The 72,089-nt window shown below is 40.9% G+C and overlaps 3 protein-coding genes and 1 long non-coding RNA gene across 5 annotated transcripts in view; 1 reads left to right on the top strand and 3 right to left on the bottom strand.

Annotated features, from left to right (window-relative positions):
- Positions 1-15,148, bottom strand: part of LOC122769711 (synuclein, alpha interacting protein) — a 17,724-nt gene extending 2,576 nt beyond the window's left edge. The window contains exons 1-13 of the mRNA XM_044026478.1: positions 15,041-15,148; positions 9,957-10,044; positions 8,814-8,886; positions 7,524-8,080; positions 6,539-6,707; positions 6,279-6,458; positions 6,163-6,236; positions 5,452-5,631; positions 5,095-5,208; positions 3,481-3,606; positions 3,042-3,211; positions 1,687-1,776; positions 1-1,442 (exon numbers count right to left, since the gene is read on the bottom strand). The exon at positions 1-1,442 is cut by the window's left edge and continues 2,576 nt beyond it. Coding sequence (XP_043882413.1) covers positions 440-1,442; positions 1,687-1,776; positions 3,042-3,211; positions 3,481-3,606; positions 5,095-5,208; positions 5,452-5,631; positions 6,163-6,236; positions 6,279-6,458; positions 6,539-6,707; positions 7,524-8,080; positions 8,814-8,886; positions 9,957-10,019 — 2,799 coding nt within the window. The 5' untranslated portion in view covers positions 10,020-10,044; positions 15,041-15,148 and the 3' untranslated portion in view covers positions 1-439. The remainder of the gene's footprint in view (positions 1,443-1,686; positions 1,777-3,041; positions 3,212-3,480; positions 3,607-5,094; positions 5,209-5,451; positions 5,632-6,162; positions 6,237-6,278; positions 6,459-6,538; positions 6,708-7,523; positions 8,081-8,813; positions 8,887-9,956; positions 10,045-15,040) is intronic.
- Positions 15,149-17,577: 2,429 nt separating this feature from the next.
- LOC122769897 lies at positions 17,578-17,940 on the top strand. Of its 2 annotated transcripts, none has more exons than XR_006360474.1 (3): positions 17,578-17,636; positions 17,726-17,809; positions 17,899-17,940. It is a non-coding gene; the product is annotated as an uncharacterized LOC122769897 (long non-coding RNA). The 2 variants fall into 2 exon arrangements; XR_006360475.1 differs by lacking the exon at positions 17,578-17,636 and adding an exon at positions 17,679-17,700 and having other exon boundaries at positions 17,750-17,809.
- Positions 17,941-19,209: 1,269 nt separating this feature from the next.
- Positions 19,210-23,345, bottom strand: LOC122769856 (protein-lysine 6-oxidase-like). Its single transcript, XM_044026731.1, has 7 exons — positions 22,739-23,345; positions 21,759-21,867; positions 21,043-21,174; positions 20,796-20,952; positions 19,974-20,069; positions 19,735-19,850; positions 19,210-19,535 (listed from the first exon to the last, which is right to left on the bottom strand). The coding sequence occupies exons 1-7, from the start codon at positions 23,289-23,291 to the stop codon at positions 19,529-19,531; spliced, it is 1,170 nt and encodes a 389-aa protein (XP_043882666.1). The 5' UTR covers positions 23,292-23,345; the 3' UTR covers positions 19,210-19,528.
- A 7,175-nt stretch (positions 23,346-30,520) lies between these two features.
- Positions 30,521-57,594, bottom strand: ddr2l (discoidin domain receptor family, member 2, like). Its single transcript, XM_044026285.1, is given in 20 exon segments — positions 30,521-33,583; positions 33,687-33,836; positions 35,178-35,412; positions 35,591-35,788; positions 36,325-36,452; positions 36,562-36,806; positions 38,446-38,459; positions 38,461-38,512; positions 38,886-39,002; positions 40,083-40,194; positions 40,997-41,136; positions 41,677-41,766; positions 41,847-42,283; positions 42,353-42,458; positions 42,543-42,690; positions 44,939-45,091; positions 45,956-46,031; positions 46,780-46,882; positions 46,985-47,083; positions 57,224-57,594. Coding segments are annotated over 19 exon segments (2,700 nt in total). The 5' UTR covers positions 47,046-47,083; positions 57,224-57,594; the 3' UTR covers positions 30,521-33,448.
- Between the last annotated feature and the right edge of the window lie 14,495 nt (positions 57,595-72,089).

Genomic DNA, 72,089 nt, shown 5'->3' with positions numbered 1-72,089 from the left:
AATCCTGTGTCTCTATGTTAAAGGACAAGTGTGAAGAATTTAGAGGGATGTGACAACAAAATGGAAAATAATATTTACTATTGCATTTTCAATAACTTATTATCAGCTCAAAATGAAGACCTGTTGTGACCTGAAGGCTTTTTGAAATTTGATGCTACCTGAAGGCCACCGTAGTTTCTCATATGGGGAAATGACCTGCTGTTTATGGAAATTAAACTAATGTTTTGTTAATGAAGTCATAAAGAAGTTACTTTGAATTAAAGTTGCTATAATTGATGCAAATACAACCATCACATTTGTGTTGGTATTGTGAACTCAGGATCGTGAGAAAGTATGATTCTAAACCCACAGTAGAAATGACTGATTTGATTGAATAGTTTCTCACGTTCTGTGCCTCAGTTCACTCTGCGTTCTCTGCCCTTCAGTCGGCACCTGATAGTTAAACATTACTGGTTTTGCTTTTGCCTCTAGCGCCACCTGTGCTGCTCTTACTCTCCGACTTCCTGCCTGGTGAGTTCTGACATGTGGGGGGTTTGATCCCTGAGCCTGACTGACCTCCACTGTTGTTGTTATTGTTGTTGTGATTAGTGTTTCCACTCAGCGTCTCCATGATCGAGCGGAACGTCCCAAATGGACGCTTGCTCTCAGAGCTTCCTGTTGGAGTCCTCTCCTTCCCATGATGCCCTTTGGTTGGTTCCGCCTCCTGACTCGAGCTCTTGTGGACCTGCTCGTCAAAAGTGACCCTCAGCTTAAGGTTCTGGGACGTCTTCCTGCGAGATGATGGAGACTTCAGTGCACTTTTGGGGCTGGTGGCAACTTTCAGACCATTGGCACCGTCCTGGGAGTCGATGGAAGAGTCTGGCGTTTTACTCTCTGCAGCGTCGGGGTCACTGGAGGTGGGAGATGGGTTGCAACCAATGCTGTCAACTGACTTTGACCCACTGAGAGAGAACACCTGCTTCCTCTCAACTGTGGAGGAGGAGGTGGGAAGGTGCTTTTTCATCATCAAATTAAGGTGGTTTGATGCAGACTCATCCTCCGTGATTGGCAGGTGGGAGGGCCTATCAGGGCGTTGAGCATTTGGGGGCGGGGCTCCTTGGTTTTTACCTTCTTCTGGCGGATAACCATCTGAATCTGACTCACTGAGAGAGCGTTGCATGATCTGTTTGAGTCTTGCTAATTTGAGCTCCCTCCTCTCCATTAACCCTGCCCTGCGGCCCCCAGGGGCCCCGGCACCACAGGAGCCGTCTCTGCTCAGGCTGCCTGCTGGAGGCAACCTCTCTTTGGGACACAGCGTGTCTGACATGTCTTTCCCCAATAGCTGCCGTAGCACGGAGTCTTGACTCACCCCACCCTGACGAACTAACCATTGACCATCCCCTGGAGTCCCCTCTGCGGTCAACATCATCTCTGGCCACGCCTCCACGGAGGGCTGATGGGAACTGGAGTCCAGAGAGGGAGAGAGAAATCATACTTTACCTTTAAAAGCTTCTTAGTGTGTTTCTTCATGTTTCTCATTATTACTCTAAGTCACTTTTCCAAACTGCTACATTGTGGCACAGTTTTCGCTGCTACATCTTGATTTCCGTTTGTTAAAGAGCAGCAATTCTAAATGTGTGGTTTGCTACAAGGTTTGGACTGGTGTAAAAATGTGTGTGTGTGTGTGTGTGTGTCTGTGTGTGTTACCTAGGTGACCGGGTTGGTGTCCCCTCTGCCTTGTTGGGGTCCATCAGTCTCTGCAGTTGTTTCTGTAGTGCCATCCTCTCTGTGGCCTGTCTGCATGATGAGAAAATACACAGATGTCAGAGTGAACACTGACACAAGCTCACAACTCTTCCTGGTGACAAAAACTAACTTAAAGGGGACATATTATGCAACATTTTTAATCATTTTAATACTTATATTTGGGACTCTGGAGGCCCTACCAGTCGCCAAAGTGTGGAAAAAGAATACTCAGTCATGTTTTCGTGGTCCCCCTTAGTGTAAGTATAGGCGATAAAACACTCGATGTTGAATTCCATGCGCTTATGACGGCAGCATGCGCATTTCACCGCGAATGTTACCACCCACCAGTAAGTTTATTTGGAGAGCTCCACCTTAGCTCCACCTTAGCTCCACCATGTCCCTGCGAGAGTGCAGGCGAGGGAGGTAGAGCGGTATTATGTCAACGCGGAGGGAGATGTGTGCTGTTGGTGGCTGCACAGCCTCAGAGGATTTTATATATGAAGCTAATGTGCCGGATAAAGTCAGCAAACGTGTGTTCGTGTGTTCGCACCACTTCACACTTCACTGCGGCCAGCGATCGCCGTATTTAGTCAGCGACCGTATTTCACCGACGTACAAACAAACACATTTTTAAGAACAGGTCAAACAGAGCTCATACCTGACCATTCTGACACGTCCTAATTATAAATATTTGTTCAGTACGAGCTGAGCGAGTGAGTGCAGGGACAAATCAGAAACCCCCTGGAAAAAGCATGTTCATTAGGACACTAAAGAACTATTTTAATTGGGGAAATAGGTTATAATATGTCCCATTTAAACATATCAGAATGAAAGTTCAAAATATAAATGAAGTAGCTCTTTTTCAAAGATAAATCTTTATTAATACTGTATACTAATATCAGTTAGTTCACTAGAATATGAACCAGATGTTGTTTGCTATCTCTGACCAACACTTTCAGTGCAGAAAGTAAGTTGCTCTTCTTCTTTAAGGTTTTGTAGCAGTATTCATATTACTGCCTTGTTTCTGTTTCCTTCACACACCTTAACTGGATTATTAGTCCTTTCTTCCTCTTCAGTTATTCTTTAAACATCACGTTCAAGAAAACATGAGGTCACTTTAACCTTTGACCACAAAAATCTATTCAGTGTATCATTGAGTCTAAGTGGACAAAAGAAATACCCTCAAGATATTCATCCGATATCATGATCCCAAGAATAGGACGGACAATCCAAAAACATAACAAATGATTTCTGGCTGTCGAGAGAAACTGTAACTCAAACATAAGCTAGACTAACACAGACTAACGGCAACTTACTCATTCAGCTGCTTGGTGAGTTTAACAACCTGTGACGCCAGGGACATGCACGTTTCTACAACGACCAAGTACCGAGCACAGGTCGTGTGACCCTGCCGTTCAGCACTCTGGGAAGGCCGCTCCCCTGCTTGGTTCTGGACTGTTACATTAGAGCCGTACTCCACCAGCGTCTGAAAACACACACAAGCATCGCAGGTCAGCCAACAGGAAGCAGACACACTGATAACATCCTCTTCCAGCAGGGTAAAAAAAACAGTCTGCTTCCACTGCAGGAAAAATCTCACGGTGTAAAACATGTGCTAAAAGTAAAACACACTATAACACCATCTTCAGTTACTAACAAGCAGATTAATGTGATATTGACTCTTCAAAGGAAGATTTGACCAAAAATGGATGTGATCGTTAACATTTCCATCAGTGCGTGTCCAGCAGTCCACACCTGTATACAGGTGAGGTGTCCATACTGAGCTGCTACGTGGACTGCAGTGTTGCCATTCTGGTCAACCTCATCCAAAGAAATGGCCTGTTCCTGCATGAACTGCAGTAACCACAGCAAAACCTTCTCCTGTAGAGACAGAGAGACACAGAGCAACACAAAGAGTCAAGATAACACAATGATTTTTGAAAATATGCACAAATATGCAGTGTGTAACATGCTGGTGCAGTTCAGCTGTCTTCCACATGAAGGCAGTGCAACCTTTGCTGCGCTGCCGTGAGATAAGATGTGGCTCACAGTCTTATAGTCATCAAAAACTAACTTGTTAGTTACTACTTAGTTTAGTTTATGGAACAGGGAACAGGAAAATATGCTTTGTACCAGATTATAGTGTGTGTGCAGAGAGAGTACCAGACCTGCCAACCTTGAAAAAGTAATTTGAGTAGCAACTTACCAGGGATTTATTGTCAATGTTATTGTTCTTACATATTTTCAATGACCTTCTGGGTTGTCATTTTGGCTGATCACACATAATTAATATGTATCTCGCACATGCTTACTAATCACTTCTCCACTCACTTGTCTGTCAGATACTCAACATACAAATAGACAATGAAGAAAACAAGAAATATTTTAATGAAAAAGGCTATTCTTATTTAACATTTAATTTAAACCCATAAAGTTGCTTATATTATTCACTTTGAATGTAGGTCTTAATATATTTGACATAAGCTAACTGAAAATCACAAAGGACACGTTACATCCCTCCAACATGACTTTAACGGGACAGAAATAACTGAAAAATGTCCCTTACACAGACATTTTACATTACTTGTTTAGGTGTCCTGCCCTCTCTCTCCCTGTCAGTAACGTCAGTAAACGTCATGTTTATTACTGCAGGCGTGCGTGTACACACCATCATCAACATCATCCCTGTATTTGTTCTATTGTATTATTTCTGTGCCACGTGCACTTGTGTGAAACTGCTCCTGATCTGTTCCTTTAAAACAATCCTAGGCTACACTTGTGCAGCCTGTTGCAGCAGCGCTTGCTACTTTTTAACTGTAAAGTTCCTAACTGTGGAACTAATAAAAGACGTTCTTATTAGTGTTAAATTTTTTGAGCTGTGGCGTTAAAACGGACTACGGAGTACTTCACAATTTCACATTCTCAAACCTGGTCCATTTCGCATTGGAACTGTGTTCGGTGCCGCCCTCTTGTGGAAAACCGACTATCAAGATGGACCAAGACAAATAAATTTGATTTTGTCAGTTGCAATTTGGCGTCTCTCCGGCTCTCCACTTGTGTTTGACACTGGGATGGAAACGAGTGCAATAATTGGTCAAAGTCATCTTTTCCCAGCAGGCTAAAGTTGCTAAAGTTAGACCCATAGACTGTGTAGCCTGTGGGCTGCTGCACTGATGCACATAAACAGATGAACTGCAAGCCACTCCCTTTTCACATAGTTTGAAGTGAATCATCGTAGCAGCGTAGTTTAATGTTAAAATGCATAGAGGTTGGCAGGTCTGGGGTACTAACCAAATCCTGAAATGTAGGCTGCCCTACATTTGTGTTTCCGTTACTGTGGTAACAGTACCATGTTTGTGCATGTATTACCTGCCCATAGCGAGCTGCATAGTGGATCAGACTGGGATGTTCTCTGGTGCAGCTTAGCTCGGCGATGGCCTCCGTTTCACTCACCATCCACCTGACACACTCCAGGTGACCGTTCTGAAATCCACACACACAGAGACACACACAGTTAGGATCGCCAGGAGAAATTCTGTCACACTGTTGAAATTAGTGAATAAACAAGTTTCCTCAGTTGGTCTACCATTCTACTGCTGTTAAAAGAATGTAGAAGTTTACAACACACACACACACACACACACCTTGACGCCCAGGCCTGCAGGGGTGAGCTGCTGTTTGTTGCGTTCATTGAGGCAGTCTTCTCACACACACACACACACACACCTTGACGCCCAGGCCTGCAGGGGTGAGCTGCTGTTTGTTGCGTTCATTGAGGCAGTCTTCTCCCATAAGAGAGGTGAGATGCTGCAGACAGTCAGCGTGACCCTGAGATGCCGAGATGTGAAGTAGGTTGTTCCCGTCCTCGTCTGTGATCAACTCCAGGTTGTCTGCTGCCAGGTGAGGCTGGAGGAGGAAGAGGAGGAAGAGAAGGAGGAGGAGAAAGGAAAGTTGGGGGATGTAGGAGAGAAAATAAGGGGTGGAGAAGAAAGGTGAAGTAGGGCAGGGGCAAGTATGAGGTGTGAGGACAGAGGAGAGAAAGAGGATGAGAAACAAGAGGAATGTGGAGTAAGTCAGGTGTAGCGGGCAAAGGACAGGACCGGGAGAAAGGAGGCAAATGTAGGGATGAAAGAGGAGAGAGGGAAAAAAGAGCAGTTGCAAGTAGATGAGGAGGACCCGGAGGAGGAGGAAGAATTGGTGGTAGTAAATGACAAGGAAAAAAAAGGAAGGGAGAGAAAGAGAAATAAGAGAAAGGAAAGGAAACACGAAGGGAAGGGATAGAGTGGAGAAAGGTGGAAACAGGAAGGGGAGGAGAGAAATGGAAGGAAGTGAGAAAAGATAAAGGGATGACAGGGAAGGGGCAAGGTGAGGACGTCATATTAGATGGCACACCTCCTGCACCCGATTAGTCGGAACCTCTGATGACCTCAAACTCACCAGCAGGGAGATCTGTCCTTCTCTGACAATGTTGATAATGTTCTGGTTTTTCTTTGTCTCTTCATCCAACTCTCCTCCTCCTCCAAATACCCTCAGCCCACCACCTCCTCCTGTACCTCCTGCTCCTGCTCCTGCTCCTGCTCCTGGTCCTGGTCCAGCAGTCCAGGGCTTGGATCCATCCTGTCTGCCCATGCTGCATCCTGGTAGGGGGTACATGAGCCCTGGGCCACCTGCAGGCTCCACAGTGGGTCTCTGTGTCTGGGAGTCTGGGTAGACCCGAGCAGACAGCAGTTTGTCTGGAGGACATCAGTCAAACATGTCACTGGGATCATCCACACAAAGACAAAAGAAAGGCTTTAGAACGTTCAGGACATACCTGCATCAGAGAATGATGAGAGGGAGGAAGGGCAGCTGAGGAGACCTGAGGATAGTGGCTCTGGCTGATAACCTCCTCCAGTTTGGGAACGGTGGAGATGGTGGAGGTCTGGATCCATCGATTTGGACTTCCTTAAGTCTGACCACTTCACTGGAGACAGAACACAGTACTGCAAATAAAAGATACAGGTATCAGTGACACACATCCATTCAATCTGGGCAATCATATACTAACAATTATTATCATGGTATAATTTTGGTCACAAAACAATAACAAAGGTTAGATGTTCAATACTGACACTTTCTGCTTTAAAAAAAAGAGGTAAGTTTTCTAATGAGGTGGCTGTGTGAGGTATAGACACGTAAGATAAGATAAGACAGAATAAGAGCATAAAATCAACTCCGGTTAACTTTAACTAACAAAAGACTCACCTTATGAAATCCACATAAGCTTGAATCTATGATACCATAAGAATATGTTTGACTCTTTGTCTCATTGTTAAGCAGTTCTGTTTGTTTTTAAACAGGAAACTGAAGTATTTGATACTCTGTAAAATGCTCACTCTCCCACACCAAAGTCCATATTATAGATGAAATCAGCAAACAGATCAGGATCAAATCATGGCACAGAAGAATCCTTGATCAATTACTGCTTCAATTAGTAAGTTCAAATGTGTTTTGTAACTCTGGTGTTTCATTCAGATTGACCTAAGGGACACAACATTAACAAATGAGGCAGCTGTTGACCAGCAAGTGATGTGTCCCTGTGAGCTAAAAATGCTTATTTTTATTATGGATTTTGGAGTGGGTAATATACAAAGTGACCCAAACGTCAGTTTTCTGCTGGAAAAGGCTGTTTAATGGTGAGATAGGTGGGCAGGTGATCACTGTTCGTGTTCTTATGATGATAATGATTAAGGTTTTAATAAAGTTAATATTTGTTGCCATTAATCACAAAACTTAACTACAGGTTATTCTGCATCTACCGGGGTCTGTGCACTGCTGCTTCCAAGGTTCAGCGATTCATTGTGTGATAACGTAGAACTCTTCAGCCCTCCACCCCGGTTCCTCTCCAGGGTGCCCCCACCCAGGTTACTCCCTGTCACCGAGCGCTTGTCATGGGGGACACGTGGCAGAGTGGACATCTGCTGACTGGACTTAATATAAGGTACGTCGAGGATCTCGTCCATGTCCAGGTCGTAGTGTTCCAGCTCCCCGAACAGGGCCTGAGGGTTGTTCCCACCAACAACACCGACGCCAATGCTACTGGGGCCTTTCGCCTTTCCTCCTGATCCATCAGAGGGGGAGGAGGTGTGATTGGGCTTTTCTGAGCTGGGGTCCTCTTTACTGCCCTCCCCCAGCTCCCCTAGCCCAACACCCTGGACCTTCCCATCAGATTCAGAGTCGTTGTTCTCTGGTTGGTGTTTGAGAGGCGAGACTCTCTTCACTGGCCGGAACTTACTGTGGACCTCAGCAAGCCCTGTGGGTTTGATTCCCACACCACTGTGAGAGGAAATGCTTCGACTCCAGTTGATAGCCAGAGCTGCACAACAAGAAGAGATGGTGAGAGATCAACCTAAGTCCTAGTGCATTACACCTCTGATGTCACTTCTGTTTGTTTGCACACAGCTCTGTGTCCCTGTCCTTGTCTAGTGAAAATAAATTCTAATTTCTAATTTTGTAATGTCTAAGGAAAACCTCTGTGATCTCCAGTGGTATTTACCAATCTGGAATTTGCCTAATGTGCATAGAATTTTTTTTTATTTTGGACAGACCATAATATGGTCACACAAAGAGCATATTATGTCACAGAACGTTAGCAAAAAAGGCGTTGGCCAACAGACAATTTATAAAAAAAACAAAAAACAGTTAAGTAGTATGGCTTTGTTGAAAGTCAACTGTGTATTGTGTGATATGTAAACTTTGCCACACAAAATACAATACCATAAATCATGAAAAAAGACAGCTAATTATAACATTCCTGAGGCATGAATGTATTTGTATGTCATTATATACAGTATATTGATAACCAGTGTTGTAAATAATAATGATAATAATGAAATAAAAATGATAAAATACATCAGGACCATTAAAATTTCCACAAAACTGGGTGGCAAAACACTGAGTTATCTCCTATGGATGCAGTGCATATACATCTATGCTGCAGTGGTGTCTTTATCAATCTGTATAGAAATTGTTTTCCGTGCATATTTTGGTGCAGAGTCAAAACTATGTGGAAATAAGGCATTAGCATCACCAGGTCATTACTTTGTTACCTGGTCTCTCCTCAACTTGACCATCGCTCCTCCTGGACAGCTCTGGGATGCTCTTCAGAGACGTCACTGAATACTGCAGGATAAGGTAAGAACATTATTTGCAACATGAAGCGGACACTGATGCAGTATTGAACCTCCTGTTCATTGCTGTTGTGAGCCTCGTTTGGTGAGGAGGCAAGGCATTTATTGACCAAGAAGTAGCCGAACCTCACCAGCAGAGAGGACCTCATCTTTGCATTCAGAGTGTTTGCTCATGTCATTGAGCAAACACTCTGGGTCAACCAATTACGGCTATTAGAGTACAGAGTCATTTAGGAAAGATTTGACTGAAATATTATCAGCTTTAAATTTATCGCTTTTGATAAAAGTAACTGAACATCACATCCTTAAGACTGGATTTGTTGCTAAATTCCCTGTCGAATGTGTACTTTCACACTGTATATATGAATGTGAGTTATTCCAGTAAGAGGCGCGCAAAACACTGACCTCCATTTCTGATTGAACAGAAGGACATCGGCAAACTCTCGACAGCAACTAACATTCAGAACATCACATCATGTAAACAGCACCCAGCGTGACTGATGCAAAATTCGGGTGTCTGCTCAAGACTTTGTACACTCACTGCACAAAACAATTTGTTTATTTACTGGATTTGTTGCAAATGCATTTATACTCATTCACTTCATTTTAACGAGGTGTCACTCGGACTAGAGATTATCTGACAATATTATGAGTGTCACTATTTAAATCATTATGTGGTATTTATCGCAGGATAAAGGGAATGTGAATAGAATTCAGTTAACTGGCTGAAGAAGGAGTTAATAGTGGGATAATGGCAGACAGAAGTGAAAAGAATGCAACGCCTCCAAATCCTAATCCACTTATGTTTTTAGGCTCAGGTTGTTTTCTTCAGTTGGGCAGATACTGTGACATATTGTTATACAAATGTCTTGGAATATATCAACTGTTGCAAAATGACTGTTTTGCCATATTATTCTTATTATGAGTTCCCCTGTGATCCCACCCCTGATCAAGATCAACACTGTTATGCTTTGTTTTTATCCTTGTAAAAAACCAACATACAGGCCTTGCTGCCTCACACAGTTTTGTTATATTTTATATTTAAAGGAGGTTCATACTGACCACGGAATCATCTGAGAAGTCGATCTCATCCAGGTCCAGGTATTCAGGAGCCTCCATCTTCATACCACATCATCAGACTCAGACACAGCTGCTGACAAAAAAGAAACAACACTAGGATCAGGAAGCTGAAGCTGATGCAGGAAACATATGTTTCTGTCTTTCTGATAAACTGCTGCTCGCCATCTAGAGAGGAAATTACGGCAAAGAGTATTTTTCCCTCTCACCACCCAACAAAGGCCCAATGTAAAGTCAGACACTTCTGATTTCTGAAACCATTTACAGTTGTGAAGTGCACAAAGTGGCTGAACTGATCAAAGGCAGCAAACAGCAGGATAATCACGACTAGTCACAGAGCAAAATACAAGGATTTAAATCTGCAGCAGCATGCCACCGGAACCAATGCAAGAGGAAGAAACAATCAACTGTAAAGCAGTGTTTCCCACAGGATTTTAGACTGTGGTTGGAGGGTCTCTGACCCTCGGGGTGGGGGTGTGTATACATTTTCGGGCGTGTGTATTTTGAGAACACTGAAAGTAATTTAAATTGCTGTATACGAACATAACAGGTTGGTAACATCCATAAGAACTTTCAAAGGAATACTTCAAATTAAATCTTGAAAAAAAAAAAAACAATGACACAAAGTCATTAATTCATTAATCTTCATATATACATATGCATACTTTTACAGTACAGTTAAGTATACAGTAAATAAACAAGACATTTAAATAGGCATATTTCTACCTCACGTGATCGGATCGTGATTGGTTATCAGTTTATTTAAACTCACTAATCGGTGATCGGAAATCCTGATCGTGTAAAGTGTAAATAAAGTGTAAATCGTGAAAATAGCCTAGACTGTTTGATTGTTAGTGGGGCCTACAGCTTCCAACTAATGAAACCCACTGGAATTCTAAGCATTTATCGTTTTCATATAATATTAATTTTATAAGCTCCAAGTGCTCTCTCCGTATCCAACATGAGGCCATTTCTGTCCTCTGGGGCTGGGGGGCATGACAGAAAATAATTGAGAACCTATGCAAAGCTTTATCCCTAAATCCAAATAATGATCTTTATGACATGGATCGAGTACAGTCACGATGAAGTGGAGATGAATGAGTGCACTTTATGTACCCTATCCCTCAATTCGGGCAAATTAGATGTTTTTACCTAATGTGTAAAAAGAGGTCCCCCCCACCCCATTCCCAAAATGGTGCAATCTTCAAAGTTATGATCTGGTTGTAACCTGAAGTTTCCCATATTTACGTATCAAGCTGTTATTGAATGGTGAAGCTGGCATAATGGCAAGTAAGAGATATAACTCTGGCGATTAAAAACATAAGAAAAGAAAACTGCGAGATGATGCCTTGCTGGCAAGTCTGAGCATGATGATGGTCAGAGCCACATCTTCCGGTGTACACGCCGCATGGCTGACCAAAGCTTTTTGTTAATTTTTGGAGTCTGCAGTTGTAATTATTTTACTATATTGTGATGCTGTTGTTAAGAAAGTTTTATTTATTACTGATGGTGCTGCTGTTGTTCTTTAACTTAATATATAAATGTTCAGATGTATATTTAATGTCAATTTTAAAATAATTATATTAAAGGTGGAACTCTCAAGGTTTTGTGTGCACGTGTGTTGCGGGGGGGGCCCATCTGACCAATTATGCTTAGGTCCCCAAAAGCTGAGCAGCAGTCCTGCTCATACTATCTTGAAATGCCGTCCCGTCCCACTGTCAGATATTGACACGGTGTTGCTGGACCGCACCAAATGCAGCAAAGACAGCTCCAGACAATGTCATATGAGTCTCTGGTGGACCCAAACGAGAATGTGGCGGGCCGGAAGGAAAGGAAATTTTGAATATCACTTAGCAGGAAGCAGAGGGTTTGTTGAGGATCTGTTGAGAGTTAAGGTTACTATTGAGGCGGCTGTCTGCTTCAGTTTACTTAACAATTACAAGCTTGTGGCCAAAAATAAATTTTAATATTTTTTCATCTTAAGCATTAAGTCCAATTATACAAAATGAATACAGGAACTATAATGCCACATACATGAAACAAAAAAACACCACCACCATAGCCCTCAATGATAATATTAAGGTTTTGCGTCTTTGACTTTGATCTCTCTTTGAATAACTTGTTTAGATTAGCTGGCTATTGAAGTTAATGATATTGATCACTGTCTGAAGTATTAAAAAGTAAGGATGGCTGGAAGATAAAGGTGCATCAATCTCTATCAAAAATAGAGCAAATGAGTACCAGTATACTGGGTAAAAACTTTCCCACTGGTGAAAAATCTGCACCTAGAATATAATGTGTGTCTGCCTGGCCCCTAAGCATGCACATTAGAGGCTTACTATATGTCAGTACCTCATACAACCATAACCATAAAAAACTGAACTACCCCTTTAAATAAACTGTAACACATATCTTTATGTTTTAAAGTGAATGAGTTTACTTCGGGCCTCAGCAGGAAAGTGCTGAGCTTCTGTATTTGAGTGGCTCTGTTTTCAGACTGTGTGGGAGGAACCACAGAACTAAAGCCGGTCAAAATAAGAGCCTCTGATTGCAGCTTTGAGGAAGAGTTAAGCCGAAACTTCCTTGATAACAACAGTTTAGGCCTGAAACCCGATGTCAAAAATAAGAGTAGATCAAAAAAAGGAGGGAGGAGGATGACTATTCTTTCTGTTTACGTGAACAGCTGACTCACCAGGCAATGAGACACAAAGGAAATCAGGCAGAGTTTTCTATGATTCTTTTCACACAGTAAAATTACTGATATTTTTCCCAAACACCATGCCAAAAATTCCCTCCAAACAAACTGTGTGATGTCACAGTTGCAAGACAACTGTGATTAGATGTATGATATTAACTTCAGTTAAATATTTATTGTGTTGTAGATTTAAAACTAGATGAAGCATTAACACATGACAACATCCAAATGTTAATGAACCAACCTATAACTTTATACAACTGTCATGCAAGTGTGAGAACTTACAGATATGAAGTGTTTTCAACATGTATGTGTATGTATGTGTAACTTAATAAATATTTCAAATAGTGATTTCTATTGGAAAAGGATTATTTGTTCTGCACTAGTTGAAGTCATGTTTGTTTCAAGTTTGCTTTGTCACTCATTCTGAGGTCCTGATGTCTCTATGGGTTTGAGGGTTTAAACTCTGTCATTCTGCCCTCGACTAAACCAAGCTGCACTACAAAGTGGAATGTGTAGTTTACAAGACAATTAAAAATTAGTGAATCTGATACTCATTATTGGCATGATTCAAAATCATCATTCATCAATCAAAATCATTGATACATAAACCCTAATTATCACATGAATGCTTCACAGGCTATAAAGAGAAACATAGACCACAGCCAGAACGTTAGTGAGGGCTGTGCATGTCTGCTATGCTGTTGTAATTATGTCATTGGCATGGACTTATTTTATGATAAAATAAGAAAAGAACAAAACAGAGATTTAGTTTTGAGCAGAAAAGTGGAAATAAAAAGAGGTAGCAAGCATTTTAATTGAGTCATGTTGTGTTATGTTGTCCTTTAAAGAAGAGTTATAGAGTTGCAGCATAGTTACTTATGACAATTACTGGTGGTAAATGTATTAGCAGTAATGTGTCATTAATAGCTTAGTTGTTTGTATAAAAGACTGAATTGGACTAATACCAGTATTGAGCCTTCCCTAGAGATAACGTCATGAATTGGCGTCCATCTACCATCGTCATGGTAACTGCACATCTAACCTGAACCAGAGCTGGTTATTGTGTGTTCACTCTCTCTGTAATGATAGCATGTCACCGCTGAGACTGAGGCTTTAATTTAAAATTACACGAAGACCTGATTACAGACACTAAATCCTGCAGAATGGACAGAGGCCAGGTTTAAATCTCATTAGTGTTAGAGAGACAGAACTGCACTAACTGTCAATGGTTAGAAACAATTTTCACACTGTTATTTAAAGATAATTTAAAGGGATAGTTCAGATTTTTTGATGTGATTGTATAAGGTACTAGCACATAATCCGTGCTGACAGTGCTTTGTGAGCCCCCTGTGATGACAATTGGCGCTTTTACTCGGCTCTACTACTATTTTTTGCTTTTCCATTACCGATAATACCTGGTACTGATTTAGTACCTGGTCGACACTTATAATGTCATCACTAGAAGAGTCATGTTGAGTGCGATGTTTGACACAGAAATCAAACCGAACAATGCTGAACTGCAGATCAGTTAAAAAGACTTATTAATCTCCAAATTAAGCATTTCTAAACTATTAATATTCAACAGAAGAGTCTGGTGTACTTGGCAACAGCACTGCCGAAAGCTGGAGATCGTGAGCCAAATCACAACCCGTTCAGATGTATTGTACATTGTACCATCAGTATTGGTATCAGTTATTGGCCCAAGCACTACCAATATATTCGCATGCATCCCTAGTTGTTGTTATTATTATTGTTATTTAGTCTGCTGATTATTGAATTCTTTCTGTTTTAGCTCAGAAACACTTCCAATCAGACAAACACTATGGATGGATGGATAAACCACTTTAGTTTAGAGTTTGAAACCACGCTGACTTACACTTATAATTAATACTGTCACGATCACAATGGTGAACATATATATTAGTGAGGAGGCCCTGGAAGAAAATACACTCAGGCTGAATAAAGTAGATGGCAGTATCAGCTCACATGTCTTATTTTTATTTGTTATTAAGGGAGACTTGACTAATAACCAGAGCAGGGCTATTTGTGTCAAGATTACAGTTCCTAACAGAGAGTATTTGAAGGCGAAAACAGTTAGTGAGGAGAGTTGAGCTGCTCTGTCCTCTCCTGACTCCACTTGATCCGCTCATACCTGCTCTACCTGCTATTATAGCAGCAGGGGGCTAATTAGCTTAGCGGCTAGCTTCGGGGATGCTAAAGTGGAAGCTAGCGTTAGCCAGACAGAGAGAAATTAGGAGAGAGGGAGAGACAGCTGGAAAAAAATAGGTCAGGAACAGAAAGCTCCTGTAATAAAAAAAATGCACACCAGTGGCTCAGTCTCCGTTTAAAGGTTATTGTCATGATACCGTACCTTGTCGAAGTCAAAGCGGCCGAAGGGAAGAGGCTGGTAGTGGATCTGCTAGCAGGAATACTTGGATCCAGCTGTGTTTTTTTCCTTGTGTCGCCTCGATGTCTTGAAAAGCACAAAGACTTTGACATATGGGCAGCACAGAGAGAACGAGCGACAGGAGGGCTCACTGTGAGCACATTTCTGACAACCGTGGACCGCTCACTAAAATAGCCCACATGAATTTGAACACTGTTAAGATCATTTTTATGGGACAAAACAAAAACAGACAATACAATTGTAATGTAAGAAGCTAAATTAGAGTAAAAAAAACTCTCTCTATTTATTCTGAAAGCTCTTTTCTATCAGGAAATAATCGAATGTAGGAATAATGAGAATACTATTGCCCACAGAAAATCCATTATACCAACCATTTTATATGATGTATCTCAAGTATTCAACCTGTCATTGTGCATATACAGTATTTCATAGTATTATATGTGTGTTGGTATTGTTTTCACATAATAATGACAATAACAATAATAATATAGCACATTTGTTCTATATTTTGTTTTATTTTATTTATTTACTGTCGAGCGTTTCACAGTCCGATTTGATAACACGGGCTGCAGTGGACGGTAACTGCAATGTGCCACGCCCACTGTCTCAGAATGAGTTTTTTTGTTTTTTGTTTTTTTTTTTGTCCTTTTTTCCCCCGTCTGCTGAGCCATCGTTGCAATGGACGATCTTTGAGGAGAGCAGCCGCTCTGGCAGAGAAGCCGTTACTTTCTCCGTTATCCTTATAATAAGACCACATCACCAAATACTACATTTACTTGAGTACTTAAGTGAGTACTTCAGGTTTAGATATGAATGATTTTGCTCTGTTGAATTTTCATTGCGGTACTGTTACTCTGTTACTCCGAATACTTTCAATATTATGAATAAATAATATTGTAAATTTGTCATCGTTTTTTTAAATCATCTGGATGTGGATGTCATTCTCTGTTACATAACTGAGACGTTTGTCTGGAGCAGAACAACTCAGAGGCTGCAGGTTATAATTGCCCTGTGTGTTTCCATAATGGCATTTTCTGAGTTTTAAAGATCACTTTAACTTTTTTTTACCGTCAACTGTGACACCTAGAGGCCAGATTTGACACTGACACTGGCGTTGATTGTGAAGCATTCAGTTTAAAACACGCAATTTAAGTTTACGTTTTAAGGTGAGACAACAGTTCTTTTGAATTAGAAACACATGCTCTCAGTTTGTTAAGTGTCAGATTACATTTACATTACAATATAATTATTTTATTGATTTATATTTATAGCTGACCCCTTAAACAGTGGACTACATAGGGTTACTTTCAGTTTTACATTTTTTACATTGTGTAATAACATTATTTTGATGATAAATGTTTTGTTATAGTTATTAATCATTTTTATTTTATTACATTTGTTAATAGTTATCTACTATTATTATTATTATTGCTAATTGACTGTTAGATGTATTATATGCTTATTACTGGTCATTGCTATATGGTAATGTCTCTTTATCAATACTACTTTGTGGTTGTTTATTATTCTTTATTATTATTATTATTATTATTGTTATTATTATTATTATTATTATTATTATTATTAATAAAGCAATAATTATAATACTACATTTATTTATTTTTACTAAATGAATTCCTCTTAGCTAACTGACATTCTAGCAGTTAGTAATCTGCATTGAAGTGTGTGTGTGTGTGCAGCTCTTATTTGTTCTAATTGAACTTCATATCTCACAGCATATGGACAAGAACGTAACCCTGTCTCCTGTGAACTAAAACAGAACAGGAAAAACATGACAAACAAAAACAGTGTTCACAATCAAGCAAAGTATTTAATGTGATATGAAGCAGTAAAGCAGGTTGATAGAGAGATGAGATGTGTGCTTGCCTCCAAACAAATACACAGCTCTACAGATTACGTATGTACGGTTACAGGTCATCAGGTACAACTACACACTCTGTACACACACGCACCCACACGCACCGACACACACACTCTATACAATGTTCACGCACTTTAGTTTGTAGTGTGACAGGATTTTTCACCTGCTGCTCAGTTTTTTTAGTTTGACACAAAGACAAAGTGAAAAAGTTTAGCACTAAAAATGTCAAAATCCACTCTAAAGCAGCAATACTACTACTAATAATAATAATGATAAAGTGGTAGAACATGAATGAATAATACATCTCCTGTGTGTCTGTGTTTCCTGTCAATGAAACATCCAATAAAAAACTGTGTTCCAATTATTTATTTACAGTCTGTATAAGAGAATTGTATATTTGTACAGAGAGGATGTGGGTGTTATAGCACCATAAAATAACTTTGGTGTTATTGTAGCATCTATATTTGTGGTAACATAAAAAAGAAATACAAAAATTTGCCCTCTCTCTCTTGACCGTGTGTGCATGAAAGCAGAAAATGCCCAAATTAGCTTATGTCATTCAAGAAATTGTTCAAGTTTTATTTCAGTGAGTTTGTATGAGGTAGTGACACAGAGTCAACATATTGCATACACGTGAATGTACGGGTGAAAATACAGGTGAATGTACAGGTGAATGTACGGGTGAATGTACGGGTGAATGTACGGGTGAATTTACTGGTGAATGAATATGCGGGTGAATGTACTGGTGAATGTGAATGGTGAATATGTAGGTGAATGTACAGGACAATATGCAGGTGAATGTACTGGTGAATGTATGGGTGAATGTATGGGTGAATATGTGGGTGAATGTGCGGGTGAATGTACAATGAATGAATATGTACAATAATATGTACGGGTGAATATACGGGTGAATGTACAGGTTTATATGAGGGTGAATGCACAGGTGAATGTACGGGTGAATGTACGGGTGAATGTGTTCTTTCCGTCCCCCTTTGCTGAGAAACAGCAGGACACATGCAGGCACCCTCAGTGGAAACATGACTACAATTTACATCTCAAGTGAGTGTTATCTTACAAATATATTCACTGCTTTATCATATGTTACCTGCAGTGAGACATAAACCTCATGTTTCCTTTTAGAAAAGGCTATCTAACGGTGAGATAAAGCAGTGAAAATAATATTAACATACACTTGATTTTATAGTGGAAGCATTTCCCCACTGACAGCCATGTTTCCAGTGAGCATGTGCCTGCCTCCTGCTGCTCGTCACAGTGTGCAGTTCGATGTACGATGCTGACTATGTGTGCAAGTGCCTCATACTAGTGTTGCAGTCAAGACCACCTAAACCGAGACCAAGTCGAGACCAAGACCACAGTATATCGAGACAGAGACAAGACTAAGACTAAGGCAGTAAAAGTTGGACGTGGTCCCAGCCGTCTCCGTTAGCGTCGATTTGCAGAATTTACACGTTGCTCTTTTCTTTCTTTTTTGGAGGTATTTACGCACAAAAAGTCTTAAAAATTTGATTATAGATGAGTTGGCTGACATCTTCTCACGGTCTCTTCTCCTGTCACTCACATGCACTTTTGTGGGGGGCGTGTGAAAGGGGGTGGGAAGAGTGACAGCTGTGAATGGTGACAAAAATTTCGAATGATAAATGAGTCAAGTTATTGGTTATACCCGAAGCAATACGATTTACGCAAAATCACAGTAATGATATTAACAAGTTAATCCAAAACTGCACAGGCAATTTATTGATATCACCACAGTTGTGGTCTTGAAATAGAATCCAGAGTCCGCTTTGTCTGAGACCGAGACAAGACCGAGTAAAAATGCAGTCGATTCCGAGACGAGACAGAGACCTTCAAAAAGTGGTCTTGAGACCGGTCTCGAGACCAAGACCGATTTCGAGTACTACAACACTACCTCATACAACCATACTTCAACAAGCCTGAACTATCTGTTTCAAGTTGTGCTGCTTCATTAAGAAAAAGAAGAAAGTCTCATAAAGAAAATATAAAATTTTCATGACTAAAGAAAGAACTAGAGCTGCAACTATTTTCATACAAGTATTCTGTTGATTATTTTCATGAATAATGAAGTACTTGGACAATAAAATGTTGATTATTGTTTCCCAAACCTGGAAATGATGATGTTCTCCAATGTCATTGATTCAGTTTGAATGATTTCTTTGTTATTTGTAGCAAAGAAAAATCAAAAAGCTTGTTTTAATTATTGAGAAAAAAAATATATTGCAGCCCTGGTCAGAATAGAATTGAAAGAAAAAAAGAATAAATGTGTAACATCTTTGGTGTTTAAACAACCCACCACCTAAACCTTTACGTTTTTAATAGAAAGTAATCAGATTAATAAAAAATCCATTAAATAGTATAAAGTCTATTGTTTTTGTTTTGTTTTTAAATCAAATAGTGTTTTGGTTTTTTTCAGTAATATGAATTCAATTTAATTATTATAGTCACATGTAAACAAAGTGTAACTTCAATATTCACACCTGTGAATATTTGCTCATCTCCAAACATGTCTTCATCTTCAGGTCCATCATGAATTCATCTCAGTGGCTGCAAAATAAAAGCAACACAATCGATCACTGATAGAAAAGTATTACTGACAGATTTTTAACTGCATGACTATTTCATAATAGTATTTATAGAAATATTTTTTCCTGGTAGATTTTTGGAAAAGATGAGGTTGGTCACTGTCAGTGTTTGTAATATAACTGACGATCATTATAATGATGATGATGAGTAGGATTCTTACGATGTCATGGTACATCCAGAGACATGGGCGGCGGTGCCGGTGTACTGGACGTCACAGCGAACTACGTTATTGTTATAGTTGGACTCTGGAACCTGCTGCCGGGGGTTTACCGTCACCTATCACAGAGAATCAGTGATTAATGAATGATACATATATTATTACATAAGTATTAATGCACACTAATGTACTTTTATTGTATTAAATTAAACAAACAACAAACAAACTGTTAGACAATAAACCTTGAGAACATATTTCCCTGGCTGGACGTCAGTGATGTCAATCCACTGACAGTCAATGTCAGCGTTGTAGGTGTCGTAGCAACCTGGACTCAAACCCTGCACACACACACACACACACACACACACACACAGATCAGCAAAGTTAAGCCCCTTAACAAGTTTCAGTTGCTTCGTAAGTCAGATCAGGGAATTCTATCATAACTGAGTTCAACTCTGGTTATTGTGTGATTAATGTCAGCAATATAGCATACATAGCCTACACAACATGACTTATTAAACTGGACAAAAGGGACACAATTAATAACATAAAAACAACACATCTTTGATGCTTGGAGCAGCCATCTTGAATTGTGGACTGAGGACATCAGGGGATGAAACAAGTTGTAAAGTGGAAATTTCAACCTCTGAAAGATGACTGCTGTTTTCATTGATGCCTAGAAATCATCTAATCATGTGTACCTGTGTGTTTGTAATAGGGCTGCCAACTTCCTGATGAGAAAATACCCCCCACACTTGCAATTCACACTTAAAAGAGGAAGTTTTGCTGTTTTACAATATTATTTCTATGTATGTAACTTTCTTTCTTTGGTACGATACACAGGACTCACGGTGAATTGGACGACCAATTAAAAGTGCCCATTTTCTGTTGAGAGCAATGAATGACAGACAGATGGAGAGGGCCTGACAGTAGGAGGCAAATGTTATTTTTCCCTCATACATTTACAAATGTTTTATTAGTGGACTGAGCAATGTGCAGAACAAGTCTTTTATCTTTTTAATATACGGAACAACTCCATATTTTACGGAATGGTTTGTAAGTACCTGGGTGTGTGAAGTGCAGGCAAAGCGGCGGTAATATCCTGGGTCACAGGAAGTGTCCTCCAAACAGAAGCTGGCCTTGTGACCCTCAGCAACCTGACTCTGCGTTTGGTGGTCCAGCAGCTCGTACAGGCTGAACTCGTCCATGCTGTGGAAGTGACTGGCCAAAGAAAGAGCATGTGACATCACTTTTTATTGCATTTGTGTATATGTTAGCATTAACTTTAGCTTTTATCAGCAATGGATGTACTTGTGACAGCTGTGCCACTCCCAGGCATATCGAGGTTTACTGGGCAGGAAATCAGATGTTCCTTGATTCTTGACCCTCTGAGGGAAACGCAACAAAACTCTGGTGTCATAGTCATGAGCGTTTCTGGAGGAGCTGGAGGAAACAAAACAAGGAAACAAAATGAGGACGTCTATCTTAAAAAGTTAAAAGCAAGTTAAATCTGGAAGGTTTAGTGTTACACCTATAATATGTTTGAAATTATTAAAAGCAGACACTGAATGTAACACATTTAATTCAATTTAATTTAGTGTGTGGTTAAAGTGTGGTTGTGTGAGCTAATGACACATTGAAAAAAGGCTGCCAGCTAAGTTACCAAGGCTCACCTAATAATTTCAGCTCAAGTCTTCCACATCTTAAGAATGTGTTTGCCACCATATCTCTTTATATAATATATAGGTTTTGTTTCCAACTGGAAACTGAAAGTCTAACCTGTTTGTTAACAGATTGTCTCTTTCCAGTTGGAAAAAATCTGTCTGATGGTGAAATAAAACTGTCAACATATTCCTACAGGATTACAGACTTAAATTGTCAGAGATTTTCTACAATAAACAACCCTAACCCTTCCATGTGTCCCCACCATGGCAGACAGTGTGCCTCCATGTGTCTCATAGTGGGTATGACCAAATGCAGCAGCAGTGAAAGTGAAACTTGCTGTTGACAGGAGAATGTTGTCTTACGAGGCAAGGCAGTTCTCTTCAGCAGCACAGCGCAGGTTGTACATGGGCATTCTCTGGACGTAGGTGGCGATCTGGATGTAGTAGGGGTCAGGAACCAGGTCAGGAAGACCTGCACTGACAGCACAGATTATTCAGACAGGACTGGAAACCCATTCACATTAATGTGATAAGGATACAGTGTGTCAAACACGTTGACATCTCAAACTCAATTATTGATTTTTTTGTATCTCACATCAAATGAATCCATCCATCCATCTTATACCGCGTTATCCTTCACATGAGGGTCACAAGGGGGTGCTACTTTCCTACTTTCAACTTGCATAATTGCCATATTGCATAAGTTCCTCAAAATAAAGTCTCAGAGAATCATGTTAATGTAAACTGAATTTAATTAACTGTCTAAACGGAGTTACCTAGTAACTTGAATTAATGGCATACAAATTTTTAACTAAAATTTCACATCAGTGACTTTTATTCTTGTGTCTAATTAATGACTGTGTCTCAAAGTTATAGATTTTCTTTCAAAAATAGTCAAAAACGTGTCTAATGACAATAACTTTTCAAATACTTTAAGGGAAAATCAAGTCATTCTCATTGTAATAATAATGTAATTGTACTTCTACAAGTAAGGTTGTGAGAAATTCAACATTTTACAATTGAGAATTACTGCCCCCTCCTGTTTTGGAGATGCACCTCCACCCACAGCAGTAGAGTCGTCACTATCCATCTTTACTCTGCTGAAATGATCCAGACAATTTGGTTTGTGCCAGTTATTTTTGCTTAGTCAATGTACCCAAAGCACAGAGAAACAATGGATCAGTGGAGTTCTCCTTTAAACATGAATACTTAGCTAATAACACTAGAGGATGATTTTTTGGACGAACCTTATATGAAAATATAAATAGATAAGATAACTACATTAATGCTATGGAATATAAATGTCATATTTGTCTTGTAAGATGATGGTTTTGTTTTCGTACCGTTCTGGTGGTAGCTGGTGCCGTGTCCATGTCGATATTGGCTCCGGGCTCTCGGTCTGTAGTAGGAGTTGTAGTAGTTATAATAGGGATAATAGTTAGAAGCCTTGTACGGGTTGTACGGATCATCTCCGACCATCATGTCCTCGCGTCTCACTGTGGCAGAGGCACCTTCGCCTTCGGATGGTAGCGGATCCTGCTGTTGGTGCCACCGACGCGTCATCGTGCGTAATTGCGCACTGCCGCTGGCTGCGGGGACTCGCGGGGAGCCGCGGGACTGTGCTGCGGAGGGCACCGTGTCATTGTCGCCGTTGCTGACGACCACCACGGTATCGCCGCGGGTCTGCGTCTCGGCTTGCCTCCTGCCGGACGGCCGGTACTGGGCACCGCGGCTCAGGATGCTGAAAACCTGCCCGTTATGTTGCCATGTCAACCCCGGCCGTAGCGAGCCATGACCAGCGACTGCGTCCTGAGCCCAAGCCTCATCCAGACCACTCCAGAGGACACACAAGTGTGTTAAAGACAAGACGAAGACCTTTGAAGAGAGTTCCTTCATGTCTGAGAATAAATAAATGATATTTTAAAATGTGTTTATAACACACAAACAATCACAAACACACACTGCTGCTGAGGGAGATGTGTCAGAATCCTGCTGCTGCTGGAGAGAGAGAAAGGGAGAGAGATGAAGAGAGGAGAAAGGAGGAGTTTAAAAACTTATCACTTTGGTTTAGGGGGGCTTGACCTTTGGCCCGTATTTGACTCAACCTTGACACTTTCAACAAAGAACTAAATTGATTACACATGATTAGAGTTTACAGGGAAAGTTCAGGTTTTTGAAGTGGAGTTGATGAGGGACTGACAGACAGTCAGCTGTGCTCCACCTGCATCAAGAACCGTTTGAGCGATGGCTGCCCTTAAACAATGGCAAACATCAGATATGAGCATTTTAATTTATCTGCATTCCCACACACATTCAAATGACAGTCCATGTTTCTTTGATGTATGGTTGTGTGAGACACATATGCTTACTCTCAGTGAAAACATTGCAGGGACACAAGGGAAAACAGATTTGAACCACCTTAACAAGTGCTCAAAGAAAATCAACGTCTTATTCAGTCTATGATATCTTAAGAATGTGTCACCTGCTTTATTGTTCGTCAGACTTTTCCAACAAGAATCCAAGTCTTCAGTCAATTTGTTAAACATCTACACCCCGCACCATATTTTTCATCACAGCACACAGCACTCCTTTAGCAAGGTGAAATGTGTTTTTTTTTATGACTTCAATGTTTGAAACACCTACAGTGACACAATCAAATGAGGCAGCAGTAGATGCAGACTTTGTTTGTGCAAGTGAGCTGTTTATAAAATTCAGCTTACATAATAAAGCTGTCTATTGGCATGATAAAGACTCTCTTGGCATCAACTAAAGAAAGAGTGGACCGGTGGTTTCATGCATTCTTTTTTTCACTGAGGCTTTTATTTTGTATTTTTAAGGCTTTGCACAATTACAGTACAAGTCAGAGCCAAACCCAAAAGTGTAGCAAAGCTGTTACTGTGCTCACAATGTGACCTTGCAGATTTACTACAGACCTCTGTTGCCTCATGTTATTTTGTGAATTCAACACCAGAATCAGAAACCAACACATTAACCCACTGATAGGTAACAAAGGATAAACAACTCCTGTATTTCAAAGTGTCTCTATGGCACTCTATGTGTCAAATGTGTCAAGGCATGTGGGCCACATCTGGACTGCCTTACACTCTTATATCGGCCGAAGAGACATAGGCCGATATAGTGTCTTTTCTGCTTCTCCATTGACAAACGTCTTGAATCTTTCACATTTGATCTCTTATTTCTTTCTTTATTTAATGTATAACTTTGCTTTGTTCTGGATTCTACATTACTTAAACCCACCTGGTCATCGACTTGGACAGTTATTAATTGATTTAATATCTCTGTAATTACGTTGACACCTCTGCTCTATGGGTTTTGGTGAAAGAAATAAGCACATTTCAAAGCAACACAAACTTGAGTATCCAGTAGGGATGCACGATATTGTAGGCACACTATTGGTATTGTCAGATATTGGCAAACACACCGAGATCTGCTGAAATGACTAATGAGTTGGCTACGTAGGCTGCTACCTCCTTGACTTATTGCTGCTGTCCTCTACAACTATTATTTTTTTACATTTCTATATTTTTCTCATTGAATAAAATGTATTTCTACATCTGATGCTGCGACATGAGTATAGGCAAGAAATATGTTAATTTCACTAGAGGAGACTAAATGACCTCTGCAGTTGGGTGCAGGGAAAAATGTATATATACCAGTACTGTATGTCGGCTTTTCAGATTATCGGCAAAAGGTCCAATATCGTGTATCCCTAGTATCCAGTCAAAGTCGGCAATTGAGATAAAGTGGTGAGTTTTTCCTTGTGTCCCCACTGGAAACCAGGTTTATGACAATTCTTGAGGTAGGTTTTTCATCATCCTACAAAAATAGACAATTTCTTTAAAAATACTTCAAACAGTAATAAAACAGAAGCCTAGTCTTACAAAGATGTTATTGTCCAGAAAACTAGAACCACACACCATATACACCTTTTTTTCTCTGTACAGTCAAGAAAATGTTGTTTGCTTTTCTTTTTTATTGAAAGAACAACCTCCCTCCCTGCTGAGCGCTCAGGATGCTTTTAAAATGAGCTGAAATTGAAACACTTACCAACTGTGATGTTTCCTCCTTTGTAAAATCACACAGGCTGCCACACATGCTGTTCATCACACAAACACACACACTATAGCACAAGAATACACTCAAAAACCCAATATGTTCCCTTCAAACTGGTTCATGAAAGTTATTATCCTGCATGTCCCTTTGGTTGAGAGACAGAACTGTTGATGATTCAGAGAAAGTAGGTCAGCTATGGTTATCAAGATAAATCTTTAGTTTACTCTCACTGACAACATGGCTGCCAACGGGGACACAAGGGAAAAGTGACAGGATTTTACGAGCAGTAGACTTCACTTCAGAACCTTTTTGGAGGGGCTTCTCCTGTTTACTGTTGTCTAACTTTACTAGCGCAATATTGATGTTGCCTCTGTCTGTCTTGACATAAAACTTATAACTTCCTGTGTTAATGTCATTGATATCTAAACTCTGCTAAACTGACTCAGGGAAACACCTGGAGCTTTAAGCACCATCCACAGTGACATAAGTGTTGGTCCAGTGTGCGACCCACAAAAAGAAACAGCTGTCATATGATCACATGTTTTGTAAAAGTGTTTTGGTAAGTATTTTAATTTTGGCTGGCCAATATCAACACAGTTGGTGTAGTGGTTAGCACTCTTACCTTTGCAGCAGGACAAGGGCCTTTCTGCATGGATTTTGCATGTTCTCTGTGTGGTTTTATAGTCAAATGTAGTTGGAAATGTTGTATATATTGAAATATTATTGTGCTTTGTGAGATAATATTTAAATGATTGATTTTGTGAAATGTCGTGTTTTGTCCCTGTTTGCCATCATATTGCCTTTGCAGGATGATTGAGTGTTTTTTCTATACTGCAGCTGTTGAGCTGGTTGAGGCTCTGGTCTTATTTAACCTTAAGTGATGTTTCTAATAACAATAATGAAAAAGAACATCAGGCCTCTGTTCCAAACGTCCACTGTAAAAGAAAAATTAGAATTGAGCTCAATTACAGAATTTACAATAGAAACCTGGCAAAGAATTAGTAAACAATTTAAACTGCGTTTACTGAGATGGATTGGATGGGATGATAAATCCTGGGAAAACTGACAACACATTCAAACAGTCATCATCTAACCGCTTTATCCTCCACCAGAGGGTCGCGGGGGTCGCTGTGCCAATCTCAGCTACATCGGGCGATAGGCGGGGTACACCCTGGACAGTTCGCCAGTGCATCGCAGGGCCACACACAGCTAGAGACAAACAACCATTCACTCTCACACTCACTCCTATGGTCAATTTAGAGCGTCCAATTTATCTATTCCCCACATTGCATGTTTTTGGACTGTGGGAGGAAGCCGGAGAACCCGGAGAGAACCCACGCACACACGGGGAGAACATGCAAACTCCATGCAGAAAGGCCCTTGTTCCAACCGGTGCTCGAACCCGGGTCTTCTCGCTGCAAGGCGAGAGTGCTAACCACTACACCACCGTGTGGCCCACATGCAGCTATATGTAAAATAATTAAGAAAGGTGAAATGGTTGTAACAAGCAAATTAGGAAAGGTGAGGTGGAAATTCACCCAATAACTGAGGTATTTATGCAAGCATACAGTAATATCTCGAATACCTAGAATAGTCTCGATTCTCTATAAATACCTGATGGAACGACATGTGGAAAATTAATTTCAATACAACTCACTTGCAGGGATGGAGGGTATTTGTTTGTTAGTACCAAATCTAATATTTCATAAAACCTAAAATTATAAGCAAACGTATAAAGATAACACAATCGTGCTGGAGGTTATGTAATTGCATAGAACCCAACCATACTTGTACAAAAATCCAGTCTTTCTGGGATGAAATTCATTCAGTTCTCTGTAAGGTCTTGGGCTATGGAGTATCTCAGATATATACAAGAGACAGTATGTAAAGGAGACCAATATTTAACCAAAATCCTCCTTACAGCCGGGAAAAATATTTACCAACACTAAAACAGTGGACGACATACAAGACATGGAGAGAATGAAATATAAAATTAGACTGAAGGAAGGACAACTTAAAAAAGGGGCAAATGTAATTTCACATCATTGTCAGGGTAATGTAAACATATATTCTTTCATTATTTGAGAAAAATGTATTTGTCAAGAATCGATAAATAAAGAGTGATAAAAAAAGAAATGCTGAATGAGAAATGAGGAAATAGAATAGTGAGTGGGACTGAGACTGGCTTGGTCTCTGATTCTGTAGGTCAAATTATTTCTGCTGTAGTTGAGAGCTGCAGCGGGGATTAGAAGTTTATTCCAGCAGCTGTAAGCAGCCATGCAGATCCCAGGGAGCTGGCAAGCACCAACACGTGTGCACACTTTAACCAATTGCCCCATGATTGAAGGAAAAAGTGATCTAGCTGAACAAACGTTGCTTTTAATGACCTTTGTGTAAAGATGAAAGACAGGCTGACTTTATCGCAGCCCTCGGCACTTTCCTTTCAGGAATACAAGGTAGCAGCAACTGTGGTTTCCAATGAGAAGCAGGTGTCGGCCTGATCTGAGCCACTGTCAACGGCTTCATAATGAGGGCTGGCCGCCTGCAGGGGCCTCCTGTGCACAGGACACATAAAGAGCCATGGAAACAAAAGAGCACTGCCTTCATCCCTGCCAACATCATCATCACTGTTAATATGTGGGATAGTGTAAATGGAATTAAGAAGTGTTTTGTAACACCAGAGCATCACATACATGGAGCGGAAGTGAGACTGAGACAAAGTGAGAACATGATTGGATAACTGAAAGTTTTTCAGGACATCTTAATGCCCATGAACGTCACATCTGCATTTGGCAAAGACATGTGTGGTACATGACTGGACTTGAATGCAACCATGTGTGAGTATGTTCAATATACGTATGGCTAGTTAAGGTCTCTTTGCTCCTTTATGGACCTATTCTCTCCTCTTCTCACAGACTGACTCAGTGCCTCTCTATAATGAAGACAGCTGGGCATATGTTCTGCCCTTGTTGCTGGTCTGGAGTGCCATAAACGTGCACCGATACATATATACATATATACATATATATATATTATATTCAAGCTTCTTGTGTTCCCTCTTCTTGATGTTGCTGTTGCTTGAGATCTCCCCCCGACCTGCCATCCTGGCTCCCCAATGCCGTAGCATCTTTGTACCATTGATGAGGCATGTTGTACCTGATCAGTCTTTAACTGTGATAGTAAGTTCCTCTTCTGGACATTAGAACACAGACTGAATAGAATAGACTTTAACTGTTTTACTATGAAGATGGCTCTCAACACTGGTGATGACTTTTAATAAAAATAAAATAAGAACTAAATGAATTACAATTGTAAAACAGACAAATGCATCTGCCCTATTAAATCTAAACCTTGATCATTACATAATTATTGTTTATTGTATGTGTGTTAATATTTGGACTGGCAAATGAATTCCTGCTCATACGCATGTTGTGTGCATACATGTTTTTATCTGTCATCAATGAATGAATGAATAAAAACGCAGGACAGTGAACAGAGTTTGTCAGTTTGCATGTGGACGTGACAGTTCTCACACTGAGATAGAGATAAAAATAGTTCTTGCTGTGACCAGATGCGTTCACACATATAGAGGATAAACAGCAAGCAGAGCAGCACCACAATTACAGCCAGGTCTGGTTTGGCGGGGACTACTCTAGCATCACACCACCAGGGAGGATAAAAAAACACTTTTACAAAAGTTGTTGTCACCTCATTGAGTGTTTGGTTGCTGATCTGGAGAAAAGCCTGTGTTGGTTAATTGGCTTTTTTTTCTTTAATTCATCCAACCAACCAGCTAAGAGTCATGTACGTACTATCATACCTGAAGAAGCTGTTTTTCCCCCCTGTATCAAAATGAACCCTGTTTATTCCTCAGTGACTTAAATGTTGGCTCCGAGCGACTGCTGACCAACCCTTATGAAACCTGCGGTCACAAAACCTCTGCTTTGGTTTCTTTGTCTGACAAATTTAGCTCAACTTCAACTGAGGACAATAACAGCATGTGCGTTTCTCACAAAAATGGAAATACAAATAGGTTAATATACCAGGAAGCATCTTTTAGGTTAGTACTCCACTTTGGCTTCACAAAGTCGATAGACATTACAGGGCTAGATACTCAACACCATATTATAGTATTTGTGTTCCTAATGGGCTTTAAAACTTTACTAAACTAACATTATAAAGCCACACTCACACTAAATCCTCACTTTTAATCAATATGACAATAAAGCTCTTGCAAATGCAAAGGAAATATTTTTGCTACATGATGGTTCCTGAGGCTCTAATATAAACTAGTGATTCAGAGTATTTTAGCTGTTTGATACTCTATATGAAGTCATTGTGATGTGAATTATACTGGAATCTAGATATTCTCTGCAGGTTCTCTGCCTCACTGCTGCTCTCTGGCGGTGAACCGTGATAATCTACAAACAATCTACAAACATATTTCAATTAAGAGACAATGAATATGTTCATTGTCTCTTAATTGAAATATGTATATATATATATATATGTACATATATACTGTATATGTATATATATATATACACATAATAATAATAATTATTCACATAAAGAAAGTAAAGTGATCACTGAAAAAAAAGTTTGTGTCTAGTTGTGCCACTAAATCATATAGAACTCCATACTAAATAAAATAAATTCAAATATTAAGATATATTCTGTATCTCTATGTGACGATGGACTCAAATAAACGAAATAAAATGTTAAATGATTTTTTACTAATAATCACTTCTGTTAATTCCCTAATGCAATAAAGAAGCATATTCACTTTAATACAATACTGCCCCCACTAAATTCAGGAAAGGAAAAGTGTCATTGTTGTTTTCTATGCAGATGATACACTCTTTTTCACTATCACCTCAATCATTCTCAAATCACTATATCTTTTAGAGCTGTTTAAGTCATCTGCTGGAAATTACATTATTTCATATTTAATATAAATAAATTACAATTACCATCATTGTGCAGCCCCACCTGCACCCGCTTGTCAACAGATATAAAAACAACTTAATATTTCCTAACAAGACACAATGTTGACAAATTTTAATGTTTATTATAAGAAAAACAAACCAAGACATCAGGGAGTACAGAGTGAAATTGACTTGGGGCGACAGAACACTGAGTGCCTCACTCCCAATATATTAATATACACAGCTACTAGAATATGTACAATATGTCTGAAACAATACTGAAGACTGATCAAACACTGTGGATACGAAATCAAAGAAAACTAACATCTGTGCTGGAAATATTTTAAACTACTGAATTCCTGTTGAAAAAGAAGAAGAAGAAGAAGAAAAACACCAAACACCTTCCCAGAATGAAATAATCAGAGAACTAGCTACAATAAATTCTGATAGATAACGTTGAATAACATTCATCACACCTAATCTGCATTCACACACTCAGATATTATAGACCACATACACTGTACACTATCATACTAACAGTCACATCTATCTCTCTAAAGCAACCAGAACAAAACACAGGCTCACTGCAGCAAAGAACTCTGGGAAATTGAGTTTAGTGGTTTAGTGGTGAACTACTTTATCTCAATTAGCTCCCTCAGTTCAAAGGAATGTCGAAAATTGTCATTCTCAAAACTCATTTTCACATGAACACACACACACACCAATACAAGTGTTAAGATACAGTACAGATAACAAAACACTATACACTTACAAACAATACTGAAAGTTGTACTCAAACTTTACATATGTCTTCCTATTGTTTCCTGTCAATGTGATTTTGGTTTGAGCCATTTTACAAATTCAATTTCAGCATTTATATGAAAACGTTCAATTAAACAAATACTTAGTGAAAGTGGGAAAATAACGCAATGCTGCAAACGTGGTAAACTGATGGCTTGATAACACAAAGAGCTGGTTAACACTTTTCTATCATCACTTTGTAATAACTAACACTAGCTCCATTGTTAATGGCACTATATTTTCCTCACTGTTTGTACTACACTTCTGTCTCACAAGTGTCAGCAACTAATGTCTCTGATGTTTAACTGGGAAAATACACATCAAATAAGCCTCAGTGTTTCCATCAACATTTGCAAAAACGTCATTAAATGTACTCTCATGTATACATGTATGGAACACACATCATCATGATCATCTCTTTTTCTACATTTGCCTTTCCACAGATCGATCAAAGTCTGCAAGAGGTGACAACTGTAAAGTCCACAGCTCTATATTTATTTTGTTCCACAAGACTTTTTCAAATGCTATGCAGTTAAAATCTGTTTATTGCAGATTTCACGAATGGCTTGTTGACACCTGTAGTGCTAATTAAAAATAGAATATACCTTTTCTTAAATGTCCTTGAAGAAAAGAAAATGTGCAGCAGTGATTTGTTAACACAGTAGCTTCATTGGAACTAATGTATATAAAGTTACAAAGATACTGTATGAAACTTAGTTTGGACCTTGGTTCTGATGGTCAGGTCAGAAAACACTGTAATTCAAACTAAACTGCCTCCTTAATTATGTTTTAATAAGGAACATAGTGGGCGGACACACGGCAGAAGGAAGCTGGTCCAATCACCTTTTCTACCGCAGGAACTTTTCTCATTTACCAGGGATTTTGAAAAACTTTTCCTCAACCCCAAATTTTCACCCAAAGAAGCCGACGTACTCACGACTAAGGACTAGGTTACAGGAACTCTCGAAGGGTGGGGCTGTTTGCTGAGGGACGCTGATTGGTGGAACACATTTTACAGCCATTTAAGGCAGTGCAGCTGTAACCCACCTTTAAACAAGACCCTTAAAAGAAGTCATATTCATTTCAAAAATATGGAGCAAAAGAAAAGGACCTATGACCTAAGTGGACAGACGACAAGGTCCAGGCTCTTTAGAGTGTCTGTTCAGAAGGTCTCTGAATCGGTGACATGAAATGGCCAGGTAAATAATAGGTATAATAATAAAGTGTGATGTTGAACTGATCTTGAACTCATTTGATTGATGGACAACTTGCAAGTTTTTGTTGTACGTCAAGGTCACTATTAGTGATATGTTAAAAACAAAAGTTACGTTTCCTTGTTTGGAACCCAATTTACAAGACACAGTTGGACACAAAGATAAGTTGTTAACATGATTTTATAAAATCTCTGTACTATACTTTAGGTTGGGTTCAGTATTTGAGTTGCCAACATTACTTCACTTCTCACTGGTAGACAACCACTTTTTCTACAACAGTAAGTCACCTGGAAGAAAATCTTCTTCTTCCTGTCTTTGGCAACAAAAAAGGCACAGCTGGTGTTTTCTTATAATTTGATATTATTCTTCTTCTCCAAATAAACACAGAGGTTTCAACACAGCCTTTTGGCAGAACCCCCTCTGAACAACATTTATCAACTAGAAAGATCAAACAAATGAAATACAATTAACCAAGAAAAAAATAAAATAGACAAATCCTACACTACAGTTTCACCCTAACCCTATCTCCAGTGTGGGTTAATATATGAACAAGAATAATTGAGACACAGACACAGTGCTTTACAATAATAATATTCATAAAAATCTCACCGACAGGAGAAACTACCAGGACTGAAGAATTTGTGAAGAAGGAAATAAAGATGGTGATAGCTCTGACACCACTGCATAAAAAAGAAGTGAGTCACAAGGTCTGACACAACATTTTGGTCAAAGAGGATTTACAAAGATGGATGAAACTAAGAAACTAAGAAACTGGCATTGAGAAGTCTGTGTTCACTATGACTGAAAGGTTCTGGCCACATGAAATGTTTCAAGCCATTTTCTATTCCATCTCATAGTGTGCTATCATTTCCACAAAGCAAACTAACCATCTGACCACAGTCTCTGCCAGTTTCCTAATTTCTTGGAACACAATACAAGACCATCGGCTTCTCATGTCAATCTATTGCCTTTCCAGAGATGAACAAACGTGTTAACAACAAATAGTATCAGAATGGTACATCCCAGCGACCCCAGCTCACTGATTAACGTGGGGCCTCAAGGCTTGAAAAAGTCCCTCAAAGGAGGGTCGGTTGGGGATATCTCGACTCCAACAACGCATCATTAGCTCGAAGAGAGATGGTGGGCAGAGAGGAGGGGCATAAAGAAAAATCTACAAGAGAGTAAAAAACAAATTCCTTAGTTATATTAACTTGACATGACACACTGAAGTGTACTGTGCTGTATTCTTTGAGGGTGGGTTCGATTCATCTCACCTGTCTGCCCTGGTTCCTGAAGAACTCACCAGAGTTCTCTATGACTTGTTCGTCAGATAGCAAGCTGTAGGGCTGCTCCTTACACAGAGTGAAGATCTCCCACAGGGTTACACCAAATGCCCACACGTCACTGGCTGTGGTGAACTTACCCTGAGCAGAATGAAGGCAGGGACATGATTGGACTTCAGTCAAGATTAGGGATGAGTGCTTGGTGATTTGCTTGATTATAGAAAGTCATGAAAAAAGGGGCGTCAATGAAATAATTTCATCGTCATCATTGACAAAAAACACAACACTACCTGATCTCTGATGCATATATCATCACAAAGATGAACCAAAGTCACGTATAATGGTGCACTGACACCTACTTTGTGTCAATCATATAATTCACTTGAGTTGAAATACTTGAGTGTTGTGTGTAAGTGTGAATGTGACTGGGCAAAGAAAGAGAGCGCTTGGCGTTACAGCTGTTACAGTAGCTGCAGGTGAATATTGTGTTTATCAGCAGTTGTGATGACCTACAACTGTGATTCAGGGGTGCTTGTGGGCGGGGCACCCCCTAACAGCTGATCAGCTACACCTGCATGCTGCTCCTGAGAGGCTCTTTTTCTTCTTCATTTGGTACTGTGAACTGTTGGAATGTTTGCGAAACAAAGCCTAAATATGATTGACTAAATGTGATTGACCACTTCATCAATGCTCCCTCGGTTGAGACATTACATTTGTTTCCAAACAGCTATTGTTAGTTGCAGAGTGTTTTGACTAGCTCTGATAAAAGGACCAAGGAATGTACGCAAAAGCTGCCGATTTAGAACATCCAGGATGTTCTTCTGACCCCTTCAGGTCAGGTTGCTCCTGACAAATTTAATGTGGCTAAAAATGTGAGACTTCTACCCAAATTTGTGGAACCATTTTTTTAAATTGTATGAGCATGTTGCTGACATCTACCATTAGCCGGCTGCAGTGCACACACTTGATGCTGCAATGCACAGTGACTGGCCGCACGCAGGAGGCTTACTCAGCTCTAGGTACTGCTGAGAGTAAAACCTATTCATGTGTAAAAAATGCAGTACTGAAAGCATATGAACTTGTGCCAGAGGCATATCGCCAAAAGTTTTGTGGAATGTGTAAACGACCTGATCATAGTTATAATGAATTTGCACAAGAGTTATCTGTTCAGTTACTCGCTGGTGTTCAGCTTCAGAAATACAGAGGGTAGGGTAATGGATGGAATGGTTAACCTAAACTAATATTGGTGATGGAAATTTAACGTTGTGGATAACAGTAATTTGTATAACTTGAATGCATTTGTTGTGGCCTTTAAGTATATTATGTGTAAATATTGACCTAAACCGATGTTTAATTATAATTAAAAGTTATTTGAATTTGCTGAACTTAAACTCCTGGGGGATTTCATTTTACCTATGAGGCCTACTTTTACCTTGGGTACATTGCTCAGTGAAATAGTTAGTTTTTCCATTTGCGCCTCACCAGCAGGATGCTTTCCCAGGCCATCCATCGTATGGGAAGCACCGCCCGGCCCTGGATGCGATAGTAGTCGCTGCTATATAGGTTTCGACTCATCCCAAAGTCAGCAATCTTGATGGTGAGGCGTCGGTCCAGCAGGCAGTTCCTAGTGGCCAGGTCCCGGTGCACAAAGTTCAGAGATGCCAGGTACTTCATCCCTGATGCGATCTGCACTGACATGTGGAGGAGGTTGGACAGACTGGAGGGAGCAGGAGAATAAATTTGAGCAGAGAAGAAGTGAAACATCAAAGGAGGTGAAGATAAAGATCTGAATGCACATGTTCCTCTGAGAAACATAAGTTCTGACTGATTTAAACATGAGAAGTGGAGGATGTTATTTTAGCAGCATGTAAAACCTGTGTGTGAGGTGTATTAACCTGACTGAAGGGATGTTGTTGGCATGTGTCAGCGTGCTCTCGATCTCCCGCTGTGACAGAAACATGTTGAGATCTCCGTTCTCCATGTACTCGGTGACCATGCACAGCGGGTCAGATGACACGCACACACAGAGCAGTCGAATGATGTTTGGGTCGTTCAGGCGAGACATGATCTTAATTTCCTTCAGGAAGTCATTCCTGACAGAGGGAGTGACGAGAGGACACATTCTCAGGTGAAGACTATGTTGTCTACAGTGCCTTGAGATAATGTAGCTCATGATTTGGCGCTATACAAATAAAATTGAATTGAAGTCTTGAACTTAGACATTAAATATTTCAGATTCACACTTCAAACAAATGCTGGCTATGAATCTATCTACTGCAATTTCATTCAGGCAGTGATTGGAGCAGTGAGTGAACAGTGAAGTCACGAAGATGTGAAAATCTAGTATAGATTTAACTAAACAGTGCCCCCTGGTGGAAGAATAGCAGTCTGCTAAGCTTCTTGGAAGTAGTTTATCAGTGAAAACACGAGCCAGCTCAATATGATGCCTCATAGCTTTAAATGGCATGATATTGGGAAAGATCTTTAGAGTGTCTATTTGTTCTGTTTGTTAACAGTTACTTTATTAAGTACATTATAGTTACTAAGTGTAATACTCTGAAAGTCCCATCATCAACACCCACTCATTGATTTGGGGGGAAAAAGCAGCAAGATAGAACCACACAAATACCTGGCTTGGCTGGTGGCGTCGGCCCTCAGCTGTTTTACAGCGACAAGCACAGAATGGCCGTCTCTGTCAGGGAGGGGAGACCCCTCCCCTAGGAATTCTAGGAGACCCTCGGCCTCACACAGGTGGACCTGCAATAAATAAATACCTTATGCAGTCCTGGAACATTATACAAACTCAAGAAACAACAAAGTTCATCCAACAATTCAAGTTCATAAACTTGCCCCACCCAGAGCTCACCTCTCCAAACTGCCCCTCCCCCAGCTTTTCCCTGAATATCAGCTGCTGCCGTGGGAACTCAGCAGCAGAGATGTCCTTCCTGGTGAGAGAGTCCACAGTGAGAGCGGGGACAGCGTACATGTTGCTGCCAGTGACACCCTGCAGACGCACAATGTCTGTCTCTGCATAGTGTGGCGCGTTGTTATGGAAACACTGGTGTGGGGTGCACTGGGTGACATCAGGCTCAGCGTAACCTCCTCCACATGCTGATGGTAGAGAGAGGTGTGTCTTTAGTTTTCAGTCTGTCCACCCGTCCATACTAAAAGTTGAGCATGAACCATAGTGGACCAATTTATACTGCACATATGTATATCAATATACTGTAGTTATATCATCAATTATAACAAACCTGGAAATGATTAGACTATTGATCAGCACTGGAGGATTTCTCAATAGAAATTATGTTTTCACTTTTCTGTTTTACCAAGAGACTTTCACACATGTCAAAGACACATGTTTCTTCCAATCATCTGCATCAATCTGCAAGTATTTTGGAGAAAGCCTGCTCCTTTCCCAGCAGCTTCTGAGGAACCCTTCCCAGATGTTTCTGTAACAAACCATCTGGATCGACTAGTTAGTGCTCCACATTTTAGTAGGACAAAATCTCATCACGTCTCAAGGATAAACAGAAAAGGTATAATAACCATCCAGGGCCACACGGTTGGTGTAGTGGTTAGCACTCTTGCCTTTGCAGCAAGAAGACCCAGGTTTGAGCCCCGGTTGGAACAAGAGCCTTTCTGCATGGAGTTTGCATTGTCTCTCCATGTGTGTGTGGGTTCACCGGCTTCCTCCCACAGTCCAAAAACATGCAATATGGGCATTAGGTAAGTTGGTCACTCTACAGTAAATTGACCATAAGAGTGAATGGTTGTTTGTTGTGTGTGGCCCTGTGAAGAACTGACAAACTGTCCAGGGTGTGACTATGTCAGCTGAGATTGGCACAGCACCCCCGCGACCCTACAGTGGAGGATAAAGCAGTAGATGATATCACCATCTTCTTAATGCTTATCCTTCGATGATTGATGGGGATGCCAGTTTATCACTCAGGGCCAACATACTCTGAGAAACTCAACACAAACAAACACAATAGGACACAACATGTGTCATAAGGATTCAAACAGATATCCTTTTAGCTGTGAGGTAATCTGCTGCACCATTATGCAGCGTTACAGGCATCTAATCATCATGTGTTCATCACTTGTAGTAGAAGAAAACACTTAAAAATGTAATTCAAGATTTTTTTGAAACACACAGAATTCAAATTTAATTACTGACAGTCTAAACTCAAACACAAAGCGTAAAAGCACACAACATTTTACTTCCAGGTTTCTCAGTGTGAAATGTTACCATACAGCTGATACTAACTAATGCTACACTAGTGGAAATGACTTATTCTCTAAAGGCAGTGTTTGCTGATGTGCAGCAGACCAGCTGTTTATGGAACAACAAAGACATGGGTGGGAATAACAGTTCTTTAAAAATGTGTTCTTGGATTAGTGCATAGATAAGTGTACTTGTGATGCCCAACTGGGCTTTTATTGCAATAGGAGGCATTTCTAATAGTGGTGTTGCGTTGGAACATCGAACTACCTTTCGCTAACACTACACCACTGAAATCACTGAACACCAGTGGTCGAACAACAGAACGGCTACTTTAGAGCATGGAAGCATAGAATTGTTTCTGGCTAGTGTATTATAGTTTTCCCATCACAACACACGTCAGCATGCAGTTAATTCCAAAGTACTGTAGCTTCATGGGTGAGAAGTGAATGAAGACAAGCCATCGTCTTGTCTCAGAGATTTTTGAATGTTTAAGTGACTGTCTTCACACTTCTCTGCTCTTACCACACAGCCAGCCACGCCATGTGACAGGAAGTCAGCAGGTCATAGAGAGGATTACCAAGGAGAAGAGCTGGAGGAAGAGGAGGAGGAAGAAGAGGAAACGGGCACAGAGAAGAAAAGGAGAGAAACACTGCAGAATGAATGAGCTTTTACTTTTTCAGTTTCAGTGAGAAAATGTGGAAGAAAAAGAGAAACAAAAACTATATTAGAGGAAATAAAGTGAAGAGCTGTTAATGAGTGATGGTGACAGAGGACTGATATCTGACCTGCTTATTTAAAAAAAGTGCAGCAATTTGTCTACAGGACTCCTCTGATCCTTCAGTGTTGAAGGCATCATTCTCCTGGTGCACCGTCCCTACATTTATGATTGTTATGACTAAACTGAAGTCAAAAGAACAAAAAACAGTAACAATCAAACAACCTTTGTTGCAGTGTGTGCTCACCTGAAGCCTCTGCACTCTGTGACAGCTCTGGCAGCTTGTTTCTCAGCATCGCTGGGTTCTGGTACTGTGGGTCCAGCAGGAAAACCCTCTCATAGTGAGGGTCAGTGTTGGCAGGGCCTGAGGAAACATTACAGCACATGAATGAATACATTATTTATTCATTTATTAACCTTGATTTAACCAGGTCAATCCCATTGAGATTCAATATAACAATGTAGCAATGTATTACTTTAATATACAAGTAATGTGTACATGATTACATGTTTAAAGTAACTCAACCAACACTGCTGATGACAGGTGGAAGCAGAATAATAACTTCAACATCAACATAAATCACTAAAAACTATGCACTGCAGCTTTAAGATACTGTACTGACACTGACAGTCAGTACCTGATAGATCCTCATAGATCAACTATGTTGCACCAAAGAGAGTTGTTGATCATCTGCTGCCTCCAATAGTAAGTTCAAACAAGTTATTTTGTGATACTGGTGTTAGAAATCCTGACACAATCAGCAGATTTTCTCTGCAGACTTTGGAGCAGCGAGTGAGCTGTTTATAAAGCAACACAAAGTGCTTTCTTTATGGAAAAGGCTGTGCAACGGTGAGATGAGGTATTCAACATATTCCTGAGAGAACGTCTTGTGAAGGGGACACATGGTGGCTGGAGTTTGCATGTTGTCCCTGTGTGTGAGTGGGTTTTCAGAGGCATTCAGAGGTTTACTGGACACTTGTGATGAACTGTCAGGGTTACTTTTGCCCTATATCAGCTGGGATTGGCTCCACTAGCCCCGCAACCTTCAAGTGGAGGATAAAGCAGTAGAAAATGGATGGATGAATGAATGAATGGATGAACATCTGTGTCTTGTGCCTGCTTGTTTTATGCTGGTTCTAGACACATGGATGCACAGAGAACTCAGCTCTGACTATGTGCCTATAGCTATATTTAAAACACTGAGTGAGTGAATGAGTTAGGTAGTTCCATCATCTTTATTAAACAGCAGTGGGTGTTACACAAATTAGAACATTCAGTAACTTCACTGATTCAATGATTAAATTGGAAAATGTATGCAGGAAAACCTGAGTGAATAGAGCCAACTTTCGGACTGTAATCACTGTAAACATACTGAAAATCAAATCCAGCTTCACCTTTTCTAATTCTACTGTTTCAGCATTAAAAATATCTGCTGTTGACAACCTGAAGGGCCGTGTCCAGAGCGGGGGGGCACAGGGGGGGTCTGCAGGATGATGGTGTCACTACAGGATGACAGACGAACTGTCATTTCCTCATCATGGATGCGACGTGGAGCCTTGGAGAGAAGACACAGGTCAATCAAATGCATCTTTTATTTAACAGTACAATCAAAAATAGGAGCAGTTAAAAAAAAGGCATCACAAACTTCAGTTTCCATTTGCATTTGAGGACAGCTGCTGCTACAGTTGGGTCTCTTCTAGTTTCTGAAGAAATCACTTGACTAAAACAAAAAAATCCCATTTCTCAGTTTATCCTAAAGTTGCCTTGGGATTTCAAAGTTGTCTGTAATAAACATCACACCAACACAAAGCCACAGACTCTGATCTTACGTCCTAAAGGGGAAAATAAATGTCTAAACCTTTTTCTGTCTCTTGTTTGGTAAAACTGGTTTATACTGAACAGCTGTTCACATCTGCTGCTTCAAACAGATTATCACTCAACATGTGGCTCAAAGAACCACAGAGAGAAAACAATGGGAGAGTTTACAGGAGATTTGAATGAATCTATCAGCTTCTACTCTGAGACAGTCTGATTAGACCTGAGGTGATTTGAAAAAACAAAACAACACAACTCCTGAGAGCAGTTTCATTTTTCTACGAAAATAATACAAAATAGTTGATGAACATGTCGTCCCTCAGGTAAAGCTACAACAACAAAAACAAAGACAAGCTGTTCCGGCCATCATCACAAATTAGGATTTAGAAAACCTGGATTAGATCCTTCTAGGAAAAAGGTTCTGGACTTGGACTGTAACTTTTCCAAACTACAAGTAGGTGCTGACATGACTTAAAATTTAGGTGGAAATTCAAACATTCAAAATAAATCACATCGACTGTCGAAACAGAAAACTCACTCACCTTCTCCAGCACCTTACAGACGTACTGACACCACAGGATGAGGAAGATGATGATGACTAACAGCAGGATGATGGTAACCAGGCAGCCAATCAGAATGGCTGTGTTCCCTTCTGGAGGAACACTTGCAGATGGATTAGCTGCTGTGAAGAGAGAAGTGTCAATGAGATGAATGTGTGAGAAAGAATGTGGAGTGATTGTTAAAGCCCCCAAAACAATGGAAGTTTAGTTTTTTGTTCTATAGTAACATATTTTTATACAATTACAGAAGATGTAATACATTTTGATCATCACTTCATCCGTTTCCTCCGTATCCACTTGCTTTCAAAGCATATAAATACATTCCACCATTGTACAGACTTTTCCAACAAGAAAATTAAAGTTAATTGGTCAATTGTTCACAAGAGTCCACTGAGAAATTTGGTGATTTTACATAGCAGCGTACAGGAGTTGTGGATCCACTGCTGCCTCCATCACTGTTATGCTTTGTTTTGTTAGAACAGTGTTTGCAGTCCTGAATATGGATCTACAAAAGTAACTTAAACTCACCAAAACAAGGCAGCTGTAGATCTGTGAGCTAAAGATGATGATTTGTTTTTCCCTAAAAAGCAACACCTACTTCCTAGTTTCCAGTTGGAAAAGTCTGTCTAACATCTGTCACACTGACACTTTTTTAATCACACCTGTCTCTGGTATTGGTGTCACAGTGCTCTCCTCACTGGCCAGAGGGGAAGTCACCACCAGGGTCATTTGGGTCGGGAGTATGGTGTCCTCTGAAGGACAAAATACTGGATGTTATTTTAGCATGTGTGTGCCTCCATGTGTTGTGTGTGTGCACATGTATATGCATTACCTGACTGAAAGGAGATCTCACTGAACATCATCCAAACGTCAGCAAAGTAAAAGCGGCAGCGCAGAGACTTGGCGGTGCGGCGGTTCAGAGGCACAGTGACATAACGGGCACTCGGGTTCCTGTCGTCCAGCACTGTCTTGAACACCACAGGCTCTACCTCCCAGCCGGCAATGAGACGGGGTTTAAACCAACAAGACACGGAGGAGAAGATCTTGACACCACGGGAGAACATGTTATTGCTGTGAACTTTCATGGATGTGAAGTTCCGCTGCCGGTCAAACACAAATTCCATCTCAACGTATCCCTGAGTTCCCAGCGAGTCGTTCCTCCAGCCCAGGTAGTCGTAGCCTGGCCATACGTTGTACTGGCGCGTCAGTAGAAAGTTGTCCAGGCCAATTACGCCGTCTGTCAGCTGACCCAGTCCACCAAACAGCCTCCTAATGGATGACATGACTGTCAGTCACTGAAGCAGATCAGAAAAACAGGCATGAGTGTGTGCGACATGCCTTCGCTCGTGTGCTCCGTCGTACGTGGAGTCATTGAGGCTGGCACTTGGATAACCAGGCGGCATCATGAGCTGACCCTCTGGAGCACTGTAGGAGATCAGACCATCTGCCGGAGATTAAAGAGGCAGGATGTCAAGTTTTATCCCCCAACTTCATGACACATGTGAGTGTGTGTTTGTGTGTGTCACACCATCCCATGGACATCCGTACAGCTCCACTCTCATGCAGACGGTGGTCGACAGCTTGGTGACGGGGATCAGACGGATGTAGCGAGTGATAATCGGAGGATGAAGGTCGTTGATGACGGAGGTGTAGGCATTTTTGTTAGCGTCCATCACCTGCAAACAAATACCCCAGAGGTGAGAAACAAAAAGCAGCATCAGTAAACAGGGCTGCAAACCAGTGTTGAACAGGACTCATGCTATTGTTACCAGGGCTACAGCGATGTTTGTTGGAGTTGCTGAATCTTAATTGAACGCAGTTGAAGTTAAAGACATAATGGTCTTTTGAAGTGGTTTGACGGTGTGTGCCATATTTCATCATCTATATCATATCATATCTATCATATTTTATCATCCTCTAAATGGGAATATCATTTACATCAACATATACGTTACAAATGCACATCATGTGCTGCTTAACAAGACCTGAAATTAGTGATTGTAACCATTAACTCTTTGGAAAATATTTACCAATGCCATAATTCCAGATCAAAACACATTAGTGAACAATGTTTGTCATCAGAGTCTGATTGTTTAAAGCGGCCATAGCGTGGTCCTATCTCACTTATAGATATGGAGGTGTACTCACAAACATGAAGTCGTTTTTATAGTCAAAAACCTCCTAGTCGCTGCAAACGAGCCGATGTAAATCTCTCATCACTGACGCTTTCGTCAGCCGCGCTGTTTCAGACCAAAACCACACCCACAGAACGCCGACTGTCTTGTGATTGGCCAGTTACCTGGAATTGACGTAATTGGCACGTCAGCTCTCAGACCCGCAGCTCCCCCTCTGGACAGGCAGCTGCACCACTAGCAATTATCAAAACATTGAGTAATGCCGTCGTCACGGCCCCTCGCTATAATCCCTCACCCAGAGTCAGAAGACACTGGGACAAGTGAACCACCATCATCGCAAAGACTGCTGCAGGACGCCTGTAGCTTGGATAACGCTGTGGTTATTGAGATGATAAACACACATACATGCAAATGAGTGTGTAGCTTAGCCTGTAGCCGGCTATTGCTAATGCTAAACGACAAAACAAGCACACAAAGCCTTTTTTACGTAAAGTGTAAAAAACACTTTACGGTTTGTAAAAATTGTAATATACGTATTGTTGGCACTGCTCCTTCCTTTAGGTGAAGTTTGGTGCTACTTTCAACCGTAGAAGAAGAGGAAGAACTACTCTCGTTGTAGCTGCTGAGTGTATCGGTTGTACGGACATGACATGGTAAAAAAATAAAATATAATGTGCCGACGAAATAACTATAACGTGTGCACAAAATACTACTTTGTGGCCACGAAGTAGGTATAATGCACACTAAATGCTAATTAATAATATTACCATTACTGGACACCTGGGTAAGCAAATCGAGCGGTGTTGTTATTGTTGTACCTGCGCCGGTAAAGAAACCTGCCTCTCAATATTCTGTTTAAATGCCTCTCGGTAATAATGGTTCCTTGCAATGACAGGCTTTTCAGAATGTCTTTGTAACTCATTCCCAGCCTAAAATAAAACTCTATCACGCTATCGCTGTCTATCGTGTCCACCTTAGAGGAGGTGTGCTCGATTTGCTTACCCAAATGTCCAGGAATGATGATTTATTAATTAGTATTTTGGGTGCATACTTCGTGGCCACAAAATAGTAATCTGTGTGCACGTTATAGCTATTTTGTGGGCACAATTATTATTATTCTTTTGACCATGGGACTCTGTACAATCGATACGCTCAGCATCTACAACGAGCATAGTTCTTCTTCTTCTATGGTTGAAAGTACGTCACCGGATGTGCCCGGACTAGGAGGCGCTGCTGTTTAGAGGAGTGGTGAAATTCGACAGTGACGTTATTAGTCAACGGAGGTGCCGTTCCGCTTCGTAGAGCTCAATCAAACCCTGCACTCTCAGCAGTGGCTGAACTGATTGTTATTAACTTTCAAGGCTTCATAGACGAGGTAATGACGCAGATACACACCCAAACGCAGCGTTAATTGGCACTTCCGGGCTATGGCCTCTTTAACAATAACTTGCTTGTTTTCTAAACTCAAGAAAACAACCAACAAGCTTTCATGTTTTTAAAAGCTGCTGGAAATCTGTTTAAACTGCGTCCTAGTGGCGTTTCCATGACAGCCAGGGACCTCGAAGGCTGACAGGAAGCTGGTTTGAGTGCCATTTCCTTTCATGTGTGTGAAATAACCTGAAGCAGTATTTTTTTTTTCCTTCCCTTCCTCTTTCTCCCAGTCTTCACTCCATCATTTTGTTCTATCGCTCCATCACATCTTTCCTCTACATGCTCTCATCCATTCTTTCTGGTTTCCTGTTTCATTGTCTGTCTCTCACTGCTCCACTCCGACCACGTCACCACTCACTGGGTTTCCCAGGCGGTTCCTCCAGGACTTCCACAGCAGACCATCTCTGCTGTAGTTGAGCCGGTAGGCTCGGGCGTACTCTTTCCCAGAGTTTCTGGCGTATCGTCCCTGAGTCCCCACCACTGTCAAGAAGGTCAACCTGCCTAGGTCAACCTGAAGAACACAAAAGGCTTCTGTCAAATCACATACCACACCAACAAGCCAGACACAAACTAAAACAAACTAAAACTCCTTTATTTTCATGTGTGATATTCAAAGCCTCTCTCACAGGTTAGTGATCAACAGTTCATTCAAACATTTTATCATAACCTAACTCTGTGTTTACAGTCTTTGCTAATTCTGTTGCATGACTGGAGATTTTGACCGATCACCAGACAGTTCAAAGAGAGGAAGGGCGCTGCTATTGGCTGCTTTACTACAACTACTCTGCATCTTTCAGAGAAATGGGGAGGGAGAGAGAGAGAGTGAGAGAGAGAGAGAGAGAGCGAGAGAAAGGTTACTTCATGTCATCTGTCACTTACTGTTAAAGCACATCTGATGAGAGCTCCACAAAACATTTTTCTTTACTAACCTGCTAATAATGCTGCCTACTCGTCTGTTTGGTCACATGTGACGAACAGGGCACATTAGACTGTTTGAAGTTATTACCACATGGAGAATATCTTTATATTCATTCAAGCATGACTTTTAGAAAAGGTGACAGCCCTAGTGACCCAGGGAATGACGTGTGAAACCAGGATTAATTTAGCTCACTTTCATGTCTATTGGTGGACATCTAAATGGTTATTGTAGCAGTGATCTGGATGTTTCTGTCTCTGATTGGCTGGGGTAGCCGAGTTTTTGCAGACTCAGATCACATTTCCAGCCAGTCTGTCACACATGGGTGAGTCTTTGAATTGTTCACACATTATATTCATTATCTTTTCAGTGTCATGACTCGCTGCTGGTTTAAAAGCCTCACTGTGACTCCGTTTGAGACTGTGCTTTCTTTCTTTGAAGTGGTGGACAGAGACAAACCTGCAGGTACTGACTGTCTGAAGGCTCCAGCTGTCCCTCAGGACACCACGCGCCATCGCCCTCCTCACGATTGAACCTGCAAATGCACACATGGTTGATACGTACATCTACAGGTTCTGCAGTCAGAGGCATGGAGCATTTCATCCTCTGAGTCTGATTCACTCGCTGGTTTAGTGTCTTAGGAAATAACTAACTCACTATTTTTAGTGCATGAGTGTGTTTATGCTGACAGCAATCTGAATGATGATGTCAAAGGTTAAAAGGATGATGCTTCTCACACTCACCCTTCCCCACCACTGGAAGATCATACTTCATAAGGTCAAAAACAAATAGAATGGAGACACTGTTTGTTTATGTGTTTGTATCTGGGACTGAGCAGCAGTTCTTTTCATGTTTGTTTCAGTGTGACATCATTGTAATAAAAAAAATGTTCATTCATTCAAACATCACAGTCCAAGGTCAGTGAAGTGTTTATTCTGTATTGTAATATAATTTGATATTACAGCTGATCAAATGTATATAAAGTCATGTAAAGACAAACAGTGAATGAGAAATAATATACATTAAGTAAAATACAGAGCAAATGTTTACACTCTCAAATTAAAATATACTAAAAAAGTGTAATGTAAAAATGTTACATTGCACTGAAATGAAGTGCATAATAACAACTTGACTAAAGTCAAAGACATCAGAAGGATTGAAGTTTTTGTTAATTCATTCATAGTCAGTGGGTGGAGAGGATGTGAAATATAATGACAAAATAAAAGCACAAAACCAAAGAGCAAAACAAAGTCAACATCATTTAGAGTCACCGTCACACTGACCTGGCGTAATGTGGTGCTGTTGTCTCATACCACTGGCTGGATGCTGTGATGTCATCATCTTTGATCCGCCCATCCTCCATGCCCAACGCATATCGACAATGTGCTGTAACACACACACACACACACACACAGTGAGGACTCCTGGATGTGTTTGTGTGTGTGTGTGTGTGTGTGTGTGTGTGTGTGTGTGTGTGTGTTTTCGTACTGGGGTCAATCTGTCCAAAGGCTGCTATAGCTTGAAGGATCAGCAGCAGGAAGAGGTGCATGATGGTCCACCGATCACACCAGCACACACGCTACATCTCTGAGAGAGAGAGAAATGTTACTTTGTGTGATTTTGAGTTGAGACAAAAAGTTTCATCTTCTACCACCAAACATTAATTCAGACAAAGCATCACACAATAACACATACACATACACAAACAAAACATTTTAGTTTAAAAATTATTTTCAGTATCTAGTATAGGTGTGTCAAAATATCGATTTGGTGATATTAAATTAAATTAGTCCTTCATCAGTCCCGCAGGGGACATTCCTTCTCTACATTTAACCCATCGTCTAACAGGGGTGTCAAACTCAAATGACCTAGGGGGCCAATGAGCATCTAGTCTGGTCAAGCAGGGGCCGACATAGAGGAAAAAAAGTGGAAAAAAAACAACTACTTAGAAGCAGGTGGGCAATATAAGATATTCATTATGATATTGACAGAATTGCAAAGTAAAAGTGCTTGTTTTGATTTAAAATGATTCACAATAAAAACACATTTATGATGCACAAAAATGGAGAATTAAACATTTAGCAAATAATGACAAGGATAACTGTGATTAAAACAGCTTAAATATATATTATTTCATGTGGAGTGTAATACATTTAATAAATGTCTTATTACTATTATAATAATATTGCCGGCAAATACATTTAGTCTTATATTCTGTCTCTATTCCATCACCTCACACAGTGGTGGGCGGGCATGTAATCGATTGGAGGGCCACCAGTTTGACACCCCTGCTTTATGAGAAACCTTCCTAGAATTAGGAGCAACAGACAGCCACTGAGCAGCGCCTAGGAAACCATGGGGTTTGGGTACGTGGCTCAGGGGTACCACAGCCCTTTTTTCACCTGGTGGGGACTCAAACTAGCAACCCTCCAATTACAAGCCAAGTTCCCTTTTTAACTTGGGCTCGGGCTCCCCATATACATCTTCATCCTTCCTCATGCAATATGATAATCAATACGCCTGGGCAAATATTGATATTTTATCAAACTGTCCAAATTGTAGAAAGGTTTTACCAGTGTAATCTTGCATTTCCCCTACAGGAATGAAAACAAGGTACATCTTATCATCTCATTGGTGTCTTGTCTTAACCTACCATTATCATATTGTGTCTTTAGCTTACTAAATATCACACTGTAAACTAGTTTTGTATTTAACTTCTATTATTGCATTACATATTTTCTTTATCTTACTTCATACTGTATCTTAACCTTATTGTTTCTTATCTTAATCTTATCATCTAATTGCATTGTAACACAAGTTAAGTGTTGTACAATAATATTATGTTTGAGCAACAATTTGTACAAAAGATGTGCCCAAATTAGCTACTGCCATTCAGTTTAGTTATTTATGTTCACATTTTAGATGTAATGACTTATGAGAACATGTTTTGGGAACACAGCTCTACAACTAGAGCTACATGTTCACTGCTGTTCTGACATCAAATGAAAAGTTCCTGTAGTTGAACACTGCTGAAAATTGGACTAATGCACTGTATACGGTGCAGACACTTCACTGGTGGTCTGTGTGTGTGTGTGTTATTGCTGTTGAAGTGGAGCACTTTATGAAAGCGAAACACAAACAGCAGCCCACTCACAGAGCTTATGCAACACTGACACACACAAACACATAGAGAACATGTTTTTTTTTGTTGTAAATCTTAAAATCTTAAAAACCTAGGTTTGTGCAGCTTTTCCTCTTAAGACACTGCACTGACGGCTCAAACAAAGCATTATCCCTAACCTTAACCATAACCAGTTAATCCCAACCCTTACCTAACTACAGTTCAATATTGGCCCTAAACCTAACCAGTTCATCAAGGTTAGGTTTTAGTCTTGATGAGGACTACTACTCCTGACAAGGTCAGTGTTTATGCCAGAAAAGTCCTAAAAAGGTAACAAATACAAGTACACACACGTTTGCACTGCTTTCATAGTGAGGACACCCACAGACATTCCTTAACCATCACAACTAAATGCCAAACCCTAAAACCAAGTCTTACTTAACCCTCTTTTAAGGGGTAACAGAATGGGAGGACCAGTCAAAACATCCTTACTTCCCTCATTCAAAAATGTTTTGGTCCTCACAACGATACCTATACAAGTAATGTGTAGGACATTGCAAGTGAACTGAAGAAAGCGTTCATCTCCATCATTATTGTATTAATCTGAATAAATGGTCATCAAATGTAAAAGGCATTAATCCTCACCCTGTACTTTTTGGTTCTGGTCCTGAGAGTGGGATAGAGCAATGGTTCTCAAACTTTTTCTGTTGGGCCCCCCTTTGGAGGAAGAAATTTCCTAGGGCCCCCCCGACTCCCACAAATTTATAACAATGTGTCAAGTATAACATTTATTTACATAATGAGTAAAAGTAATCATAGGAACATGACCAAGAGAACAGAATCCACCTAAATTGGCTAAAATTGCTGATGTTCGTTGTGGACGGTGGTGCAGTGAATGAAACAAAGTGACACAAACTTCCGTTTCCAATGATTAACCGTTAAAACAAAGAAAAGAAATGAATATATTGTTAAGGTAACATAAACTTTTACTTAACAAGGAGAGCCTTTTTTTGGTGGCTACAGTCATTTGTTTCTGTTGTACGCCTGCCTACGCCTGCCTGCAGAGAGAGCAGTCACCTGTCTGTAATACACTTACGGTGCATGATCATAAACCATCTCTTTAATCTGAATGTCTGCGTTTGTCTTGGCAAGTTTAACAATACTTAAAAGTAGAAGACCTCCGTAACATCATCGACTGTGGTTTCCACTGGACTGAGAGACCGCTGAAAAATAATTGTTAAAATAGTGACCCTCAACCAGTCACAACAGTCACTTTTCTGATTGATCAATCCAGCCTGTTTTGCTTTCCCTCCATCTGCTTTTTTTCTCCTTCTTTCTCACTTCCTCACTCCTTATATCCACCCTAATCCCTCCCTCTCTCCTCCTTCCCTGCTCATATGTCCTCCCTCGTCCTCCCCCCTCTTTCTCTTCCCTCTTCTGTCAGAACAAACTGGAGCCAAAAGCCTCAACATTCCAAACATTCAACGCAACCCAGATTTGCCTCTCTCTTCTTCTCTCTCTCTCTCACCCAAAAACTTCGGAATCCACATGTCTCTCTCTCTCTCTCGCTCTCTCTCTCGTTGGGGGTGAGGGAGCCTGAGTTCACCCTGAACAAAACATATTGTTCAAAACTAAAGACCCAAAATATCCAAATACACTGTGCACATAAGGGAAAGTTTGTTGCTGCCGTTTACCTTCAACTATTACGCAGTATATAAATTATTAATATCATTAAACTAAATCATTGATTAATGATAACTTAAGAACATGTTCACCACTTCATCTCTCCATTTCCAACAGGAAAATTAAGTTTAGTGCTCAAGTGTTCAAGGTAAATCCGAAAAAGGTTTTTGAATATTGAAGTCACAAAATAACACATTTGAACTTACTGATAGAGCAGCAATGGATCAGCAACTCCTGTGTGCTGTGATATAAAATTATTGATTTTCTCAATGGACTTTGGTGCAGGTCAGCAAGCGGTTAGTTTACAAAGTGACTCAAACATTATAATATCTATATTATAGCATTCTGACCAGTTCAAACTTAATTTAGGGCATTTTGAATTACATTATTACATACATATTATTTTGAACTAGGACTAGTAAGAACTAACCAAATATCAAAAGTACATAGATATTACCTTTTCTTTTTCCTTTTATTCACAGTGTGTTACAAAACCTTGACCCCCGTGCCGCCTCCTCTCTCCCTTCTGCTGCAGCTACAGTTCCGGTGCCATCGGTCGCTATACCACCGCCAGCCGGAATGGTACCGGTATATCCTCCACGTCTGGGACCACTGGACAAGTTCTCCGGTGAATCCGGTAACTGCGCCCCTTTTTTGATAAACTGTGACCTGCACTTCCAACTGATGCCACAAGCATTTTCCACTGAATGTGCGAAAATAGCCTTCATCATCACCACATAGGGCATACACCACTATTCCCAAGGGGAGGGTTTATACACTCTCGTCTCCCGAACGCCATAATTCGGCCATCCTCCTCTCCAGCAGGGGCAGGCTTCTTCGTCGTGGCCAGAAAAGATGGTTCACTGCGCCCCTGTATCGTTTATAGCCCACTGAATGCCATCACGGTCAAGAATCGGTACCCCTTACCGCTAATGTCACTGCCTTCAAACAGTTAAAGGAGGCGTGGGTGTTCATGAAATTAGATTTAAGAAGAGAGGGCGATAAGTGGAAGACTGACTTTAAAGGCGACATAGACTGGAAGCTCCAATTAACGCTACGTTTGTGTGTGTGTATCTGCGTCATTACCTCGTTTATGAAACCCTAAAGTTTCAGCCACTGCTGAGAAAATAGTGTTGTATTGTTTTCCTGGGCTCTGTGAAGCGGATCGGCACTTCCTTAATTTGATGTCGTCATCAGAAATCCTCACCACCGCAGCGCCTCCTGGTGCGGTACTAGTCCGGGCACATCTGGTTGCGTACATTCAATCGCAGAAGAAGAAGAACTACTCTCGTTGTAGCTGCTGAGATGCAGAGCATCCACCGTGCCAGAGGGGGAGCTGTGTATCTGAGAGCTGGCCAATCTATTACGTCACTTCCAGGTACCTGGCCAATCACAGGACAGTGGGAAAGTGCTTGTTGGCTGGCCAATCACAACACAGTCCACATTCTGGGGGTGTGATTTTGGTCTGCAACTAGGGTGTTTTTGACCATGAAAACAAGTTCATATATGTAAGTAGACCTCCAAAACTAACATATATGTGTGATACAAGTATTCGATGTCGCCTTTAACACCCCCACCCGCCATTATGAGTATCTCGTCATGCCTTTCGGTTTAGCTTATGTGCCGGCCGTGGAACGATGTTCTATGCGAATTTAAACTAAATTGAAACTAACTGAAATATTTGGACGATATCCTGATTTTCTCACCTGATTTAGAGCCGCATGTAAAACACGTTCGCCTAGTGCTCTGCCACCTTCTCGACCACCAACTATACGTCAAGACTGAAAAATGCAAGTTTCACTCACTCACCATAACGTTTGTAGGCTTCGTGGTTTCACCGGAGAGAATAGAAATGGACCCGGCTAAAGTCCAAGCCGTAAGAGACTTGCCCACGCCCATGACCTGAAAATGGTCTCAGGTCACTGACTGGGCACACACCTCGCTGCTGACTTGTCATCCCGGGGCTAAGCTAACCAGCTACATCGTCCACCAGAGATTCTGCCATCTCTGGACCACGACGTAAAGGTCTGCACGCAGAATAAGACCTCCACCAGACCCCAGCAGGGACTCCTTCAACCCCTTCCAGTGCACAGCCGACCTTGGAGTGACATCTCGCTGGACTTCGTCACTGGCCTGCCCATCTCCAGGGGCAACACCACTGTTCTCACACTTGTCAACCGGTTTTCCAAGATGGTCCACTTTGTTCCCCTGACAAAGTTACCATCGGCCAAGGAGACAGCCAAGCTGGTGCTGGACCAAGTGGTCTGATTTCATGGGATCCCCCGGGATGTAGTCTCTGACCGGGGGCCACAATTCACATCAAGATTCTGGAAGGAGTTCTGTGACCTACTGGGAGCCACTGCCAGCCTCACTTCGTGCTACCAACCCCAGTCCAATGGGCAGACGGAGAGGATGAATCAGGACCTCAAGACCACCCTAGCTGGAGCGAGCACTTAATGTGGAGTATGCACACAATACATTGCCAACCACTGCTTCTGGTCTGTCTCCTTTTCAGTGTGCTTACGGTTACCAACCACCACTGCTCCATGAGACTGAGAAGGAGGTTACGGTGCCGTCCGCCCATGCCATGGTGAGATGCTGGCGCCGGGTCTGGTCCGGTTCTTCTACGAGGGTCGGCTCGAATGAAGTCTACAGGCCAGGGCAGAAGGTCTGGCTTTCCACCAAGGACCTCCCCCTCCAAGTGCTGTCCAGAAAGCTCGCTCCAAGGTTCGTAGGTCCATTTCCTGTTGCCAAGGTCATTAATCCTGTTTCTGTCCCTCTCCGTCTGCCCAGGTCGCTCCGAGTCCACCCCACTTTCCACGTCAGCAAGGTCAAACCCGTTCAAGAGAGTCCACTGAAATTGCACAACATATTTACTAGGTCAGATAGAGGGTTGATTAGAGCCACTGCGACTGAGCGCGCTGCCACGATGGACCAACCTGACCAAATGTGTCCAACAGTCATACATGTTCTGATGGTGGTAGGAAACCCACACATACATGGAGAGAACATGCAAACTCCTCAGGCAACAGTGCAAACTATTACCAGTGCTAACCACTGAGCCACCATGCCACCCCAGCCACAGGGGTCACATCTAGTGTACTCCTTGTGCCGGTACCAAGCCCGGGTAAATAGGAGGGTTGCATCAGGCAGGGCATCCAGTGTAAAAATATCAGCCAAATGCAGATCATCTACTGTAATTCTCCTGTTACTGGTATCTATTACCGTTCTTATGTTATGACTCAATGAAAAGAGAAACACAAATCTGCTATGTGTACAACCAATCACATTGCAAGCTGTTAGAATATTGTGGCACCGCAACACAGGTGCAACAATTGCTCAGTTTTCTAAAAAGGACTTTAATGTTATATAACAGTCACAACATGTATAACCTTGCCATATATACTCATTTTGGTATGGTTGACTCATTGAGCGCCTTTACACCTGGCATTAAAATGTGTTGTCTGTGATTGGATTACAATTCTCGTCACTTGTACACAAGTACAGGTGCACAGGTGTAAATAAACCCATAACTCATTGAGGATGGATTGTAATCTGATCTGCCAAAACACTTCAGGCTCCACCCTCAACAACCACGTGATATACAACATTGGCTGGGATCCCAGCAAACCGTGAAAGTGGCAAGAAAACTGCAGTCTCCTCAGTCGAAGACGACTTCTTCTCCTACTATAAAAAGCAAAGTGAAGTCCATACAATAATGCGACTTTACGTGCAGCACACAGGTTGTGACAACGCAGTCTGCTGCTGGAAATCTTTGCAGAAGAAGAGGGGGAGATGATGACGAGGGGAATGACCATGATCAGATAGCAATCAGATCTTGATGTGGACACTGGAGATGCATGTAAATAGGTGTAAATGCATGTGGTGAAACGCTGTCTGATCACAGAAAACACATTCTACAGTAATACCAGGTGTAAAAGGGGCCACTGTTGTTTCAGGTAGATGTTTCCATGCTTCCTGCATTATCAGAACATTTAAAGGGCACATGTGACCTTAGAGCAGGTAATGGGTACTAGGCACAAAGAGCTGGAGGCATGTGAAGAATGTGAGGAGCGCTTGATTTAACATGCAGAGCTTCAAAATGACGGACCATCCCTCAGCCACGGTGGTCATGGAACACACCTGAAAAACTGAACCTGATTACTGTGCATGCAGATATTTATTTAACGCGTTAAAAATGAACGCAGTTAACGTTGTTTGTTTTACTTCTGGTGGCTACATGGTCACATGTGCAGGCAAACCAAGCCATCCTGGTTACAGGACAGTCTACGGCGCAACGATGGATAAGGATGGACTTTTAGGAGGAAAGTTTCATTTTAAAAAGTTACCTGACGGCTTGTTGGACAAAACTTAAGTGTGTGTGTGCATGTGCTGTTAATCTCTCTCCCTTTTTCTCTCTGTGTGAGTTTGTGTTTTCTCTCTTGCCCTCCCTGACTTGTGTGCACCACCAGTGTTTTCTGTGTGTGTCACTCTCTCCTTGTGGGTGTCTCTCTCTCCCTCTCGCTTTCACAGCTCCAAGCAGGGCATTATGTCTGATCTTTACAGATCCCATAGCCTGGAAGTGCCAATTAACACTGCATTGCAGCTACAACGAGTAGTTCTTCTTCTTCTACAGTTGATAGTAGCAATATAAAGCAGGACACAGCACCAAACTTCACCTAAAGGAAGGAGCAGTGCCAACAATATGTATATAATTGTCTTTGTGTGCTTGTTTTGTCGTTTAGCATTAGCGATAGCCGGCTATAGGCTAAGCTACAGGCTAAGCTACACGCTACGCTTGTGTTTCACTTGCATGTGTGTTTATCATCTCGGTAACCACAATGTTATCCAAGCTACAGGCGTCCTGCAGCAGTCTTTCACTTGTCCCAGTGTCTTCTGACTCTGGCTCAGACTCCGGATCAAAAGCGTAAGGGATTACGAGATTACTCAATGTTTTGATCATTGCTAGCCAAATACGTCACTTCCAGGTAACTGGCCAATCACAAGACAGTCTGTGTTCTGTGGGTGTGGTTTTGGTCTGAAACAGCGCGGCTGACGAGAGAGTCAGTGATGAGACATTTACATCGCTTTGTTTGTAGCGACTAGGACGTTTTTGACCATAAAACGACTTCATGTTTGTAAGTACACCTCCATATCTTACATATAAGTGAGATAGGACCATGCTATGGCCGCTTTAATCGATCACCCACCACTTCGATCTGTGTTAGTTGTTTTTTTTTTTGATTCATGTAGTGCTTTTTTCTTTTGTATTTCTCTGTGAAGGTTTACTAACATGTTTAAAACACCAAGATAATTTTTGTGTTTATTCTACATTCATTCAATGATTTTATATATATAAATAAATAAATATCAGGAGCCATTTTGACTGTTTCCTGTGAATGTCTGTGCAACTGAGTAGATATTAGTTTACAGAGCTATAATGGGAGCATCATTACCTAGATCATAGCTTGATGAAAGGGTCAGATATTTTATATTACTTATTTTTTATATTTAATGACAGGGGTGTTTGTATGTAAGACATTTCCATCCATGCTTGAAGTCACACACACACACACACATCACTTTACTGGCTTCATGTTGAGCTCAGGAGGAGATCTGGATCCAATTATGATGGCTACAAATTAATTACAAGAAGCATAAATGTGTATTTTATAAGGACAAACCTGCTGAGGTTCACCTTAATTTGAGGTTTGATAAAAAACAAGTCAAACTATTTTTCTTCTTTGAGCCAAAGCAGCATTATTCATCGTGGCTATGACAGGATTAGCATTATAGGTCTCCAACGTTAAATGAAGCCAGCACAAACAAATTTGAAATTGAATGTGACACAGTTGAAGGATTTGATCACACTCAGATGTTGACCGGAGACACATGTGGCAAAAAGTCATGAACACGAAGCTACTGTTACACCTGAACACCTAGAAACACCTGGACACAGAAAAAGAACTTCTATGAGGATGTGAGTTTCAGGTCACATCACAAAGGGTGAAACAATCTTTGTTCCAGGTTTTTCTTTGAATGTAAACAGCGCTCCCAGTGTTCACAGTCTGAGTCAAACACTCTGAGACTCTGTAGCTTCAGGACTGCAGGCGACCCAAAGACTGGGATCACACATTTAACGATGCTACTTCCTTCCATGTCCTGTGACCAGATTGCATCCAACTCAAAAAATCTAATGTTTGATTGACTGCAAATGAGGTTGGGTCAGGTCTGTTACCCTCACACACTTGCCAACTCAACACAATAACATATTTCTGTGCCAACTAGCCATGCTGACTGGTGCAGACTCTGCCGAACTGTGAATTGTGGGTAAAATAGAGCAACAAATCTTATGTGTTCTCGGGTTTAGAGAGACTGATCAGCTGAATTAAAATACTACTGTACTATCTAAAAGTACTTTAGTACTCTGAACAGGTTGCCCAGTTCTTCCATTTAGTTGCTGTTTCCTACCATATTATTATTTCCATATTATTATTATTACTATGGCCTGAATAGATATAATGGTATAATATGATTTCTGTATTGTCAGTTATATTGTATATTGCCTATCAACACTAGGACTTTGTTATGTCTTATATTTTGACAACAATGTTTATATTATGTATGTATATTATGACAGCAGCCTTTTAAACCACCATTAACCGCACAGTGTCACAGATATAATGTTACTGAAATGTCAACTTCAGTGTAAAATGTGCGCCATAATGCTTGAACAGGTCTCAGGTCAGAGCTCAGGTGTCACATGTGTAGGCCTCAGTAGCAGCAGCAGCAGCAGCACTGATCCACCACCGCCGTTGTCATGCAATCTCAGTTTCAAGCTGCAGTCATGTCTCCCTGCTCACTGTCCTCCACTCTGTACACACACACACACACACACACACAGGTGCTGTAAAGTTGTTTACCTGTCCGCAGGGCAGCAGCAGCAGCAGCAGCAGCGGCGGCGGCGGCAGCGGCGGCAGCAGGAGCTCCTTTCCGGTTGTTTTTTTCCTGCCCCGGCGGCGGCAGCTCGTTGGGCTGTTGTCGGAGTCCAGGCGGAGCAGCTACAGGATCATGGTGGAAAAAAACCAACGGTCACTTTTGTCTCTGCGGCGGGTCTTTTCCCTTCTTTTCTGACTCCTTATAAACACCTTTTCAACTTTTCCTGAAACTGTGAGTTTGGAAGGACGTGAAAAAAAATGTTGTTTTTTTTACACAGTCCAAAGAGAGGAACACACAGAAAAAAGATAATGTGTATTTACATCACATCCCGTTTCAGAGGAGGAGGAGGAGAGGAAGGAGGAGAAGAAGGAGGAGGAGGAGGGCAACACGAGCCCCTGAGGGTGTGACATCTGAGAACTTGTAGGAAATGTGCTGTAAAGTTCTGCAAAGAGAACTACACACTAACCTACTGACTGGACGATTGCTGCAAAACTTCATTCTTTACTCTTTAGGTTTATTAGAGCTGCACTGTGCCCTGAAAATACTCTTATTTTGGTAAGGTAACTTTAAGTCAACAACCAAAGTAGAGTATTAACATCTTTGAATGTATTTTAGCAATGATTAATCATCGGTAAATTAATCAGAAGCTATTCTGATTATGGGATTATCGACTAAGAAATATCAGTTTTTTTGTAAGTTAAAAACAGGTTCTCAGATTGCAGTTTCCAAAAATAAATAAATATGTTCTAGCAGTGGCGTGCACAGACATTTGGGAGGGCAGGGGCAAACATGTCTGAAGTGCTCCCTGGAGTTAAAGGCAGACCGGCTGAGGGGACTGAAAAAAACTGACATCTATATGGGTCTCCACACATTATTGTATAATGAAGCAAGTTTAAGTTGCATTTTGACCTTTGAAGATATGCAACAAACCCTTGCTATGTTAATGATCATTGATATCCCAATGAACTGTTGATTTGTTAGCGTTTAATTATTATGTCACTGAAAATAAAATTGATACTCTATTGTAGGTCAATGTGATTTTGTTTTTATTTATTTTGTATCTGATGTAAGAAGCTGCTGGTGCCTACATAAAATAGTCTTCATCATTGATTACTGCTGATGATTCCGAATGAATCACACGTACACACAGGTATACAGGGACATCTTTTTGACATCACTTTGTATCACTGAGATGGACATTTTCTGTAACCCTTTAGGACACAGTCATGTGGGACAGTAGCTTCATAATGGAACCCTTCTTGATTGGAAGGACACTCATAGGAAACAAAGTTGCAAGGACATCTCATAGGACACTGCATGACTTTCCTCCACTCGAAAGACATTCCTTTAGAAACAATACATTAACACACACTTATTTTTATTAAGTTTTATTAAGTATTTTCAATTTATATTTTGCTTTCGATGTTTTTACCACTTAAGAGTGTACTTCCTTTGCTCCTCTATGTAAGTTAATATTTGGTTTGTGGAAAGAACATTTTAAGGATTAAGAAACACCAGTTCAAAAAATTCCAAACAATTTTCTGCATTTTATAGATGAGACAACTAATCCAGAGAATACTTAAAATAATCAGTTGCAGTGGGGATTGTATGCAGCAGTTTTGTTAAAATACATTATATTTATATTTATATATAATATAAAAAACATTTTAGATCCCAACAGCTCGCGCTCACTGACAACATGACTGCCAGCGGGGACCTAATAAAATCTACACCTGCTTACCTTAAGCACATGTTTACCTATTTATGGAGTGTGTAAGAACTATCTCCCTGTCACCAAAGTCCAGAGGGAGGTGAAATCTGATAAAATACTTATAAAGGGTGACTTTCCCCAAAATATGCTTCAGTAATCGCTCAGATTGTTTGAATTGTTGCACGAGGAACTGACTATGCACATACTGCAAACCAGCCTGAGCCATGTCTTATTCAAAACAAGCCACAATAAGCAACCCTCATTGTGCTGGAGAATTAATCTCACATCTGATCCAGTGTCTTCAGAAGAATGAAGGATGAGATGGATGATGAGACCATGTCACAGCACACAGAACACTGTTCTCATATCAGGAAAAAATAAACTGCTATTGCTGCTGTGTGTGTTTACTTGTATTTGTATCTGGTTCGGACCTTTTCTAGCATAAACACTGACTTTGTCAGGGCCAATAGTCCTATTGGCTACCAAAACCTGGTCCTAATGACGTAGAACCCAATTTCATTTTAGGGCTAAGATTTCAATTGTGGTTAGGTTAAGTTTAGGGTTAGGCATAAACTGGTTATAGTTAATGTCAGGGATAAGGCTTTGATTAAGCTGTGCAAATGTATGTAAGTCAATGGGAGTCTGTGTGTGTGTGTGCGTGTGTGTGTGTGTGTGTGTGTGTGTGTGTATGTGTGTGTGTGTGTTAGCCAGCAGATGGCAGAAGAGTTTAGTAAAACAAATAATGGTGAAGCACTCAATATTACTTTGGGGTGTTTACCACAGGTCACACAGGTCACAACCAGTAACAACAATTGTGGTGACCTTTTTATTGCATCACATGAGTGTTTTGCTTTTCTCAGATCCACTCGTGTGAGCTAATAAACACCTTAAAAATGAGTCAAACACTTTTCTTTTTGTTTTAATTTTATTAGCAAATGTAATGCAGCTTTGGCCTCTTTAGTTCTGAGTTGACAGTCACAGTCATATAGGGAGGAGCAAGTGATGTCACAGGTGATGACCACAGTTAGTTGGCAGTGGAATGTGTCCTGCTGACGCTCGAGTGACAGATGTGTTCTGAACTCTCAACCTCCAGTAGCCTCAGATTAACCCTGACTTTCGAAGCAGAGGTCGGATTCTGCTTCTTCATACTGTTTTTATAACCATTTAAAAACAAGACTCACTCACTCACTCGCTCGCTCTTCCATCGCTTTATCCTCCATGAGGGTTGCTGGTGCCACACAAGACTTATATGACTGGGAAACAGTATGGTGTAGTGACCAGAAGCATTACAATGACCTTTTTTTTTTATCTTTCATTTTATATTTTTGAGCTCAACACTGAACCGTGATTGAGGAATGTAACATTTGTACATTCTTTGCATTCAAAGCAACGTTTCACATGAAGACTCATAATTATCTAATGAATCAGCAAATTCTTAATTATTAATCTTAGTCACACATTTTTGTTCCCAAACCCTTGATACATGCTGATGAAGTGCACTCTTAAGTTTTTTGTTAAAGTTTAGTTTTTTTGATTACTTGATGCAAATATCAAATCAAAGATCAAATATTTATTAAAGATAAGCAATTTTCTTAGTCTTTTGCAAAATGCAAAATCAGAAAAGTATTGTATTGTAATGTAATGTAATGTAGTGTAATGTATTGTATTGTATTGACCAAAAAAATCTTCTAATTCTAATTGTCAGTAATGGTCAGAGAAAAATCCACACTGGTTGACCTCAACTCAGTTTGTTTCAAGTCTGTAACATGTTGTGCTTTAATGGAGAGGATGATCACACATGTGAAGAAAAACATCATCCTTTCCAGTGTTCTGTGACGTAAAATCATTGATTTGTTTTGGGGAAGGAAGTGGCCAGTTTATATCTTAATAGTGTTCACAGCAGAGTCAGCTGTGACTACTTCAAAAAACTGAATCATATTTTGGGGCAAACTCATCGCTCTTTTCAGATTTGAGTCAGGTTGTGTCTCTCTGGCCATTCATGTAGATCAGAGCCTGGACTGTCCGGAGGCACTACCAAATGTCTGCCGAGAGGCAAGACTTTCAGGAGACAGTGGAAACATCTTGCAGGCTGTCCACACACAACAACCGTCAGCAGAACCAGAGCATCTTTGTGCACTGACTCACACATAAACTGGCTCTAGTGTGCCAAATATAAACAAAGCCCATCAGCATCACTCTATCTCTTCATCCGTTTACTCCTTCTCCTCCTCTAATGGTTGTCCATCAGTCACTCTGGTGCTCACAGGAAACATTTACATCCTCCACAGAAAACACATGTGACTCGTTTTTATTCTGAGTAAACATAAAGAACAAATTTGCTAAGTGGCCTCTTGGCCTCCTTTCTTGCACGCTACCAGTGACGTTTTATAGTGAACTGCACACACTTGTGTTTGCTATATTTCTTTAGGGATTTATGGGATAAAGATGTAAAATACTGGTGATCTGTCCAGGGTGTACCTCGCCTTTTGCCCTCAGCTGGGATTAGCATCAGGGGCCCCGCGACCTTCAAATAGTTGATAAAGTGGAAGATGAATGAATGTGTATCAAAATGGATGCAGTTTATGGTGTTAAAGGTGATCCCAGAAGGCAGGACGGTGGCAGCAGTTAGTCTCCAGTGATTGCAAAAAAATTCAGTTTGAATGTAAGTCTTGGGGAATGTTTTCATGACACCAGGAACCATTTTCCAAAAGAGTTCAACAGCAAATGATTTTTGTTAACTATATTCCCATTCAGAGGAAAATAGAGTGAAAGTCAGAGTGTTCATTGTCCAACAGGTGCCTGGTTGCACGTGACATCTGCCAGGACATCAGAGTCTATGATTTAAATGTATGGGTTAAAGTTACAGTCAAAGATGTTTCAGCTTAACTTAGATTATTCTCTTCCTTCCATTCTTAGCCATGTTTTCATATCACACATGTGTCACAAGAAACAGACATATGAATATTTTGTGGGCACAACCAGGCCAAATATGGTGGCAATCAACTGTGGAAAACCACATATGACGGGACATGTCCTCACCTTGTGTTCAGACAGCTTCAGACAAAGACAAACCAGTTTAACTGAGACAACTCATATTTTTAGTTTATTGCAGCAGGGCAACAGCAGGGCGCTAAAGTACAGGCAGCAATGCTGAAATGAGGCAGCAAATGGAATGATGGGCAGAGGGATACGGATGAAAAGTGTTGCAATTAAAATGTTAAAATTGACAGTAAAATTGGAAGGGTGTGTTTGTTATGTTCTATGGTGAATGAGGCGTGTTACATGTTTGTGGTGCAGCCTGAGATGACTGCCTGAATCAGCTTTTCAGCCAAATGAAAAATAATGAATTTATATGAAGTAACATTTAACATTTCAAATAATAATAAAACATCTCTGTTACATGAAGAAACACAACAACATTGAGGGTCTAAAAGAGAAACTCCACCCTCCAGCAACAAGACTAAGAGCCACCGGTGCTGGGGCCAGCCAACAGGTCGATGAAAGTGAAGCCAAATACACCTGTAAACACACATACCTTTATCCTACGAGAGGAGACCAGAGACCAATGTGTACCCACTGACCTGGTGGTGGTGCCATAATTAGGGTAGAGTTATGCTGGGCAAGTACAAGTGCAATAATACCACATTACAGGCTAATAATCCACTCATAATCACTGCAGGAGAAATGTCTTCTCCACTATAGCTTTTCACATAAGCAGACACTTTCCTAAAGAAGGCAGAAGAAAGAAGAAGGAGCAGAGTATGATGATATTCATGGTTAAAAACAGAACTCAGATCAGGACAAAACCATTTGCTGTTTTTCTCTGTGTCTTTTTAGGTTAGGACATTGTTTAACTCATGGACTCTGTCCAAATGGCTACAGTTTGTCCCCATTTCTGCTCACAAAGACACACTCTGTCTGTCCTCCAATTACATTGTCCACCTTTGTGGCAAAAACATGTCCACAGCGTCTGTGTTAAATAAATAGCCTTTTAACTCATCATCATGTTTCCAGTGGAGTGGAGGTTTTTTGGTCCACTATCACAGTTAAATACACTGTATGGCCAAAACCTGGATTTAGTCAGGTCTAGGTTCAGAGGTCAGCTGACTACCTGAATATATTGAATGACCAGATTATTTCATCAATGCATTTTTTTCTTCCCTGATAGCACGGGCGTATTCTAAGATGACAATGTCAGGATTCATCGGGGTCAAATTGTGAAAGAGTGGTTCAGGGAGCATGAGACATCATTTTCACTCATGGATTGGCCACCACATGAGTCCAGACCTTAACCCGATTGAGAGTCTTTGGATGTGCTGGAGAAGGCTTTGGGCAGTGGTTTGACTCTCCATCATCAATACAAGATCTTGGTGAAAAATTCATTTAACATTGTGACGTTGCAGAAGCTTATAGAAACAATGCCACAGCGAATGAAGGCCGTGAATGCGAGCAATGATGTGATGTGATATGAACCCAAAATAGAAGCTTATATTTTAATTTTGACCTTAATTGAAACATTTATTTGTTTTAAAAAATGTTTAATTATGCTTTAATCAATCCCACACTGTTCAACAATACGATAGCAAATGGACAAATTGATTTTCTTTTATCATTGTTAGTATTTATTTGGCTCTGCCTCCCCTGACCGCGCGTCACTGTCTGTGAGTCATTCAAAGAAATGCCGAGGATGAGGAGGAGGTCAGAGATTCCTTTAACTGGACCCATTCCAGTTGGCTGCTGTAACACACACACACACACACACACACACGGTAATAAAAACATGAATGGAGTGTGTATGAGTTTATTTTAATCATCTGGTTCATTCTGTTGCAGACAGAGATACAGCTGGAGTTCTTCAACACCAACAACCTCACATCAACCTCCTCTTCAGTCAGAGTCAGTGTGTATATAATGTCATAGAGGAAATGTCTATTTAGTGAAGGGACTTTCAAGTCCAAGAAACACCAAACCTGCCAATAATCAAAAATGTTTGATTTGTATATGTATGTAAATACATCTGCAGAACCTGCTTATTGACCAATTCAACCACTTTTTTCCAAGCATCAATCTGCATGCAGAATACAGTGCATTGTGGGAGCAAACTATGGATATGAGTGAGCTCAAAAATGTTCTTTACATTTATACAGACAGTCACATACTTCAGAACGATGCCCTTTTATAAATGTTGGTATGACATGTATGAAGTCATTAACCAACATAAAATTAAAACATTTTCAAACGTGTAACATTTCCCATGGTTGGCAGAAAAGTCAAATCAAGGAAGAAGACGACCACCGATGTTTGGATGCAGAGAGGCTGAATGGTGACTCAGTCTAATCCCTCAGGTCTTCGAGTTTGTCTTGTCCTTGACATACACATGAAATTGCACTTTCACCTTCAGAGTTGAGGTTAAAGCTGCAGAAGGAATTTGGAGAGATGAGTCTCACATGTGTCTCAGCTTGTTTCTCTCTTGGTTTCACATTTCATCATTTTTAGATTCCTCTGACATGACACAAGGAGCCGCAGCCGCCTGCTAAACATCCAAACATTCATTTGAAGGGATTTCACATTGAAATCCTGACTAAAAATGATGAGCCTTAGAGCCATGTACACATGTAAAGATATGCCAACGTTCACATAAGAGCTAGAGGGTCGTCTGAAGACAATGAGAAAGATCGAGAAAAAACACACAGTCAGAAAAAGAGGAAAATCAGAAAGTACGTCTATGATATATCACATAAAAAAATGTGAATAAAATGAGCATTAACTCAATTTTTAAATCTTTATTGACTGGTAGTTTTCCACTGACTGCTCCTCTGTGGCTGCTGCAGGCTGTCGAGTGAAATCACCTGATGTGTTGTCTCTCTGGCTCTCAGCCACACGGTTAAAAATATTCACAGTGGCACAATCGAACATTTTTGTTCAATGATAAACGAATTAAACTATAATAACAATGGATATCTGAATGGGTTAAATTTGAAACGGTAAAAGTGTGATACCAAAAATACTATGGTTACTTTATAGCCATGATAATCACATATCACCGTGTTGGTGACATACTGTAGAAACAAGGAAGGCAATCCGGGAATTTCTTTTCTTCTTTTCTGAGGAAATGTTTGTGGTGAAGAGAGGTTTACACTCACCTTTATTTCAAAACATCCATTTCATCACTGGAAATGATCAGTTTGTGGGTGTGTGTGTGTGTGTGTGTGAGAGAGAGAGTGAGTGTATATCTTTCTGAGGACCAAAAACTTATAAACCATAAGCATGAGGACATTTTAGGGAATCAAGGACATAGATATAGGCATACATTTAAATTTAGTGCTAAGATTTGAATTATGGTTAGGTTACGATTAGGATTAGGCATTAACTGGTTATGGTTGTGGTGTGTAGGTGTGCGTGCGTGTGTGTGTGCATGTGTGTGTGTGTGTGTGTGTGTCTGTAAGGGAGTGTCCAGGGTGTGTTGGTATGCTTTGCTGATGAAAAGGTTGAGTAATGAGTTGTTTCAGTTAGTCCAGTTCATGTTCTGATAAATGATTTAACTATTGTGGAGGAAACAAAGATATCATCTGGTCTGCGGCTCACGCTGAGCTCCACAGAGCATTTCTCTTTGTCACTGTCAGAATCCTACAGCGATTTCAGTTTGACACCAGACACCTGGTTTCACCAGAAACTATAAATATAGATCTGTCTGTCTGTCTGTCTGTCAAATGCTAAGAAGAAAGTACACTCTATGGGTTTTTTTTAAACCCATAGAGTTGTTGTATGCTTTACACATGCAGATTGGGAACCAGTGGCATTAATTACAGTACACTTGTGTCATCCATGTGCTGACACTAAACAGCAGTGATGTGTTCAGGTGTATCTGAATGGCTGCACCTTTCAGTGTCACCTCAGAGACACAGTGTTCCAATTTCTGTGGCTTGTTTGGAATGTGCAGCATGTTCGTGGTCATGGCGCAGGTATGTCTGCTCGGCTTGTTGAATGACATTAAGTGCCATTGTGAGTGTGAGAAAGCGCTGTGGATTAATGATTTTAAATGTCGGATTTATTTTGGATGTATGACTCGGCCCCTGAATGCAGCTCCACCTGCCTGGGCGTGTTTTCTCCCCTCACCCCCAACACAAATACTTCACATACCTCTGATTCTGATCCACTGGCTCTGGGACAAACCTGAGATTTATATTAACTCATTAAATATTCAAATAGCATTTCAAGGGGTACAGATGGCAACTGCTGCATCAGCACTGTAAATAATGGGGTGACTTGGTGAAGCCTGCCAATAAACTCAAGAACAAAATCACCTGTGTCAGAAACATTCAACCAGATGACTGTAACTTGAGGTAGTGACATTTCAGTCCTAAAGAGTTCATGTGATGAGGAACCATCAACCAGTAATGGCAAACACACAGTGTGTGAGTTATTTAAAGAGAGACATATTATACCCTATTTCCCACGTTTAAATAGTTCCCTGGTGTCCTAATGAACATGTCAGTGACATGCTTTGGTCAAAATACCATTAGGATGAAGCATCATAGCAGTTCAATAACCCTGCTAAACCCGCCCCTTTCAGAACGCTCAGTTTTGTGCATGGTCCCTTTATATGCAAATGAGACACAGGCAAACACACACCCACTTCTTCCAGGGGGTTTCTGATTTGTCCTTTTTACAGCACTCACTCGCTCAGCTCAGCATTTGAACCGAAGACCCTCTGGTTACAAGTCAAGTTCCCTTTCCACTTGGCCTGACTGTATCAGACTGAGTCTGTGCTTCGGTCATGGAGGACGTACTGAACCTGCTGATGACGTGTGACCTTTTCTTAACAATGTGTGTGTTTGTACGTCGGTGAAATACGTTCGCTGAATTAATTAATCCACTGAATATGTGTGGTTATACGTTTCAAAATGAATGATATGATTAATTATTATTTGAAATATGTAATGCATTATATAAGAATGAATAGCAGTTGCATTTTGTTGACTTCCTGTTGCGGCTGACCTTTGACCACAAACACCATCCAAAGAAAAAGCCACTATGGCTTAAGATTAGGGTGATGGAGTACTATGGGTGAAAATCAGTAAGTAAGTAAGTAAGAAGCTCATACTTTTACTACATAGCTAAAAATATGCCACAAAATAATCATTTTAATGGAAAAAGGACAATGAAAATTCAAGTTCAAGTTTGAGTAAACAAAGGTCACCACTTTTACAGTGAGACAAATGTGTGTGAGTAATATCAGTGTCAATATCATGTATCGTTTCTTCTTAAATCCTGATCTGATGTTTTTCTACTTCCTGTTAGATGTAATCAGGGAATGTCCCATTAACCCCACCATTTCCTTTCTTTCTTTACCATCGTCATTTGCTCCTCCTCCCCAGATTGTGCCCTCCTTTTCTCTTCGGCTCTGGTTTGGACTGGCGTGTTTCTCTGTCGGTGGCCTCCTGCCAGCAATGACTCACTGTGCTGGTATGAGGAGGAGAAACAGACGAGGGGGAGAGACAGATAAGTCTCATTGTCTTTATTTCTGCTCATGACACTGAAAAAGAAAAAAACCCCTGTCCTTTCTGCTTTTCTCTTCTCTAGCCTTCTGTTTCTCTTTGTTTCATCTGCAACTTTTTCAAATGTTGATGTTGGGAAATGTCACATTAAAGTCACTTGGAAAATCATATTGTTGTTGCAGGAACAGTGGCACAGCAGAAAAAAAGAAGTTTTAGAAGTAAGAACTGATTTACAGTTTTTCTCAGTCGCTTTGGTGCTTTTCTCTTATGTTATGAGAATGAAAATTCTCACAACATAATTAGTTCAACCTCCACAACCTTTAGTCATTTGTGCACATCATAGTAGCAATTTCTCCTTCCTCCAGTGATTTTGGACATGTATCAGTTACTGTCATACAATTCTCTGCTGTTTTATAACATTATGATTTGCTTATGTCATGTCAGTCAAAATGAACTATATTTAAGGATGCTGAATATAGGTTGGGTCCATACTAATGAATTAACTGAGATTGATTTCTCTCCTTAGGCCTTGTTCCTGCAGCCAGGTGAGTATAGTTGATTTCATGCTGTGACTTTTGTGGTACAAATAACTTTGCTTTAGCACTGAGGGTCTGTTTTGTTTCTTGTCCTTTGCCAGATAGGAGGTCAGTCCATCCGAGCGCTTTGATACAGAGGTTTTCTCACTAAAGATGCTCCGAGACTTGAGCACATTCAGTTTAGCCATGTTTGCTGCAATTTCCTCGTCCAATTTAAGCTGCTCCTTCTTTTTACGTAGTCATTCCTCTTCCTCTTCCAGTTCATGTTTGTCTTTTAACAATTTCTGTCTTGTCCTTAAAGCTGCCAAATGTCCTGCCAAATGTCCTTTCTTCTGCACGCCTCAAAGCAGAGGCGTGCAGAAGAAATACTGGAAGCACCAGACTCTCTTCCTGTGGCAGAGTTTTGTGATTTAGACACCCTGCTTCCCACATTTGACACACTGTCATTTGGTTTTACATTGTCTTGCAGATCGTCAGTATTTATGATGGAGGCAGCCTGTTGCAGAATTTCTTCAGGTGTTGGAAGAAACACCTGTTTATTCAGTTCACCAGAATCAGTTTGATCATGTAACACAAGCAGTTCCTCTGGCTCATTCAACCACTGCTCGACATCCCTTTGAAATGTATTGTTTTAGTCCATAATGCTACAAAACCATTCATTATGTTTCTTCTGTTGCTTCTCAGGGAGTAAAGGAATCAGCATGTCATGTGACTTGGTGGCATTTTCACACTGATCTATGAAACTCTCCAAAAGAGATTGTACTTGTGAGACATTTTCCATTTTTTTCATGAATTATTTCATCTGTGGTATGAACCCTTTAATTTTATTCACATTCATTCTCCTTTCGTTTTGAAGCTTTTCGATTTTATTTGCCAAAGCCTTTACTGTGGGCTTAGATTCCCTTTTCCCACTCTCCATTTCAACACTTGAAACAACACTCTTTTGGCTCATTTTCTTTTTCCCAGTTACTTTAAATATTTGTGCATCCAGACCCTTCAAATCCAAAGAAAATCACGCACATTAGCGGAGCAGCGGCAATTTCAAAGAGACAAAGCGGAGATTCATCTGACAGCACAGAGATATAACAGCACCGGATCCACACAATCAATGCCAGCGATTGGTATGACCAACTCAAACGGTGTTCAATCAAACAAAGTCCCCAATGGACAAACAAATACATATGCAAGCCACATTCCTTCCAATAAGTACACAGCTTGATGCGCATAAACACCAGCAAACTTCCTTCCTTTATCTCCGATGATCCTTTCTCCCGCTTGATCCTTGATATGTCCGGAGTTGCTTCCTAATGCCATTTTATGTTGACAAAAATGTAGCGACTAGTATCCGAAGCAAAGCAGTCACTGAGAGGCTGAGGGTAGGGTCTTTGTTGATTGTCCGACACGCTGTACTGAACAAAATGTCCGCTGAGATCCAAAAATGTGTTTACCACTTTGGTTAGCCCATCCCCCCAGGCAGAGGTGGCTTTCCAAAGCTTAAAGAGCGCCTTCTCCTCTGCACCCATCCTCACCATTCCGGACCCCCAAAGACAGTTTGTGGTGGAGGTGGATGCCTCTAATTGCGGTATCGGGGGTATCCTCTCCCAGTGCTCGGCTCAGGACAACCGACTCCACACCTGTGCCTTCTTGAAGCCGGATGCTCTCTCCCGCCTCCACGACCCCGAGCCTATGGCCACGGATCCAGCACCTATCCTACCACCTGACCATGTGTTAGGAGGCATTTCCTGGCCTATAGAACAACTGGTCAAGCGCGAAGTGGTTGAGCAAGACAGCTCTTTATCCCAGAGACCTAGCGGTCTCGGGTCATTGACACTGCACTGCTGACTTGTCATCCCGGGGCTAAGCGAACCAGCTACATCGTCCGCCAGAGATTGTGATGGCTATCTCTGGACCACGATGTGAAAGTGTATGTGGCAGCCTGCCCGGTCTGCGCCCGTAATAAGACTTCCACCAGACCTCAGCAGGGACTCCTTCAACCCCTTCCAGTGCCCAGCCAACCTTGGAGCAACATCTCACTGGACTTTGTCACCGGCCTGCCCTCCAGGGGCAACACCATGGTCCTCACGCTTGTCGATCGGTTCTCCAAAATGGTCCACTTCGTTGCCCTGACAAAGTTACCATCAGCCAAGGAGACAGCCAAGCTGGTGCCGGACCAAGTGGCTTCATGGAATCCCCCGGAACGTAGTCTCCGACCGGGGGCCACAATTCATTTCGAGGTTCTGGAAGGAGTTCTGTGGCCTGCTGGGAGCCACCACCAGCCTCACTTCGGACTACCACCCCCAGTCCAATGGGCAACGGAGAGGCTGAATCAGGACCTCAAGACCACCCTGCGGTGCCTGGTGTCACAGAACCCTACAACCTGGAGCGAGCACTTAATATGGGTGGAGTATGCACATAACTCTTTGCCAACCTCTGCTTCTGGTCTGTTTCCTTTTCTGTGTGCTAACGGTTACCAACCACTGCTGTTTCCTGAGACTGAGAAGGAGGTTACGGTGCCGTCCGCCCATGCCATGGTGAGACACTGCCACCAGGTCTGGTCAGCTGCTCGAGAGGTTCTTCTACGAGGGTCGGCTCGAATGAAGGCGGCGGCAGATAGTCATCGGCGGGCGGCGCCGGTATAGAGGCCAGGGCAGAAGAAGTTTGTTAGTGTTTTTGTTCTGCTTTGTGTAGTTATCGTATTAGTTTAAAGTCACGTTAAGTTCTTGTCACGTTTGGTGTTTGATTTTCACTTCCCCTTTTATTTTGGTAAATGTCATGTCTCATAGTTTCCTCAGTTGGGAGACACATCTCCCCTAATTCCCTCATGCACTTCACCTGGTGATCCTTAAGTAATCACTCGCACCTGCCCTTGATTCCCTCTCCTCTATATAGTGTTCCCAGTTCCTTTGTCTTTTGCCAGTGTGTCGTTTATACTTTCAGAGAACACGTCAGTCAAAGTTTGAGTCTTGTCTTGTTTTTTCTCCTTCTGTTAAGAAGTGATTTTGTTTTTGTCAGTCTAGTTTAGTTTTTCCTTCTAAGATTCTCTTGAATCATTCACCGTTCCTAACATCAGTGTCTTGTACTCACTTACTTCCCTAACTACAGCAATGTGTAACTTTACTGTAGTTTTCAAATGGCTGGACAAGTAGTGTATAGTGCTGTCTTGAGCATTTTCAGGTGTCACTGAGTTCTGACCTTTTTTTTGCATTGGAAAACACTGAGAGAATAAACTGTCATAATGAAAACTTGACAAAGCCATTTGACTATCTTGTTCATTAGCGATGGTGTCAAGGCTTCTCATTTTGATGACACTGGCAGTTTCATTGACATGAATACTTGCTTTTGAGGAATGATTCATTTTGAGCAAGTGACATGCTTTTGCAGGTTATCCACTAGGTTTTGCAATTTGCACTAATTGTTTTGAGAAATGTACTAACTGCTGTGCAAATGTTAATAGTGATGTGAGAAAAGCACCAAAGCGACTGAGAAAAACTGTAAAAGATATCTGCTTAACTTTATATTTGTTTGTTTGTCCATGTGGTTGTTTGGTTATTTGTTGGCTCTTTTATTGGTTTTGCCGTTCATTTGCTTGTTTGCACATTGGTTTGTTGGTAAATTTGAACATTTGGTCTTTTTTGCTTGTTATGTTATTATTACATGTTGGTTTGTTCTTCAGTTAGTTTGCTTTGTCCTTATTTCAGAGTTATTTGTTCTTTGTCCATTCATTTTGTAAGGGTACAAGTTATAATCTGTACTTTGTTGAGGTCTCTAATAAATAATTAATGTCAAACTAAGGTTGAGATATATAAATAACGCACACACACACACCCACAATCTCACACCTACTTTCAAAATTGTATCACGTAGACTGCAACAACAATAATTGAATTAAAATGTGAAATGAGACGGTGCACACCCATTGACGGTAATAGATTAGAGAGAGAGACTTCCCTGTTAATTATATATTCCGGCACACAACAGCCCCACAATTATAGGTAGACTGCAACAACAAATATTTTTTTTCTCTTTTTGAGAAAATATGAAAAGGTATCACGGCACACAACATAACACAATAGCCTAATAAATTGTAAAGGTCACCTTCTTACCT

The sequence above is a fragment of the Solea senegalensis genome, linkage group LG5, assembly GCF_019176455.1.
Source record: "Solea senegalensis isolate Sse05_10M linkage group LG5, IFAPA_SoseM_1, whole genome shotgun sequence".
NCBI classification, from domain to species: Eukaryota; Metazoa; Chordata; class Actinopteri; order Pleuronectiformes; family Soleidae; genus Solea; species Solea senegalensis.
The sequence above is the reverse complement of the archived record's forward strand: the minus strand, read 5'-3'. Positions and strand labels throughout refer to the sequence as shown.

Coding starts and splice junctions, on each gene's coding strand:
- LOC122769856 (XM_044026731.1), bottom strand. CDS start 23,291: ATGAAGGAACTCTCTTCAAAGGTCTTCGTCTTGTCTTTAACACACTTG. Junction 21,868..22,738: donor CACCAGCTACCACCAGAACG/GTACGAAAACAA, acceptor CTGTCAGTGCAG/GTCTTCCTGACCTGGTTCCT. Junction 20,953..21,042: donor GAGTGGCACAGCTGTCACAA/GTACATCCATTG, acceptor TTCTTTGGCCAG/TCACTTCCACAGCATGGACG.